This window comes from Opisthorchis viverrini, assembly GCF_000715545.1.
Source record: "Opisthorchis viverrini unplaced genomic scaffold opera_v5_91, whole genome shotgun sequence".
Taxonomy (NCBI): Eukaryota; Metazoa; Platyhelminthes; class Trematoda; order Opisthorchiida; family Opisthorchiidae; genus Opisthorchis; species Opisthorchis viverrini.
In genome coordinates this window covers 405,363-477,451 of record NW_008751746.1, presented here as the reverse complement: position 1 = coordinate 477,451, position 72,089 = coordinate 405,363, and the positions used below count along the sequence as shown (strand labels likewise).

At 42.5% G+C, this 72,089-nt stretch overlaps 1 protein-coding gene across 1 annotated transcript; it reads left to right on the top strand.

Moving 5' to 3' along the window:
* Window positions 1-15,249: 15,249 nt before the first annotated feature.
* T265_05027 (hypothetical protein) lies at window positions 15,250-57,446 on the top strand (the record flags this gene model as incomplete). Its single annotated transcript, XM_009169927.1, has 13 exons — window positions 15,250-15,281; window positions 29,138-29,224; window positions 32,955-33,030; window positions 36,319-36,485; window positions 37,912-38,412; window positions 40,897-41,155; window positions 44,195-44,315; window positions 44,430-44,631; window positions 44,770-44,830; window positions 47,973-48,596; window positions 52,445-52,834; window positions 57,203-57,268; window positions 57,345-57,446. 13 exons carry the CDS (start codon window positions 15,250-15,252, stop codon window positions 57,444-57,446), a joined length of 2,688 nt encoding a protein of 895 aa, XP_009168191.1.
* Window positions 57,447-72,089: the final 14,643 nt, after the last annotated feature.

The window sequence follows — 72,089 nt, the reverse complement described above, 5'->3', positions numbered from 1 at the left end:
ACTGAGATTCCCACTGAAGTTCAAACTATCTGTGTGCACCTCTGAATTCGTTGACATCCAAAAAATAATCCTCGGAGAAGTAAGTGCCAAACGTACTAGTGTGTGCTCCTCCATCTAGCTGATCAGCTCAGAATTTTAGCGAAATGATGGTGAACAAACAGCGAGGTCCATATCCGATCCCTATGCACATACCTATGGAGAAAACACTTGTGGTTGAGTTCTTCGGGTTCCTATCACGCCTTTTTATACCCGTGTACATTTCGCCTAGTTTCTACTGCAGACCCAAAGGTGCCACCTACACAAGTTGAAGGCAGCTTGCGGGCCACACTGGCTGGTTTTTCGTTCCACAGGGTGCAACCATGGCAAGAAGGTCAGCATGGATCAGTCAGAAAAAAGTGAGGAGAACCAGTATGACCATGATAATGCAAGCGGCACTACTGCCTTCACCCATTGAAGCACAGGTTATACAAGGCCATTCGGTCGGGATCACTGGCGAAGCATCTGATATGGTCGAAAGAACTAAGCCTTGCTACGATCTCGGTGTGTATTTAGTTGGATCTGCTGTGCTTCAGACCAATGAGTCATGGGCTCGAGGCGGGGTCCTTAATAGTTAGGGGCTAGAGCCAGGGCCATGGATACAATCCCTCTTCCCTCCGATGATGAGTCAAGGGATAAGGTTACGTATCTGAATTAAACCCTCTTCTTTGGACTGAGCAACCGGAAAGTATCATTTCTTCATGCAGTTCATCGTTCACCGATAACTCTTTCCAACAACTTTAGGGTCTACAAACAAACGTTCACAGAACACTTCATTGTCAAGTATCTGATTGGCGTGCTTTACCTATTTCACTGTCAATCATGAATAAACAAATTAACCTGAACTGATTTCAACGCCGTGATCTCTTACTATCTTCAAGCCGATGCACATCGCCGCTCTGAAACAATCACTTTAAAGGGCCTAGGACACTTCCACATTTTCACTTTTGCCTTCCGCGTGTCTAATGATCCAGAAGCGATGGTCCGTAGACTGCACGGTGCGAAAGTTGCACTCAACTTCAGAGTTCACTGTGTTTTGCTAGGCTGAATTCCGGTGGATTCAACTTTCGGTTATCCAACTCAATCGACCTTAATGCTGCTCGACTTGAAAAACTATGCCTGTCTGTTGTCTCAGCGGATGCTCCGAGGTACCACAGTTGTAATGATAGGAAAGTTGCCTTCCATTGAGATCTATCTGAGTATAAAGGACTGAAAAACCAGCCCATTTGGGTTATCCGAACTCTTTGAAAATACATCTGGAAGGATTGTTTAGATTTGATGATCACCGCAAAGGAAGCAGGTAACAACTTATTCAGGTGTATGGATCCAACTAAACCAAGAGCCTATCAGGCACAGACAGAAAGCCGCACTTGAAGATTACCGCTGAACCAAATTTCGATCAAAACACAGTGTGCAAACGTTCGATAATTCGTTTCCCCTACTTCAAACAGCTCTTCTCCCAGAACCAAGTGAGGGTTGAAAGTGAGGAAGGGAAGGGAAGATAACGACTTAGCAACAGAGTATGAGGACGATTACCAGCAAGTTCGACTGGACTGGTCAATGCCGTACTCTCTTACGGGACCCCAAGACAGCATGCAGCTTCACTTAGAAACAATGACAAATATGGTTAAATCGAGAGATCAGTGGTGCGCATGCATCTGAAGTTGTTAGCTTCAGTGCATAGCTTCAGTGCCTAATCTTCCTAGTGAAATCCCCGCTGTCGCTCCAGAATTCACATATTGATTATATCAGCTACTTTTATAGCTATCCATTTATTTATTACCAACCGATGACAATGAGCTTCTACTAGAAAGTTGTTCACAAAGAGCAATATTTATGGCAAGCCATCATTCATGAAAATAGTCAACGCCGGGTCGTAGAATTTGATCAGCTATATGGAACTGAACTTCATTCTAGGCTAAAAAAGACATGCTGTGCCATTCAAGCCCGATGAAAAACTCACAAAACAACGTGGCTGTTCGGACACTAGATTGCGGAATCGTGAACTTGAACAATACAGCGTCCAGTTGTGACATTAGGCCAGTTCACCGTGAATATTCGGAAATTGGCAGTATTAATTCGTCGAACGCACCTAGAATCTGTGGACATTTCGTCTTTCAAAAGGCTACAATCCCTTAAAAATTTCTGTCTGAGCTATTTCCCTTAAGAGAAAAATTAAAACCTGTTTGGAGGTTTCAGTAGGCTCACCTCACGTTATGAGATCCACCTTGCTTCAAGGGCCAGATGTGAATTTGTGTTTCACAAGGCGACTAATCCTTTTCCATGAAGTTTAAAGCTCCAGGATCTATGTTCAGGCTGTATTTAGTGACGTTTGCACATCCAAACGCGTTTAAGTGTGATGGATTTTGCTTGAAGTCCATGAATATTATCTAATCCTCAAAGCATATGGAACAAAAACATTCACACATTGTGGATCAAAGGCTTGGTTTGACTATGGAAAGCCCACAACCTTTATTGAGAGCCATTAGATTATCACAGGGGATCAGACTCATAACATGACGACTGAAAAACGCAGGCGGTTAACTCTGATCAATGCATCATCATCATCATCAGTGGGTCTATCAGGGAAACTGTGCAGACAGTAGTGTCAGTTGTCGGTGTAATTCTGGATCCGAATAGCCTTTCGTGTTATCAGACAATCAGTTGATTGCTGGTAAATGGCCGGAAAGTTTCGCTTTATCGGTCTTCGGATGTAATAATTATCAAGCTGTAGCTTTGGAACTTCACTAGATGCATACAGTGCGGTTTCGGCCGACACCGGAGACGTTCTGCCAGGTGAAAGATATCGCCAAGTAAAATTTCAAACCCACAGCTTGGCAATTATCAGGCCCTCCGCAAAGATCAATATCCAGTCAGACAGAAATCTCTGACTAGTCACCAGTAGCCAAATGGTTGTCTGAATTAGTCAGCAGCTAATTAGCCCAAGAGTTACACAAAACAGCAAGCTACGGACCACCCAGAAGGCTATCGTTACAGTTAAATATTTGTACGAAATATGCATTACATGAGACCATTTCATATCTCGCAACGAGTAGATAGATGAAGATTATATTTTAATAAACCAGAATTCGGTATTCATTGCTATATGTTACTCGTATTTGGTTCAGTTGCACTACTAAGGTTAGGGTCGAAGTAGTCTACTGCACAAAAGCACATCGTGTCAGAGACGGAATCGTGATCAAGCTTCCCGACAAATGTGAGTGCCACTCACGGCAAATCACTGTCCAGTTCACAAATTATGGCTGTATTTGCAAATTTCAGCAGGTGCCATACAGACCAAGCATCTTCTGTGTGCCGTCATTAATAGGCGCCAGTTAACGAATCGATTACCAGAGAGTCGCTGCTATGCCATGTGTGTACACAACAATTCTGACATCAAAGTTACATCCAGGGATCTTAGCCCATTTACAGATACCGACAGTTGATTTCAGTCGGTCCAGGGAATTGACACAAAATTAATATGGACAATAAAACGTGAATCAGTTTTGATAAATGGTGAAATTTAAAGTAGCCGGATTTTATTCCCAGAAGTGAGGAGATGAGGTTCTGCTGAATTCATTCATTGTACTAACAGGTGGAATTTTTTGAAAAATCATCGTATGTACATACCTGGGGAATAAGCAACCAGAAACTTATTCCTCCTGTCTTAATTCCTCCTGTGTAAATAATAGAATTTACATTTCAACCGGGTACCTACCTGATCGACGTGGGATAACATATCTACTGGTTGCGAGCCACATAATCTCTATTTTTGGGCTGATTTGCACAAAATGTTGGAATTTTAACAAGTTTGGTATGTTGAAAGATTTAGCACCTTGATTGTTTGGACGTCCGTTGATCTGCGCTATAAATGGACATAGTGAACCACAAGGCGAATCTCTAAACTGCCGTCGGGCCTCAGGAAATGACTCGGAATATTATGTCGAAGTAGATCCCCTTTCAGCGCTGGACATTTCCGCTCCGAATCTTTTGACTCGCACTGAAGTTCTCAGCCCCCCCAGGCATTTTGGCCCTGTTGAGTCACTGCCATCATTAATAGCGTGAGCCATCCAGTGAACTAGCAACCGTTCTAAAAAGCTGTCACATTCCAGCCAATAAACAATGTGGTCAAAACATTCTCTAGATAAACAGCACTGTCAAACTGTTATCCTTCAAGTGAACAGGATTTTCATCTTATTAGATGATCACTGAGATGCGAAGTTATAATTTTATACCAAGGTCATTTGTTTTGACTGACACTAATGACAGTAGTTCACTGAAATGTCCAAAAAAAACTCTACGGACTGTCAATTTATTGGTTGTTAATCAGATGGCTGCTGATCTGTTTGCGGAGCTTGGCAATTGGCTTGCAAACGTTTCGTCAAGAAAATTGCCAAGCTCGGCGAACAGATCAACAGTTATCTGATCAACAAACAGTAAATTCATCCGAGCTACCAATATTTCAGCACATTACCAAACCGTCTAATTTCCTAAATCGTTTACCTTTCTCAATCTTTTACCGTGAATGCGGTAGTCTGCCTTTATACCACATACCATGGGCTGATCGGAAGATGGATTAACCAGACGTGTGTCGTCACAGCAGCTATATTCCAGTATTTGTTCTGGTCATTCATTATGATTTTTATCTGAGCTGGCCGGTGTGGATTGTAATAGTCTGCAAGCAATACTTGCACCAAATAATTATTCCTAGACACATGGTCAAAACTGTGCCATTCCTTGCAATCCAGATTTTATCCTCTAAGTGAAGACGGTCTGTGCCGAAAGCCAAGACACACCGTAGGGCTGTTCCCTCCCTACTGAGAATCAGTGTGCATCTCGTTAAACCACGGGGAGTGTCAAACTCCCTACCTCTCGGCTAGCAGTCTGAATACTTTCAACCGTTCAACCGAGATCTGCGCGTGATGAAACGTCCGATAGAATCCTTAAAGCTCCTTCCAATGTGGATACTACGTTTTGAATAAGTGGATGACCTCGGCTGTACACGGCTGAATCCAGTAGTACATAAACAGTATATCCATTTTATGGTCCTATTTCCAACAGATTTCACCTTTCGAAAAGGCTGTAAACTGAGTTTCTCAGGCCAAACACTCTGTGAACTGAAATTTTGGAATACTTTCCTGCCTAAACAATTGAATCCATACGCAAAGTCTGGTCAGTTGGATAATGACCGCATCTAGAAATGGAATCAGTTTACGTGCTTAATCTGGCTCTGTAATACGAACGTTGGTTGAAGGACGACTGGTTGGCGTGATTCCTCCGAATTCTAGATTCGGAATACCGCAGTCCCAAGGAATCTTCAGGAGAGCCCAATACTCTGCGGCGTCTGCCTAACGATACAAACAAACTATTTCAAAGATATTGTACACAAGAACAATGTTTGTATTCTACTCGACAATAATAGAAAGCATCTCCATGGATGACTTGGAAGAATATCAACTTAGCAGTTATGTTAGCGAGAGTCCTCAAAATTATTCGTAATTGCTGCGAGATCTGTTGTTCAGAATATCACCAGAAATATTATTGGAAATATCGTTGGAAAATATCACTGGAAGTTTCAAAGTCAAATTATTGGAAATTCAAGGGGTGAATCTAGGTGATAATACACAGGAAGGGCGAAATGGCTGGTGTAATGTTCATGGCTAGCTTTAAATTTACTTTAAAATTAATTTAAATTACTTAAATTCCTTAAATTACTTTAAAAATTGCTTTGAAATTACTGCTTTATTCTAGGAATGACCTGGGGGTGCGCCGGGGAGAATAACCCCTTCATTACTGAAGGTTACATCAGTCCAATAGTCTTCAAAGATCATCTCAACTGGCATGATTAACTGTGTATTGATGATCTGGCGCCTTTTGTCCCATCACTGAAGTTCCAGCAGATGCAGTGGGACAAGATCGCTGGTGACCTATCATACTTATCCCTTTTTAGATCCCTTTCCAGACCATTTCTAGGATGCGCAGAATTGTTGTCGCATAAAACCATCGCCTTCAAACCACTACTTATAAACCTGAGACATTTCTGCATCGGCATCAATGCTATAGTACGATTGTACTGTAAATTTTACTTGCTTTCACTAAAGCCGCTAGACATTTCAGCATAGCTTCGCCTCCTGGTCTTCGATGCATGAAGTTTATCATCTTGGGACGGCGATACACTTCACTGGTTTCTAGTAACTTTTAAGAAAGCCTAACTGCAGTATTCATCAGCGTTTACGGAACACTTGCTGAAATTGGCTGCATCCAATCCTGAGGCCTTCAAAAGCTGGAGGCAAGGTTGTTTCATGTGGTACTGCAATCACTTTTGGTCGTGTTTCTATGGTGCCGACTGACAATTTAAACTTTTGAATTCGTTTTAAACGTAAGTAAAACAGGACAGTCGCTGATGTAACGCGTACTCCCAGGAAATTTATTCGTGATAAATTTGCCTAAATCGGCGAAATAACCAACGTCTACCTATTCTACCTGAGCAGCAAGCGTTCTGCTCAGTAGCACAAAGTTTCTACTTTAGGCCTCATGCTAATTCCAGGATAAAATATTTCCTAACGAAGTTGTTCTCTTGTTCTCCCTGGTTTTAGCGCTCCCCCGTGTACCCTGAGGTTCAGTTTGAAATGAGTGGAAGCGCACCTCGAATTTTGTCAATGTTACAAATTCTGACACAAAGGCGCTTGCTTGAATGAGAAAAAGAGCTGTCGTTTCGCCTAGAAATCACGCCCAAACTGATACTCAAATTTGTCAGCACATGTCCGAATAATTTTCTTCCTGGCAGAGAAATTACTGATGCATCAATCAGCACTGATATGCAAGATTCATTTTGTAACTTCAGTGGAGATACTGGCATGAAAGTGAAACCAATCCATGCTAAAAAATCTCGATGGGCTGTACAGTTGTCTCGTAGATATTAGGAACGGTCAACCGCGTGCTACTCATGAAACGCAAAAGGGTGGAACCAACGACCTCTTGACTAACGTTTGGACACTTCATCACTTTTACATGAACCGACAATCATAACTGTGATCAACGGTCACTTAGACACGGAATCACTCAGTCACAGAGTCCAAATCACATAAGTTCCTCTTCGGGTGGCGACTTTTCAGACGGCATGTTCTCTCCAAGTTTCTTATTTTGTCGGTACAGTGCGCAGATCCCAAAATGCTCATCGTCGAACCAATGATAAACAAAGCTGCTGACCACCCGACACTGTGTCCGTGACCAATTTATTCTGTTCTAATCACTGAATCTGACATGCGTTTAGCATCAGTCAGTCTACACCCATCGTCACGTGATTTCATCATTGGTAGTTCAGACATCTCATCCTGTTCCGTGCCAGCTTAAATGAAAGTAGACAGTATATGAACTTGACTAGCCTTCGCAAAAAGTTTGCTTTTGCTGTGAAGCTTGTTTCGTAATCAGAAGGAACACGCTTGCTTACTTGTCAGTATGTAACTCAATGTCATCATGCGTGATATGTCTGTTTTCTGTATCAAAAGCTGAGGCGCTGGTATATCTGGTGCTCACTGCTACACAGTTTTTGTCAGATGCTGTTTCTCGGTGTCAGACACTCATTAGAAAACATTTCAAATCCGCAGAAAACGCCGTTGCAGTTCATTCACCCTTTGGCAGGATTCCTCTCAGGATATGATTGCACGGTGTAAACAAGTCTGCTCTTTTTACATTGTGACAGACTAAATGAGATGCATTTGTGACGTGTGACAATCAATCTTACTGGCGTTTTCATTCATTTTGGGCTAAGGTAACACCATCCCTCAGATGCAAATGTAGCCCGCAGATTTTGTCCAGCTGTCAGCTCTGCTAAAATCACTACAGTGCATTGACATAAAGAGGAGTATACTTTGGCTAGATGGTATAATTGCATACCCATCACCAGTAGGGTTTGTTATTTCTACAATATAGTAATAATACATGTGCACAAATCGTCATAAAATTGAGGGTGAGGTTTTGTAAAAATGTTTTTTGGTTGTTCATATGCGTGCAACAAATTTGGATAATCAGAGCAGTAAGGTTTGAGTAACATTCACCGTGCCAGTAAAGTCACGCTGGAGACTCCTCTGCGTGCGTTAATCTAAAAATTTGTTACCCAATTGCCAAGCTGTGAAACCAGTTGAACTGCTGATTAGCGGCAAATTATCAAAGTCGAAAATGTTGCAGTACAATAGGCACTACTCTAATTGTACCCCATTTTTCTTCAAAAACCTAACTGCATTTTGACATACTCCCATCGAATTTGGAGTGATGCCACATCAAACTTTTTGTTTCCGCTTCAACCGTAATACAACAATTATGACTTCTGCGTGGCTTCTAGTCCAGTAACTTTCACACTTTGGCTACTATCCTCTTGTCTTGAGAAAACTCCTGTTTCAGGTGCTCAAATGTTTGCTCTTCCTGCCTCTCTCTCTGGACGGGCTGACCGTAGCGAGCATGTGGTTCCTACCTGTCTGTTGTTGTTTTGCCCCATGTTACCGTCATCACTGCAAACAGTTTGGTAGTACGTTTTGGCCCTACACAACAAATAATTTCACTCTAAGTTAATTATAATGAAGCAATTAAGTAAAGTTACGATATTACGCGGGATTTTTTTTCTTCCTTGACTAAAAGCCACAGTTTTATCCGTCTGTAGATATGAAAGGTTCTGTGGATCAGTAAATAGATTGCAGAAGAGCTCAGACATGCAATTAACATTATGGCGAGTCTTATCTTATTAACCGGGCAAATGTTCCACCATCCGAGTGAATGTTTTTCGCTCTCTTTGTTCCTTCTAAACCAAGGGAGAGTTCACGCTCATGAAACCTTTCAGTGAGCCGTATTTATCCAAAGAAATGAAAAATTACATACAGTTAGGACGAGTACAGTCGCATTAACCTTCACGGGAGACTTGCCCGTTCGGGATATTCTCAAACGGAATGTGCTTCATAAACGCCCTCTCTTGTTTCACTTATTACCCCCATTCGATATATCGCGTTGTAGCTTCAAGAAGGGAACCAGATGAAAATTTTTCAGCGACCTCATGAGTAGTTTCTTTGTTGAACTCAATTTATTCTGCCAGACTACTGTTTTTACTCGCTGCAGTGACATTCTAACGCTGACCCATATCAGAGAAACCACGCAAAGGCGATCTAGAAAGCCTTTTGTTGCGATTTTTCTGATTTAAAGGCGCGTTCATCACTGCGACTCTAGATTTCCTGTTTAATTATCGACCTAGAAGTGGAATTCAATCTTTCTACATGGGAAATCACTTCTCTACAACAAAACTGCTACCAAAAGCAGTTTGTTCAACCTGACAATTTCATTCAGGTATATACTCAGTCGTTGATAGCTAGCCATGTGCTATACCAGTGAATATTGCTGACGTACGCCTGGATGAGCCTTGGGTACAGTTAAACAATTCAGCCCGATCGGATCCAAATCAATATTTTCTACTTATTAGTTCAAAATTTGGATTTTTAGGCAAAGTTGTTATTGCCTTACTTTTATAAACGAAATGACCTAACAACTCGCAGTAAATCTTAATAAATTCAAGGGACCTACTGCATGATGGTAAATCTATCACTGAGCCTGAAGACTCCTCTGAGACTTGGCACGTTCGGGTGAATGAAGAGAACGATGTCACAGAAGAACACTTTTGCAGTATTGTAGCAGTCCTCACGAAACAATCAGTAATCAGCAAGCGCAATAGAAAGGGTAATTGGAGCAAGAATAGATCACTGGAAGTGTTTAAATCGCCTTCTGCCCACGGAACATCAATAATGCATGAATTTGCCGCTTCTCTTCGCTTGTACGTAATGTATGTGAGGTTGTGGTAGAGAGGTATCACTAGGAACAAAACCTCTGAGTTCCAATCCTTGTTTATAAGATGAGGATAAAGAGGGCTGTTTCCATATTTAGCTTCCGGGTTTTATCCTACCTTGGTCGTTGCGCACTGGTCTCCCGGATAAACTGTTGTGGAATGTAGATAGCTCGGGTGCGCTGCTTGGCCAATCAAACTACGCGAAGACTGCTTTTAGAATTGCCAGATACTGTTTAGATGCTATATAATCACAGACAGAAGAGGAGAAATTCACCCACTCAACCCTGCACTGACGATGTCACCTCGATTGGCGGTGAAACGTTTAAAATCCAGCTGCAAATCTAGGCGAACAGACCAACAACCAAACTTGAAGTTATTGGTAGCATCCTTGCACAGACTTAGCATCTTTGTGTGCTGCAAAAGATCAATGAAGAAACCAATTTTGGGGCATTCGTTTATACACTGGTCTCGTTGTTTGGCGACTACGTCAAAGCACACGGGTTTCTCTAAACAGGCGACCATGCATCGAAAATACCTGATGGGGAATTTGAACTCCCTGCGCTCACACACAAAAGTGATGTCTAGTGTACTTAGGCATCTGTATGAACCTTGTTCGGGTTTTGTGTCAGAAACAAATAAATAAGTCAGCGGCATTGTTATGGTTGGTGTCCTTGCTGTCTCTGGTTTCATATCTCTTTTCAAGTAGGATGTTAACCAGTAGTTCAATTTATCCTAGATGTGTAGTGTTATTGTTCTGGTTAACCTTACTCTTCGCCCTGATATTTTTGGCCATCACATCTTCTGAATAAATTCTTGGAGCCAGCTTTTGAAGACTTGTTTCTTCATTTCAGCAATTCCAGTCGACTTATCAATTTGCCCTCTTAGCAATATATTGATAAAAATGGTGTTACGGAGGTAACGCTACACTGTGGTATACTTTTACAACTGAATCGGCGATTGCATTTGGCGATCACATCCGTCTGTCAAAATAACGCCAAGTAAACGAATGACGTTTTTTGACGATATGCATGTCATCGGAATTCTTTCTCTAGACCTCAGGTAAATCATTTAGACAGGCAAGGCTAGTTACAAGGTCTCCTTTTCGCGCCACATGTATATATATATATATAATTTGCTTTCGTCCTGTCATGAGTTTTTGGCACCAGATTCGTCACTGGTGGGGGCGTTGACCAATTCACCATGATGCATTCCACATAAGGTAAGAAGGGAATAGGTAGAAGTTAAAGGAAACGCTGCCGTTAAAAGACGTCAAGAGGTCATTTGATTGAACAAAGGGGCGCCCAAATGTCTACCGCTTGAGACTGAAGTCCAGATTGTCTGATTACTGATTAGTCCGGACAAGACAGCTGGTACTGGCACGGCGTCATTTCAGATGACGTAAGCAGGTGGGTTTTGACGGCCTGAGACTCCTATGGCGTTGTTTGGTGTGTAATGCCAAGTTTCTAGAGTGCCTCAACAATCGGCCTCACCAACGCATGGCGAGCCAAAACTCAAACAGCTTGATCACCAAGTGTACATATAAGGTCAGCCAAATGGAATTCCCATCAGTCGTTATGGCTCCGTTTGAATCACGGAATCAACAAATCGTCAAGATTTTACAGACTACGGAAAACTCAAAAAGGACAGGTATCCATCAGACGATGGCTGGCTGCATCACCAGTTCAATAAAGAAGCTTCCAAAGTTTCCATTCCGGATTGCCAAACCCATTGGGAATAATTTGGTAGGCAAGGGATTATTTCATTTTTGCTGACACTTTTATAGGACGCATCACATGGCGATAAAATTTTCAGTGGTTCCGACCTATGGTCGCTTTACAAGACAAGAGTCTTGAGAATGACCAGACTCTCACAAATTTACAAACAAATAAGACAGCGTAGGGAGTTGAATTCTGTCTAGGCCTTCTTTTGTTGCGCTTAAGAATATTTTATACCAAAAACGGAGTAGCTGAGTGCAGTTCAGTTGAACCAACCACAGTAGACACTCTTGTTAAAAAAACTAGAAAAACGTAGGTTAAGACTTTTGGTGACGTTGTATCGTGCTACGCTCGTAGGCGTACTAGGTGATTTTTGCAGCAGCCTACTAGCTTCTCTGAACTTCCTATCTACACCAATAAGTTGCGCCATTGCAACTGAAAGTTTGGAACAATTTTTAGAGCTCTAGACCGTTCTGCCACTGCCAGACAGCCCAGTTTAATGGGCCTGCATACGGATTCCCAACTCCTGTCCACAGTGTATTTGAAGTGATTTATTTCATCTAGTTAATATAAACCGAATTAGAATGCCACTAATGATAAACAGAGGTTGCAAAATTAACTGTAGTGAAGCTCTCGAAATAACTGATCCTTCCAAAAACAGACACTTAGCAGAGAAACCAGTAAACAAATAAAAAAGAGGCAACAGCCCAAAGGCAGAACATAAATGAACTTCCGAACAATTCATGTGCTCTTAGCCGTCTTCAACACACACCCTTTTTTCAAGATAGACAATTCGATAAGAAGCACCTGGTCCACTTCATGTGTCCCAGTTCACTCGGTGGTCACACAGACTCTATGTTTAGTATTCTTCCGGAGACATCAGTGTCACTCCTGTAAAGCAGACGAGTAGATAACTGAGTGTGCGTTGCTAAACACAAGAGGAGGCACACACGTTTTCCACCTCAGAATCAAAAATATGGGAAGAGATCCGGCCATCGCTATTCACTTGGTAGCAAAGATCCCCATGGTCTTGTTTTATCAGACTCTGCTAATTCGAAAGTAACTTTCGATAATTATGAAACGATGCTGGTTGAAATCTATGGCGCGTCTTACCCGACGTTCAAACCTCGTGCGCAACGAGCGTCAATGTGTGCCAGCTGCCTGGTTATGACTAGGCAGCAATCAGTTCAATCAAGAACGTGATGTGTTGATGTTAGCCTCAAAGCGAAGGCGTCAGAGTGAGCCTCTAAACAGCTAGCTAGCCGCCTTATAAAGCGATCATAACAAAAACCGTCTCTTTGGATTTTTTTAATTTTTCCATAATTCTGATTAATTTGCTCCCAAAAGCCACGTCCAGTGACCCAAACGTCAAACAATAAACTTCGGTATTTCAACGCTGAGCGATTGCATAGTAATCTAACTAAACTTAATTTTCCGCAACCATTGCTCTTCATTCGCCGAGAAGTCGGATATTCTCTGCCAGCGGGAAGATTATTTTTTTCTTTCGCCTCTAGCAAAACTTGAAGCGAGTCGGTTTTATGTATTCGGAGTGTGATACGCTCCCAACACAGTTTCCTTTCACAAATAATGAAGAACGTTTTTTAGATATCAGCCTATACAAGACTGGTTCAGCAACCACGAACTAAAGAATTCAAGTAGCATGCGTGCGTAGGCACAACCCAGACGATATTCTTCATGTTATACACAAAATATTCTCGCATCAGTTTGCAAAACTGCGATAAAAATATCAACAGGGTAGAACTCTCCTTTATCCTTCGACAGGACTGCTTTAAACAGATAAGTGGTCACCATAAAGAATATTGAAACTAAGAGAATGACTTTTACGTCAGACGTCCTAAGGATGCATAATGCCATCGCTGATTCTAGTAGAATAGTGTGGACTCAGCAGTACATCGGGCGACTGTTTATCTGCTTGGGGAGCATGAAAAGTAGCTTTTAAGCGCGATGGGGCGGTCATCGTCTGAACTGCAAGAATATGATAAAGATTCATAGGAGGAGCGCCGAATTTTCCGACGACGAATAAAATCCGAGCGATCGAAACACGCTAAAAGGGACGCTGTAGGACAGCATCCATCTGTAGGTTTTCCGGGTCCATATTAGTCTCACTTGTGGCTTGCGGAAAGTTTTGCAAGTGATCTGGCGACAAATGTTTGCAATGAACTGCGGCAATTGCCTCAGGAGGTTGAAAAGATCGCCCAAGTGATGGCGCGGTGTTCGTTCCCACCGAATTAAGGTGTTCTGGTACCCTGCGTTCTGCTCCAACTAGCAGATGGGTTGAATCAAAATCAGAGTGTTTGTGATGGGAACTATAGCGAGTTTTACGGGACCTTGAACGTGACCGTTTGGTAGGTCGGATAAATCGTGCTTTTTGAAGTCTGTGCACAGAACCCAATTGCGACTGTGCCATTTTTCATGGGAACATCATCAATGAATGGTTGATTCGGCAACGTTGGACAGATTAGTGACTTCCCTGGGACTGGTGGCAAAATGTTTTGCAAACTGAATTTCAACCTGACAGAGAGGTCACTGACCGCCAAATCTACAGCCAGTGAACCAACTGAGCTTCGGGGGAAAACTAGACACTGCGGATTTAGATCCTGCCCTACTGCACTCGGCGCTGTTCAGTGAGAACCATTTTATAGAAGCAAATGGGGCTGACTGACGTGTGGTCTTATGTGATGCACCCTGGCGCCGTTTTGCTAGATGTCAGTGCATTTGCAATATATTTTCGTGGTATTTGGAAATGTCGATTAAGACCACGAAAATATCTCCGCGCCGTCGTTTATCCGCAGAAATATTTTGGCTCTACAGAAAGGGCACAATGGGCTTAGGTTTAACCGAATCCAACATGTGGTGTACAGTGCAGTTGAAAGTTGCACTGATAAATGTCAAGCCACAAAACATACGGTTAACTGACTACTAGACAAAACGCAGATCTATGGCGAGAGATTACGTGACATTCCCGAATAGATTCGTATACGGTTTTGCAGCCTCCTTGTGAGTGATGCGTAGACTAAGGGAATCGGTGCTCCGTGAATGAAAAAGCCAGCCGTTGCGAACACAGAAGTCCTTTTGATCTAATAAAAATTACCAATAAATGGAACAAGATTTAGAGAAAAACGTTTCCATCACAGACGCTAATCTGAGGTTCTAGGCAGAAAAAGGCGTTTCTCACATGTTTTACATTGGAACACAGATTAAAAAACACGATACACGTTGACTATGTGCCTAAACGAAGCTTGAACCTGCTGCCTTAACTCGCAGAAAATCCCGAATCAAACAGGGTCTTGCTTGGCATACTCCCGAATTTTTTCGGTGAAGCGGCGTTCAGCCTAGCGTATTTAGTTCTCTAGTAGACCTTTAAATATTTGATGTTTTTCGGTTTGTATGCCAGGAACCATAAAATCTGTTTTATGTGTATCATATGGTTATAGCTGTCGATAAGATCTCTTCAACCAGGAGAGGAAATATCTCTAGTAAAATTATCAGAGCCTACTCAGAATTGCGAGTTTGCCAAATTAACCGTTTGTAGATAAAAGTATGCAGGTCTTGTTTCCGCAAAACACGTATCTATAAAAGTAATGTCGTATTTTATCTCAAAAATTTTCCCAATGTGGAGGAAAAAACAATTTTACGGATAAATGAAGTCCCTGAATGGTATTCAAACTGAAGTCGGGAACAAAGACGTAAGTTGCGAATTGTACTCTAGGAAGAAGCAAGTTATTTCACTTATCTGACTTATTAAACCGCACAAGTTTTCGATCATTAGACATTTATCGGGTATCGACCTACGATTCATCCTTGAAAAAGTGGGTACTACTGAGCGCGTTAGCCTAGAACGCAAATAATAGAACAAATCTACAGTGTTATACCTAAACGTTTACGTTCCATCCCATAGAGAAATCGTGGTAATACATTTTTACCTACATATATTTGCATTTAGTCCAGCATATCAATATAACCAAACTGCTTAATTCTGCGGATCATTTTTTCTGTTAGACAAGGCTATTTAAACATTCAGTTTCATCGCTAAGTTTCACTGACTACCCGTCAATCTAATAGACTTTAGTTTGTTCTGATATTTGACGTTCAATATCCAGTTTGCGCCGTAATCATCAAGCCCCGGATTAGCATGTCTTGAGCCACAATTAACTTAAAAGGTTAATTGTTCTTTTTTCTGAGAATGCATTTGAGTTAAGAAATCAGGGAAAACGGATGCCGCTCTCAAGAACAAAGGTGAATGTGGAAAATAGTCCTGACACTTTTGAACCGAAACATTATCGTTAATGTTTTCTAGTCTGATAAATCGATCATCTGGAACATTCCTCACTCCTCTAATACTACGGCCTAAAATGCTCTGTCGCAGGTAATCAGGATTCATACTTCCGGTTTTGTTACAGCTTATGTTTTATGGTACAGGCACCGGTTTCCTGTTTCTTGGCTAAGATATTTGTGCGCCAGTTTTCATCGCTATTTGATTACAACCACATTGTTTTACACACAAAATGGGAAAATAGGAAAAGGAAAAAAACGAATTTCTGCCAACAACCCGGTGTTGGCGGTTGAACCAACATTGTTCAGTCAAGTCATTTCTCCTACAAAAGAGTTCTTTTTTGCGGAGGCGCTGGAAAAAACCGTAGGAGGTGAATAAATCTTACGAGGTGGCTTTCAAAACCTTCCAACAGTTTTTGCTTAATCGACAACTTACGTGTACGATATTCTTCCTTCCAGCAGCAGAAACAGAAAACAATCAACTAGGTAAAAGCGGCACCTTTAGTGCCATATTTAATCATATTTTCCCCCACTTCACCAGTAACATTTAGGCTGCTAGGTGGCCTGGTCATTAATAAACACTTTTTCTTTATACCTGTAATTTCCGGAGTGCAACTAACTTGTGCAATTGTTGTGCGTTGCGTAATAGTGCCTTCCTATTTACGTCAGAGCGGTTACAGCCAAAGAAGTTTGAACACTGATGTTGAGCTTGTCTGATAGAGCAGAGTTCTACCAAAAATGTATGTGGAATCTGTTTTCCCATGCGCACTAATCCGGTCTCAAACTCTCCTTACGGCCCCCGAACAGTTATTTTGGAACTGAGTAATGATGTTGTAATGCTAATATCATTCTCAGATGTTCTGCCCCATGTCACGCACGCATCCGCACAGAAACCTCTGCTATCATCATGAGTTTACCTTGGATCATAATTTCCCAACCAATGTTTTTTGTTCTATTTCAAGTGAATTCACCAACAATCGAAGTAGATTAAGCACTAAAAAGCCAAATCTATATGGAAAAATCGATTCCATTTGGGCTGAACTACACATTTTCAGACCAAATATGCACGCCTGGTCATTGTGTTCGAAAGGTGTACTTTGTTTACAAGCCTAACACCCATCGCCCGTTCAGTATCAACAGCAACATCAATGCATCATGTCATATTATTGATTCGCACAGCGAATCTGTCATGTGATGCTTTGTCAACAAATGGCTGCTTTTGGGTGGAGCATGATGGTCAGCGTCTACATAGTACAGCAACGAGAGAAGAACGAAGGGCGTTAAAAATCCCGATGTTGAGGACGAAATTGCCTTCCAGATCTCTGGTAATTTGCTGCGCTAGAGTAACGACCAAACACACCTTACTTTAGCGAACTGGCAGCCAATATGGACAACTTTTATCTAGCAGAAGTCGTTCTGTTAACTATTTACTCACAGAAGTAAATCACACTTACTGTTTTATTATTTTAATATGCATCTAATAATTGAACCATTCCATTAATTTAGCGACAGATACCTCGTTCACATCACCTAATTCACCCATTTATTTTAGAACGCATCTAGAGACCAACCATTGGCACAGCTAGGCCAGCTACCAGTGTAGGATTTCCGTCCAACACTATTATTTGGGGGATGGCGTGTGAATGCACACAGCCATAACATTTGTTTCATCATACCCATTGTGTACTAAATTTCGTAATGAATGCTAATCGATTTTGTCTACTTTTTTGGAATGCATTTTGTGAATTCTATTTAAGATGGCCACATCCAATAATTGATTAGATGCACCAATACCGATAAACACCTTTTCATCTCGATATTTTGACGAACAGATCCGCCGAAACGGAATTTCAAAAGAACCTAGTGGAGTACCTTGGCAACTTACAGGGAAAAAGTCTTATTTTCTCATTACAACTATCCGTACAGAAATTGAAAACTATTTTCTGGGTACTATTATGTGCATTATCTTGAAGTCTAATCAATAATAAATCTCCAAACTTGTTCAATTAGAATTTGAAAAAATACAAATAACAAGATCTATAAATGAATTCACAGCCGGTAGATCAGAACCCTTAACAGAGACGTACAATTTACGGGCCAATGTCATCGATGCCACGTCAGAGTTTGCAGCCCATCAGTGATTTACTGCCTCAATATGTATCACACAAAGATCAATGACAATAGTTTATTTAATGAAATTGGTTCATTCAGCATACCAGAGTAAGGTGAAAAAACATATTGGTCCAGAAGTTTTGTTGAATTAGTCAGATAACGTTGCCACTAGTGATGGTCCAAGTTTGTTCCTAACAACCGCTGAGGTTACAAGAGTTCCTCATGACTTCCACTTACGTTGCAATCGAACGTTTTGTTAAACATTAAGAAGAACTGAAAATAACCTATGTGCAAGAAGATTTCGTTTTGCTTAAAATTCGTCATTGGCGGGTGAAGTGACCAGGCACGTGACCTCTAGCCTACAATTCCCTGCAGAATATTACTGAACTGATAATCTTTGACTAACTCCCATACCCGGAGAATGTAGCCTAGACAGGTAGTTTATTATTCAGTGGATGCGACTTAGGATAACTGCTCGACTAGATTTTTTTCTGAATAGCCATTAAACTGCTTATTGGTTCTCATAATTACGAAACTATGCGCTCGGGATTTTCCCATGTTTCAATGTAGAGGTCTTGTTGGATCTCAAATAGCACAGGCACAAGACATATCTCGGTAGACATCGAAAGACCAGTTATGTAACTGTATTGTTCACAGTTTCAAGTCGTTTCCCACAGGATCAAATGCTCCCTATCCTATGTGCGCACTTTAAAATAAGTTAAGTGCTAGACCGAGAATTTTTGTGAAGTTCCCGATGCACGTCAACCCAACGAAATACAAAATGGGCAACAACAACGTTGCGCCAACTCCGAAAAATTGAACAAATATATTTGTTAGTGATCGGCAACTATTGGTTGAGTAGTCACTAATTATTAAGTAGTAACATGACTGCTATTCAATGAAGCGGTTACTACTGACGTAAGGAGGAATTTGACTGCTATCAATGAAGCGGTTACTACTGACGTAAGGGGGGCCATTCGCCGCGAAGCCGTTTTTTCACACACCAACTAAACAGTTACTAAGTACTGGATAAGAATGTAAACACCTCATACGCATGTTATTTTCAAACAACTGAACGCTCTCACGCGTCTCCTTAAACTTTCGTGGATAATCACTGAGCATCACACAATTGTAAACAAAAACTACAGACCGGTTTTTAAAAATTCTGCAGTAAAACCTACCTTCCATTAGACGGTTGGGCGCAGTCACTGGAAAACCACATACTACTCGCATGCCTCATCAGTAGTATCCGCTGCTACACCAACAAGCTTTCCAGAGGATTAAATAGATCTTTATCAATCAGCAATTCGTTTTTAGACGAGTATTAAGACCATACTTTTGGTAAGTTACTACAATCTGCCGCATAACACTTAGGAAAAACAGAAAATACATATCTGCCAAGATACCGTTTGTGTGGCTACGAAACCTGAGGTTAGGACAGCGTAATGCAAACTGACAACAATGTCGCCTCCAACACGTGTGTTACAATCCTTTGATCCCCTTATCTTTGGTGAGCGGGCCTTAGCAGCTGGGACCCACCACTTCGGTGCACTGTTTGTAGTGGTAAGACGGAAGTGTCACCTAGTTCAGTAAGTCGCTCTCCACCTACTCGACAGAATTTTTCAGCGAAAGTGAACCCAAGCTTTGATTGTCCAATCGCCAGTGCTGTGTTATTTCGTTGATCCCGTAGTTTAACATAATCAGCGACAAATGACGAACGTCGGCCCCAAATGCTGTAAGGCCAGCCGTATACTGGAACAATTGTGAGTGGATAAATTTGGACATCCAATGAGGCATACAAAGAGTGGTTTTTGTAGTGTGATAAAGTCTAAGTCTAGGTAGTAAAAACTTAGATTCTAATGGAGTGCAGGCCTCTTCTTAAATGACGTCTGGGGGCACATCCCCTTGTTCAAGATCAACGACATTCCAAACAAACTTACAGGTTTTTTGAGAATATTCATCTTACTCGCCACACTAGATAGTTTGTCACAAAACAAAATCAGAGTACAGAGTAACATTTGATCTGGTGTTCTTTATCTAACTTTTATCAATGTTCACTCAATTTCTGTGAGAAACACCCGAGAATGAGTGATTCTGTGGTCAAATTAGAGATAGATTTTTATTTTCAAAGACTGTCTTGAATATGTTATTCTGAACGGCAACGTCAGCGGATCAGTCACCTGATCCGCGGCAGTCTAAACGGGAAAGCATTGGTTCCTGGAAGTGACAGCTACTGCTCAAACGCGACGTCCTCCAATATCATTGCTTCTGTTTGGATTTGAAGCATTTGGTATTCATTAAGACCTTTAGCATGCTGCGCTAATGTGTGCGAATTCTTCCAGAGTGTGCTTGTAAAAAATCAAACTTTCAGACTTAAAAATTTGGTACCATACAACATCAAGTATAGCGTGGAATGTTAACGTCTTCCGAACTCACGATTACTACATTTCCTGATGATTCCGAAAAATACTGACGCATTTATAGAAACTACGGTACTCACTCAGTTTGCCTTATCAAATCACAAGCAGTCCGTAGCACTGGTCCGCTGAACGTGGTCAGATATAAAGAGGATATATTTCGTAGTTTGTCCCCATTCATTCAGAAGTACGGAGTCTCCGTAAGCAACAGTAACCTTATGGCAATATTCCTAAAAAATAAGGTCTACAACAGTACCACATGAATATTTGTGAGCTGTATAACCCTGAAGTATTCATTTCTTCTCTTAACTGTCCTCTACCTATTTATTTATTCATTTGTTTATTTATTTATTCACTTATTCACATAGCTATTCGCTAATGTCCAAGCCGAAACTTCCTGCATAATGAGTTTTTACCACGATTTCCTTCAAAGGCACAAGTCAGTTGTTTTAGACATTGTTTTACGGATCGCTAACAGCCAAACGGGTCAACTAGTGATGACTCAAGGTTCCGATGTACTTCCTTCAATCTCTCCGGAACAACCCTTCTGAAATTAGATTTGCAAGGCCATAGACGTGCAGTTTCTGAAGAAACAGTAAATTTAAGTTCAAAAAGATAGTAAGTGTTTGCAAGTGCATTCCATCTGTGAATCCTCCAAAACTAAACCGATAACTGACTTACCCTGTGCGTCTTGCAGTCATCTCGGGAATACCAGTAGTTAGACAGTGGGTTGTATTTAACCGCAAAATACACCGTTGTGGGCGGTCGTGAATTTTGTGGTAAAACGTTTTCCTTGTACCTTGGCCGAAGATTTCCTGCTTTTTGTAATCGCATGTCTGATAGCCAAATTGACCCAACGTGGGGTGAGGTTCCAACACTGTGTACAAATACCACGAACCTACAGATAAAACGGACTGACATCTGTTGTTAGCAATATGTATAATTGCTGGTGCCTGAGATGGGTTTATTGGCTCCTGGTGGCAGCTGATTCTTTCGCCAGGTTTGGCAACTGGCTTACAATCATTTCGTCAAGATGCTAACTTTTGCAAAACGTCTAAAGGTTACTTGATAACTGCAACATGACTAGTTGTTTGAAGACTGGCTGGCACATAATTTCATTGAATCTTTCGAGATTAGGATTACATCGTGATCTGCTTATCATGCACACGGTCGTTTTGTTGTGCACCTTCATTGTCCGTTTTGATTTTCCTTTTGGCCTTGATAATGTTTTTCTGAAGTATGCTTGTTGGTCTGTATGCGATTGTTGTTTTGTGCTATCGTGACAGACTTGAGTCATTTCCAAAATATCCATGATGTGCTGGATCGTAATCCGCTCTTTTGTGCACTCGTTGTATGGTTCTCTAGTTGGCAGTCCGGTGATGAGTGGATCCAAAGATGCAAGTTTTCTGTCGTTTTCTTCCACCACGGTAAAAGTGTTGTCGTCGGAAACGTTTCTTAGTAATTTATTTGTTCGCTGTTGTTCATCATTTGTGATTATGAAAAAGATGTCCATGTAACGTATCCAATCACGTCGCAGTTCTTAAGTACTCCTCGGGGACCCTATAGTCCCGAGCAGAATTGAGGAGACCGCTAACTCAACCGCGCACATGCAAAGTCTCCCCAAATCGACACGAAAGGTATGAAAGCCGTTTGCCAGGCCCGACGAATAGATCACCTGCCACCGGATCATTAGCTTGTTATCAGCCTATGGCATCGTCAACCAACTGAGCAAACACCAAGGTATCACTCTTTATTCTACTTGGGGTCATAAATTGAGCCTAAATGAGCGTAGTTTGTTTATTCAGAAACGTTGACGTAGTAAAATACCCATGGCTTGCGTATTTTTTCTTCTTTATTCCCATTTGGAAATGAGTATGCCCAGCAACAGACAGTGATCAAATCGTCTGTTGCCCAATGTTACAGCCCGAACATCCCAAAATCGGGACCATGCTAGTTACTGTGGCCCATGTTTTTTTCTTATTTTGGTGAAGTATTCAACCCTGAGTTACCCCTGAAGTTGTAACAGTGAAGAGTCTTAAAAGTTCGTTTAAATTATTTCTTCTAGTCAGTCCTTTAAGTTAAGTCAAAATGAGACCTGCTGCTTACTTCCTCACGTCATCCGCATCACTTGTTTGTCAAGTGGGAAACCCGGCATTTTTTGTTCAGTTATTTGATAGCCCGTAAGCAAATCTCCTCACTCAAATTTCGGAATAGATAGACATCCCAGTCGTTTTTCAGTGAGATGTTTACCTGTATGCTCTTTCATCCAAAAACGCAACAAAATATGTGTAGATTCGAATCACTTTAAAATCTCAAGCATAATGTTAATGACGTAAGTCCCTTTCCAGAACCTAAACAGCATCATGCAGTTATCTCAGCCATGTTCAGAATACATAGCCGTGCACACTTTAGGAATTCTCTCGCAACTTTAAAACCCACGATATTCATATTAGCAATTAAACATTGTACGATTTGGTGTTTTTTCACGGATTTTCCTAGAGGTGTGAAGTGCGGAAGTTCGCTGAGGGACCGTTAATCTTTCGAATGTTTGTAGAAAATGTGCACCATGCCCCGTAATAATTTGCAATTTTAGCTAACCTGCTAATCGCAGTAAATTTCCTGTGTGTATATACAAAACATGGTCCCGGTCAGCTTGTTTAAAATATTACTCAACCAGCCTTGTATCTACCGCGACAATAATGTTGTTAATGTGAGAAAAGTTGGGAATCTTAGTGGAGGTCTCGTCCTTTAAGTGGAGGAAATCTGTGCAGAAAAGTCAAGAAATACCGTATAACTCCTTTATTTCTTGGGCATCACAAGCAGTGCGCAACTCTCAAAACTCCAGGGGATTTTGGACCCGCGACCTTCCAGTCAGTAGTTTAAACGATTCTTCGACCATCAGCAGCTCATCCACATCTGGATTAACTCGCACCCAGAGAGGATGTAACGCCGCACACCCTTCAGTCTTGGCATTCACGTCACATTGCCACAGGTGGTTACTGCCTACTCAAGTAACTGTCTTACTTGTTGAGTAGCTGTAACGTGGAAACTCTTAAGACAAATCAGCCAGCTGATTTTGTCATTGGTGAAACTTTGTTGATCCAATCAGTGCCTTTTTACAAATCCTCCTTTCATCACCAAAAGTGTCTTGATGACATCCGGTTCCGTAGATGCTTATTTGAATTCATTATTTACTGTTCCTACTTTACTGGTGACATGCCAAGGAATGGGAAACGTCCCAGGAAAATGAATGCCGTTTACATGATGAAAAGGACTGGTCAGGACATCCAGTTATGCTATCTTGAAGTTATAGTTAACATTAGGAAGCTTGAAATTCGGTATTTTCAGACAGGGAATATGGCTAGAAGGCTGGGCACCTCTCATTTTGGACTGTTTCGACCGAGTATATTCATTGACTTGCTCACCTGACAAACATCTCCTGCTTCCGGCCGAAAGACGGACGCACAGTGTTTGAACGCCAAAATATTCGCCAAAGCAACTAAGTAGAACTGAAGTATCTGGATGACGTTCACGGGATCAGTTGGCTTGATCTTGCAGTTAAGATCATTTGTGGATAAGTTTTCATTCAGAACTGAAAAAACAACTTCGATAAAGCAAATACTCAGTTTGGCTTACACGGGAATCTCACCTGAAACCCAACTGAATCTCTCTTGTTTATGCTATTCTTCACCCAAATGTGGTGCACAAAGGTGCGATATTCATAAAGGTAACTACTCACAAGGTTGCTGAAAACTCTTCCACAGCTCACGTACGGTTTCCCTCTTCTTGAAGAAATGATCCAAATCACTGCAAAGCAAAAACGGTAAAATGGCTCTTAATTTGACGAGGTGCAAGGTTTCTTGTTCTTCCAAATAACAGGTGGTGTGTAAGTCAAGAAAAAAACTGGTTCAGATGTGAACACAGATAAAAAAAGCACAGTTGGAAGACCGACAATCCCTGCGAGTTCAACAAAACAAGGAAGTCAGCGAGAATCAATGCTTTGTCCATAGCCAACCGTAAACGCTTTACCTGGGACACCATATGCATCAATATTCAGGTACTAATAGCCCCGTTTTTCACTTCAATTTTTATTTGTGACACGAAATTATTGTTCATAGTCGACAATTAGTGCACCTAAGTTTTGTGTGGCATGGAAAAAACGGCCTGGTCTTTTTTATGAAAGTGCACGTTAAGGTGCAAGACAGGCTGTCCCGACTGAAACAACTGACAGATATTAAGATGTTACAATCGGTCATTCGAATTGAAAAACAGAGAAAATCCAGTGGTAAATTTTGAAGGCACCATCATCGGTACCACGAAGACAATTCAGGCAGTATGTATTTCCATTAGCCCAAAATTGCATAAGCAAGCAAAACATCAAGCTTCGCTACGCAAGGAAGCGCTGACGACGCCACCCGGACTGGCAATGAAGCGACTGCAGTTTGTGCTGCTCATCTAACAGACCGATGACCATGGCGCTTAAGTAATGTGCACTTCAAATTTAAAACAAACAAAACTTATGATCACGAAGTGCTCGAGATGGCTCACTTATTAGGGGGGGGACTTACTGGACCGAAGGTCCGTGCTTTCAACCCAATCTGTGAATCCTGACTACTCTGTCTAGGCTTGCTAAACCTGACTCTGTCGCAGTCCATGTGGTTCCTTCGGGTGGCACGGTAGCTAGGAACCAAAATGATGTTACAGCTAAACGATAGTGACCTTGCGTCATCGCTATTGCTAACATCGTGAACGGAAAACCTTAGCGAGCACGTTTCAGGGCTGCTCAGTCAGCTACTTTTTAGAAGACAACTACCCGACGATGGGGGATAGACTATGCAACTCTCATGTTTGATGTAGACCGATTATCTATAGTATTCGAAATCTACCTGGATGTTCTAAGGAGGTACACATATTTGTTAACGCTGATCACTCTCCCATGTTTTTTGCGTATGAAGAAAAGATCAACGCTGAATATTTCTTTTTTCCTAAGGTGCACGAATTCCCTCATAGAAATATGAAGCATGATTTTGCAAATTCTAATCCACCCATGGAAGAGGCAATGGCCTGCTAGATAAACTCAATTCACATGCCTAGAAAGCTGTCATTTCCTATAACGGTCAATACGCCTGCATTTTGCAAGGTGGTACTCTTTTTTGGCGTTTCGTGCCGTGTATTCGATTGCCTATCTGTCCCTAATTCTTTCTACCGCTGTAAGCACAGTGATAATACTGCGACTGGGTGTGACTATTGCAATTCAGAAGGGCAAACAAGATCTACCGAACACTTGATGTGGTTTCAAGAGAAGCCTTCCACTCTCATTATTCAAAAATGACAATATGTCGTTTCCTCTTTATACAAACGTAATCCACAGCTCCTCACTGCGTAGGGATGAAAATATTTTCCCGGATACCCAGTGTTTCGAATTACCTTTAGTTCATTCTAAACAAAAGCTCGAACCGATCACATCAAATATGAATCGTTCCGACAAATTCCGATGACTTTTCCATGTGTTTTTAGGCTGAAAATCCTATTTACCCCCTCAAAACCCACCCACTATTTCGTTAGTGCATGGTGCTCTGCTTTTACATCTGGAATTTTCTTGTCGCATTCCCTGAAATCCTGGACAGGATACTAGCCAAAAGGAAGGTTGGTTGAATCAGTCCCCAAGATTGTTCTAGTCACCTTTTAGGCGGAGCGAGCACGCTTAAGCTCGCAATCAATTTACCAAGATAGTATTGTCGAACGATCGGCAGCCAGTTTTAATTCAGTCTGCTTTCACCTCTCAGAGCTGGCAGGTCACTTTCATCCTCCACCTAGGGAAGTATGATGCACCGTAATTTTCCATATGGGTCGCTATGATGTCAACTCATAAAAACTAAGTGAAGGATATTAAAATATTTGATCCACTTCCTTCCTCATGAGCTGTATAATGCTTACATTTCCCTATCCCACTCGAGTTTGTATAGTTAAAATTCACCTCTCCGCATCTGCAACACAATTTATTACCCATCTCGAGCTAAAAAGGAACCTCAGCGGCGATGTCGATGTTGGAACGCCGGACAACCTACATTTGAGCAGGTGTGTCATTGAAGCGTACACTAGATCCAACGGAGCTGCCACGTTCAAGAAAACGGATATATTTCAAGAAGAAGCGACGGTTTCGATTATCGGGTTGGTGCAAATGAGAACTCCGGTGACACTGATCTGGTGTTTGCTAATCAGAACCATTCATATGACCTAGAGACGTCCTAGTGCCAAGGTTCATGTTGACTCATTGGTCGGCCACTGAGGTACTGTCCATTCCAGTGAAGTTAGCACGTAACCCGATGTTCCCTCAACAGACTGTTCCCAAAGATTGTGTCCATGAAAAGCAAAGACTGGGTCGGTTTCACGTTTATCCACATTGCATGCTAACGATGGCCTCGCAACACAGGTAGTCTGTCAAAACGACTTAGATTGAAAGGCATACTTTGTGCGCAGCTCAAGTGCTCATAAATTCGAGTGAGGCCACCCAGGTAGGTTTGGACAGGTAAACCAAACTAATAGAAGCAATGATGCGATGAAGCACTGCGATCACTGTGTGCTCACTTCTCGAAAACCTGAAGCGAATGGTGTTATACTTGCCGTTGTGCTCAATTATGTTTCAGAGGCCCCAAGCAGGCCTAAACAAGAGTGTTCTTCAAGCTTTCATTGCACTTGAATGTGTAACCTTCCGCACCCAAAGTCAGGTCCACGCTGCAAAGCTACGGACGGCAAAGAAACTAAGAAGTTGGTCGATATGTGTTCTGTGAGGTGAAAACCTTCGGTTTTATTTCTAATAAGTTACTCCATAATATGTCTGTCCTCATGCCAGTTAATATTGAACTCGTCCGTACAGGAAAGCGCTAAAACCTTTCTGTCCAAATCCTGCGCTCTCCAAAATGGATTGTCATCGAAAGAGCGCACTTTTGCCAGTTCAGCGGGAACACTTTTCCGGGCGGTCACTGTAATTGTTATACGGAGGAAACAGTGGAACAAAAGCACTCTCGGTTCGTGCTTTATGTATGGATCTATTGGCACATTTAACCTGCGAAATACCCCGTTAAATTGGTGGTGTTACAGTTGCTATTGCACTAGAAACAACCCGTCTGGTACACCTTCCCAAACATGCGGTTCACTTCTTCTATTATCTTTGGAAAAACCTACCTCATGGTAACAGGCTGTTTATAGAACGTCACGCCAGGTCTAGCTAATGGAATTTGGCCGAGGTTTGACATTAAGTGCTGCCTGATCGTGCGGTCCTCCGCTCGATTAGATCCCCAACAAAGTTCCCGATTGTCTTTTGCCATCTGTGCCTTTCCACAGGAATCCATCTTTTGTTGCCTTTATTGTCGCTCATGGAAAAAAGTCTATGGCAATAAGACGATCAGGAATCCATCTTTTGTTGCCTTTATTGTCACTGATGGAAAAAATCTATGGCAATAAGACGATTTGGTGTTGTTTTGCTACGCTGTTCTGTCCGGATCAAGCTTGATCTGATCTGCGCTGAGCTACTGTTTACAAACCAAATCGTAATCGGGGTAGCCACCTGTCCTTTTTGTTCTGCTTCTTTTCGGATAGATAACCTTTTATTGTCCCGCACAAGATAAACAATGTATAGATATTTACCATACATTTTGTTTTCTTTTGTGAATAAACATGTGTCTCTCACAAGGAGAGATAGTTGGGTTGGATCGGATCACAGGATAAGGTCCAATGCTCACATTGTTTATTTTATCTTGTTATCCTCAGTTATTCCTGAGAATATTAACCGTTGCGTGTTTGATTGCGTCCCCAAATCAAGTAACGAGACCATATGTCGGTTGTTGAACAATCTGTTTACCCCCCATCCAGCTGCAAATATTTTGATTTATTTTCTGTTCTGTGTAACGAAAACAAAACGTGAAAAATTACATTCTCTGTATCCAGGACATAGACAACTATAATTAAAGCGTTAAGACCTTAAAGTCAGACGAATGTTTGAATAAATGAATGGGAACATATCGTTGGGTTACGTGACAGGGGAAACATCTACTTTACTAAGACTTTACAAGGGTAAAATACTGTTGTCTTTTTTATGTTGCAGCAGAGATCTGTTATACACAATCTCTTGTGTCACCAGTTCACAGTTTCAAAAATATATGAGTTTCTGTCGCTATTTTTGTGCGCTTATTTCGAAAATTCACAGTGCAGACTGTCGTACATTTTTCAGACGTAGGGTTTCTGGCTTCGTGTAGTTCATAGCTTTGTTTATTGATCCTGGGTGTGGATGAGTCTGACTACAACCCGAATACAAGTGGATGAAACTTACACAAATCTGATTAGGGTCAGACAAGGTTCGACCATCAGCCCAAACTCAGCCGAGGTCTATTTCCAACAACCGAACATTTTGCCTCCTAACGTAACTTTGAAAGAATCAACACACTGCTACCTGATATCAGATCAGTTCGCCTATCGAAAACCTTGTTAGACGTTCGATGCCGTTACTTCTCAGGCTTAGTATGCCTGTTTAGTCACCTCTTCTTTTGCGAATCCGTAGCTCTCATATGCATTGTTATCACCGCATTATCTCTTCTCGAAAGTTTTTTTGTGACTTATTTCTGAGGGTGATGCTTAGGTAAGCCTGATCCGGCTTCATGACGAGTGTTTTGCATACCAGATTGGCCAAGGTCTGTTACCCTTCAAAGGACTTCGTTTTTATCCAATCTCCATTTCATTTTCAGGCATAGCAGCATGCCTGTCCCTGAGTTCTATATCCATGGGAAATTAGCCGGAACTGCATTTGCAGATGTGTACACAACACACCGCATGTTGGTGTAAATAAACGAGTCAAACTTAAGAAATGACATTGCACACGTTCATCAACACTGAACTCATGAAGCGTCAGGATATAGGAGCCCGTCTCGTCTATTCGACGATTTGATTGGTGGACTTTCTTGGCCAATGACTTCTTTAATTCTCCAGGAGAATTGCTAAATGATCTGCAAATCGCCTCTAGACCTGAGCTGACTCTCGCCGCAAACAGCTGGTCACAGGCTGTTTATGAATCATCGTTAATCATCCATCAACATTCGCCCGAAACTAAACTAGCTTGCTTGGAAATCCGTCAACTCTTGGAAGCAGGTACCGGGTTTTCACGATATTCTGTAAGTTCAATCTCCAGAAAGTGAGACAGCTACATTGAATAGGCTCTAATATGATACGTGGATTTAACGAGCTATATTCTGGAACCATAATGAATGGGTAGTGTTAATCATCCATCAACATTCGCCCGCAACTAAACTAGCTTGCTTGGAAATCCGTCAACTCTTGGAAGCAGGTACCGGGTTTTCACGATATTCTGTAAGTTCAATCTCCAGAAAATGAGACAGATACATTGAATAGGCCCTAATATGTACGTGGATTTAACGAGCTACATTCTGGAACCATAATGAATGGGTAAATCCATTATGCCGGGATTCGAAATCAAACGAATAGAACTGTCCTTGCGGGATTTGCGGGTGACGCATTACTGTCTCCGATAACCTTAATAAGCTTTTGCTGAAATTTCGACACTGCTTCACCAGTATCCACTAGAGAGGCTAAAAATGGTTAAAGTCGGTAGGAGGAAGGCATCGCTAGCAATTTTGCAAATAAACTTTCAGGCAGAGCCTGCTTGTTATCTCAGAATATTGTTTGTCCCTTCTAACTTTACTCCGTAGTCAACTGATCGGTCGATCGGTCCAGTAAATTTACAGAGAAATGATTAATCATTTGTTAAATTTAACGTCTTCAATTGAAGCCTCTTAAACTGACTGTCCAGAAGCCTCGCTTGCCTTATGCATTCTCGCAATATTGCCCTGTTTCTCCTCAGGCGACCTAAGTCATTTGGTTTAAACTAAATCGTAGAGCACGAAAAAGAAAGTGAATGAAACATAATTGTGTGAAGCGGCCCCCGCAAGTCCCCCAATTGGAGCAATTGGAGCAATTGGCCAAACGCAGATAAGCTTAGATAGATGTGATCACCTTAAAGAATGCAACTTAGCAAGGATTTCACTATGCAGTTGAGAAATGGGCGGCCCCCGCAAGTCCCCCAATTGGAGCACTATTCACAAACACGCAAAACTTCGTGGCCAAACGCAGATAAGCTTAGATAGAAGTGTTCACCTTAAAGAATGCAACTTAGCAAAGATTTCACTATGCAGTTGAGAAATGACCGTGTAATGAAAGGATAAATGACACAGTGTAAACGAAAGCCAAACACTGAGGTCAAGTAGTCTATTTATGTTATTCGGTTAGGTAGAGTATTAGTAATTCATTCTCAACCCCCTCAAGCACGGAACAGATATGAATTCGAATGAACTACCAACTCGGTTGTGTCCTCTGAGTTTACTTGAGCTGTAGTTTGAGCTTGGAACATCCCTAGTATTTGTACGACTCCTCCAGATGGGACCTCCAAAACTTGGAATGCTGTGGCCTTAGCACACCCACAAGATTACATTTGTTTTCCGTGTCAATGTTATCCACCTGCAGCACAATCAAAAACAAAATCACCCAGGCGAGCAGCTTTTGACCCCGGTATGTTTCATTTACAATCAATGTGCGGAGATTTTTCCCTTTCGTAATCCAATGTTGACGAACGGTTGTATTGATGGCGCCAATCCTTTGAAAAGCGACCTAGCGAGGTTAGGTTACAGACTATCCCAGTAAAGACAATGCTTCAAAAAGTAGAGCGAATTGCCGGGTGTCAAATATTTTCACTACGAGAAATGGACCAGTCATCAAGTGAGCTGCTCACCAGGAGATAGTGGTCTGATCCCTCGGAGTTAAAAGGATGGAATTTAGGGCGAGTACCAGCTAGTGAGGTTTCCAATACCGAACTGAGTCATGCGTAGGTTTGATGTTCCCGTATAGCAGGCGGAAGAATCGGGCTCGGAAGTCTGCGGTACTATCTGCACAAAGCTGAGCAAAATTATGCAATGAACCTCGATTGCCCACGTTTGCATCAACGTGCGCAATTCTGTCACTGCACAGAGCATTGTCAAGGTCTGAACATCAGACAAAGGTGAGTGGGGTGTTGCCTCAGTAGTGAGGTTTGTGGTCGTCCCCTCCTAGTGCAGTCCATATATATGCTAATATACCAGTGTTAGACGGGGTGACCTTTGCGGCAATGTGAATGGCAGGTACAGATGAACAAATCAAGCGGACGAGAGGTACATGAGCGAGGAATATCATGATGTCCATTGGACTTAATACAGGCTGTGACGGATCTACCTACGAAAACCATTGGTTAGGAAGCTAATACTGCCCTTAGCGCCACTGAATCAGTGCCTGAATGTAGTCAAAAGCAGCTTTCATACGATGACTCATGAAAACATAGCTAATACAATGCTTTATTCTAATCGACCGTTTTAGTAGAATCCCATCAAGTTAACGAACAAACTGTTCTAGATGCTTCTGATAGGATGCGAAAATAACATCAACTACTTGACAAGACTAAAACGAAGCTATCCCACCTTCTGTACCGGCATTCACATCAAACCAACTGAGTTAAAGATATAAATTTATCAGGATTCCTTGACAGCTGATGGTGTTTTCCGTAAGGAAGACTCAGCTGAAGGCAGTGCACATTCTCTACCACCATCACCAATCTTGACTTAAATTAATTCAAGTAAATTTATTAATTTATCAATTAATTAATAATAATTAATTAATTTAATTAATTTAACTAAATAATTAAATTGTTTATGGATGCATACGGCCGTTTGTTATATCCCGAAATTTGCTAAACCGATTACACTTTTGTTTCCAGCACCAACCTAAGCAAAACCACGAAGCATCTTGAAGCATTCAATTGCAAACAGCCTCGTAGGAGCTTGAGACTTTCGGGACAGGCGGCTAAGGATTCACATCACACATTCTCTCCTGAAAAGCATGCAGTGCCATCTTTCTTCACCCTCTGCATTGTTGGCATTTTGCTAATGGGTAACTTTGTTACTTGAATACAACCTCGATGCTTTTTACCTGAAATATTAAGCGAAAGCAGTGGACTGACTGACTGCCTTGAAATACATTAATGCTGGGTATAATTGGTGTCCAAACCAGATTAAAGAACCATTTTTAATCCAGTTAACAAAGGTAACATTTGTCCTCATATGAACTGTGCTCATCTTACTGGAGGCAAACAACCAAAGGTGCCATGTGATTCTATGAAAAAACTACGGCTTATTACTGAGGAACATTGAGTTTAACTATTTTTACCTAACTGTTGCTAAGCAGCAAGTATTTACTTCTGGAGTGCTCATCAAGATAAATGTTAAAAGTGGCTCCGATATAAATATTATGCAGACAGTATTTTAAATTCGTCTAGTCCAACAGAACATCACGAAGAGTTCAGCTGGGTGTGTATGGTAATAGCATAATTAGCTGTTGCCTAGCAACACAAACTGTTTTCGAACTCACTACTCACTCTTATCCCCGGGGTGGTTTGATGTGGGATTTGTGCTGAAACCTTCCACAAAACAGCTCATTGCACAGTTTCTTCCTTTTTACTGTTTACAGTGCCAAGCACAGCCATAATCATTTGTTGCTGTATAATCGCGGGTCTCCTGCTACTGGTTCTACTACTCCGATGCAGGTGAGTTGATAAACCACCGTCCGTAATCAACCATCGCTTTATTGCGGTAATTTGTTTAAGTTTGTTCGTTGTATCTATAATGAGAGCGCGCTGTTCTTTCCGTTGTCACACTGTGTTGGACAGAAGACGATGACGCGTAGACAAGGGTTCTTTCAAGCAAGGTCTCTCAGGATTCAGTGAGATTTTAGACACCAGCTCCGATTTATCCAATGTACGATGTCCTTTTTGTGTGATGGAAGGAATTCAGCACGAAGAAGTCGTTGCAGAGTTGACACTTCAAACAAAGACTTGACTAACATGCCATTTTACTGTAACCATCGCTGTGTAGATTTGTTCCGTCAGCTTCCACCACAATAAATGAGTGGGCTGACTCTGCTGGATGAAAGTAAAATGGCCATGCATCCGTTGTTCCATCCAGTAGAGTGAACCCAAGCTTTGGACTAGTTTGATGGCGGGTTAAAGATGAGTTTCTAGCCGAGACGGTGAATACAACATGTACCAAAGACGACGCATGAGGAGACCATACACTTATTAGCAGAATACGCAGCTTTGCCGTATCGCACTGCAATTGGAAGAGAAAACACAAAACCGTGCTGAACAATATTACAGGTTGACGTGTTTCTGCAACAGATGTTTTCATCTGACAGGGCATGTATTTGAGAGCACTTCAGGGCCATCCTCAGAGTGAAAGGCTTCTGAAGTGATACTTGATTCTGGAAAGATACATCCCGAAAAATCTCGACAACTAACTGAACTTACATGCTCTGAGCGAAAAAGAGATCAACAAAGTGAGCAGAGGACTCTGTCGTGGTCGTCATCAGTTTACTCATAGCACCGAAAATATGGTACTGTTCGTTTGAAAGCCAAGAAACCTTGTATAAGCAAACCGGGCTGCCGAAAACAGATATAATGGTTGATGGCCGTCTATACAAGTGTACATACAGAAGGTGTACAGCAGCGTTAATCCGAAGTTTATGCGGACTTTCAAATAGTTGAAGACCTTTGTTGACAAAAAACAACACTGGATATTTTTCAACTAAACTGTGACTTTTGGACTGTAATATCAGTTCACTACTTTGGAACAGTTTCTCCCGCGTGGTACGTTACCCTAGCGAGGAATCCCTCTCTACAACATAGGATCGTTCTCCAGGCGGCTGTATGGGCCTCAAGACAGTTGCATCCGAGTAGAAAAGAACCTACTGAATCAGGACAACCTGTTAAACTTTGTCATCACAAGTTTATTTATACTGCCGAAGTGCTTTAAAATTTCAAATTAAGGTGCCACTCTTAATTCATCTGTTCCATATTCCGTACGTGAAAAGCGGTCATGCCTATAAAAAACGCCTTCCGAAACATTTGTGCTTCCCTCGTATCGTGAACAGCGGTATAAACAAATAACGGCCGAAGCCGCCGCTACGGAATTCCAATAGCGTCGATTTGGCAGCATATTTTGGCGGCACCGAAGGAACACATCAAAACAAATGCACCACATGATCAACGTTACCCTAGTAACAGATTGCACTTTCTCTCAATGGAATTTGGAGCGAATATCTTTCATGTCGTTTTTTCGACCCTCCACACAGAACACCATCTGCTGGGGGTGCGAGCAAACATTTCATCCGAGCAAAAAAATCAAAATTATTCGAACTAAAATGACCGGTGTAGCAGTCCAATGAAAGAACTAGAGTAAATTATGATCCCATGACGAATTTACTTCTCATCGTTTTTTTTGGTTTGAAATCAGAAGCGTGGGAATGATAATTCTTACGCTTGATGAGCCTAACTTCTCTGTGATCCGCAAGCTTTCCTTGATTTGAAAGAAATATTCAATCACATTTTATTGAGGGCCCAAACTGCCTAGCGTAACAACTCCTAATGAACTGGACGGGGTTTAGTCGCACAAATTAGGTCAAATGAATCTATCCTAAACGGAGATCTCCAAACAAAAGCCGCGATCTAGGATAACCGGTAAATACCGGTTCGTGCTTGGCTTTGTTAAGAGTCCAACCTTAGAAACAGCCAACTGTAAGTTTCCCAAAGAGTGCGTGACTTCCCCCTTCCCCCAGAGGAATCCATCCATCCATGTCTCTGGAAAGAGCCATAAACCTGACTAACTATCGAACCTCGTAACTAATGCAACCAGTTAGAGTTTTCAAGCATAGCCCAACACACAGAGGCCGCCTGAAGAGTTCGAAACCTGGTCAAACCGGCCAAAAAAGGGTACAAACTATATAGCAAAAGCACTTTTTGCCACTCGAAAGAAGCTTTAACTTAACTTGACACCGCTACAAGGAACATCAGTTTTGGCTTCACATTGTTATTACGGGGCCTCAGGCACCAATGACTCAACTAAAATATAGGTTGAAAAATCTGCCACTATCATGTGCTCTCCCGATAACGTGAATAATAATATGATATTCGTACAAGTCCTAGTGAATCTGTATACGGGTATACAAGTATCATTGCTGACAACCATCTCGCTTGAACTAAAATGGCTTCTGAAAGAACCAACCGAAATTTCTATGTAGTCTCTTAAAAAATGAGACGAAACCAAGCGAAACACGCATTCTGAGGCTGAGGACGCTATCAGTTCAAGGATAAAATCTGGAAGTGAAATCAAAATTTTGAGGGGAATGGGTGAAATTCGGTCAAGGTTGCAAGGACCAAGGTTAGGGCTGAAGGTTAAGGCCAATGTTAAAAAGGATATAAATTAACCCATCAATTATCAAATAGCTATTCATTTGTATGGGTCAGCGATGTAGCTTCACCTGAAACAACGCCTAGGAAACGTCATCACCCAGGAAAGACTAAGGCCTTTTCTCAGTGGGAAATTACTGTACTGAGTGAATTTAAAACCAACTGGATCATAATCATTCTGTTCATCTCGGAGATCAATGGAGACTGGTACAAGACGTTCGGAAAATAAGTCAGCTGTCAGACTGTCAGTAAACGAATATAACAGTAATCACCCACAAACTATACTTATCGATAAAATGTACACGTGTGCCGCCTGATCATGCAGATAGACTTGAATACTGGCTTTAGATTCCTCAGAAATGTTAGCTATTTATGTCGCCTATCTGATCCGTTCTGCAGCAGGAGATATGGTGCTATTTTAAAGTACGTTTCGTATCTACGACCTCAGCTGCCCATACGGGAGGGACTTCGTCAAAAAAGTAAACACACATCACGAGTTTCCACTGATTTATCCGCTAAATTTCTCGTAATTACATCAGTCAAGACGGATCAGGTTGGTTCCGCATCGCAACTCCCTCAATCTGCCTTCAGAATGCCCCGTTGAACAAAAACAGCCTATCTTGCGCACAAAGCGGTAGATTCTTCAACAGTTCGTTGGTTCAAAATCTCAGTGACGAATCCTTTTGCAAGCTAGTCGTAGATAATCTCAGTACTATATCCACCGGTACCTTAGTGATGAGTGATTCACCGTCAATGAGGTGAGGTTGTTATCTTGGTTTCACTGTTAAATGTCGACATGTATTGAACTAGGTCATTTCAATCTTCCCCAATGAGCTCAATAACGTTGTGCTTGACTGGAAGGCCAGAACATTATATTTTATTTGGTCACTTAATTTTACAACCTGCAACCTTTATTGGTCCCTGTGCGTTCAGTTTATTACTGACCACTCTCGTCCTATTGCAGGTATACGTTTACCGGTACATACTTCACCCGTGTTCAGCTCTTTTTTCTAACCGTTTTGAACTGTCGATTAACCGCTTACTGAAGAGTGGCCAGTCCCCCTACGCAATTCACTGGTTACAAGAGCAGTTTCTAGGCAATGCTCTAAATCTTCATGCTGAAGAATGTTAACACCCTGACTTTGGCTCATTTAAAACTAGAATTTTCCAAACGGACTCTGATGTTTAAAAGGCACTGTACTTTCGATGGCATAAAGGGCCGATTAGCGGCGATTCGTATTTGTACGTTTATGATTAGGTGGGCGGTCTGATGACATTTTGTTCACCTCACTTGTGCTCCTTTGTTATCATGGTTATTGTGAGTGGTCCACATCTAATGAACTTATCGAATCCCATCAACCCCGCATGTTTTTACCTGGAGTGAGACCGTAATCCCGAAAATCGGACATGCGAGGCGAGCGATCATCCACTAGTTCACGTATTCAAACTTGGTGCACGCAAACCATCATGTTTGGAATCGCACGCTCGAGCAATGTGACTGTTCTGTCTGTTTGCTTGAAAGACTATCCACAGTTTTAAAACATCCGCGGAAAAGCAGACCGGGAAGATCTAAACCTTGGAGCAATCGATCGATGAAATCAAGGCATGTGATCGTTGGAGACTTTCAGCCGATCATGCACACTGTCCAAACGTGAAGCCAATACATCCAGTCAAAATGATAATTTGTGTGCGTACAATGTGCTTCCGTGGGGTATTGGAAACAGGTTGATCCTTTTATCGGATGTCTCCATTAAGAGCCCTGTCATGAATATACACTGCTGCTAAGTTTTCGAGCAATCGAAGATTGGATCCGATGCACCAAAACTGGTCTGGATCAACCGGAATATCTATTTTGGGACAGGACTAAAGAAGTGAATAAATTTATAACAAAATACGCAAAAACCTAGGACAAAGGGAAAGATCGTTCTGTTTGTTTTCAGTGCCAATACAGGTTGCTTCGCCGCAATTTCCAGACAAGCCAGGCCGTCCAGTGTACAAAAGAAGCAAAACACTATGCTTAAGCGCCCATTGCGATAATTTCGGAGTTCGGAAACAAAAATGAACTTGTAGCGGTGAAACATCTCAACACAGTTTGGCTGGTTTATTAAAACGTTATTCGGACGCTTTAACCTCACTGACATACAAGTTTATCTTGCATTCCTAATGTCAATTGATTGTTTTCAGAAGTTGCATTCGACGTCGACAAAGAAACTACCGACGAAACAAGGGACAAAAGTTTTGGTACTGCAGTGACACAACCAACTCGAGAAATAATGATTACAAGCGTGTAAATAATGGTAATGGAGCTTCCATTACAAAACTTCGGACTGCAAATATTCCGTCTCCAAATTTATTTTCATGGTCTGAGCCATTACAGTCGAGCGAGCCGGTTGGTCAAGCCCTTTTGGACTCCACAATAACACACTGGAGTCGTTCGAATGCATTTCGTAAGGCACAGGTCTATGCGGACCAAGTGGAGGAGCAAAAGCGCCAAAGAGCTCACGAATATACCAGTGCACATGTTACTTCCAGTCCTGCTCCCTGTAGATCGAAATTCACTGAAACTGATACGCCTCGTTCACACCTTGCGGTCGGCTACCTTGAGTACTACAAACGCCAGGGAAAGGTTCAATCAGAGACAAGCAGTTTGACACGCAGTCCAACCGGTTCGGCTAAACGTAATCCGTAAGTTTACTTCATTCTGTATTAACTGCTTGTAACCTATGTTCACTGCTGCAAATACAATACACTGAGAGATTTCCTGACATTTTTTTAGTCGACGTGTTTCTCGAAACCACTGCTTTGATAGGCTTCTAGTCCTATGGATGCTCTCTGTTTCACTCAAATAATGCCATGTACCAGTTGAGCCTGGTGAAACGTCCTCACTGCAATAAGTGTTCTATCGTCAGCATGGTTATTTCTCAAGTCCCCACGCTGGTTCAAACATTTCTGTGTCTGTTCTTCAACCAGATGTCGTGTTAGTCACGCGAAATTTCGGAACTCTACAGTCGACTTTCGCTCTGCTAAAGGCTCACCAGTAGCCCATTTTGTTGGTCTTGCTTGGAAGTGAAACCAGAATATTCGGCTTGCATTGCGATGGTGCTACTTCCAATCGATTTATACGAACGGTCACTTCTGAGCAGCCGAATTCTTTCACGCTTCGGTGGAGTGATTTGTCGATTCAACGATTCAGTGATCCAGTAGCTGTGCTAATCAAGTGATTCATTTAGCAGAAATTCCCAGTTAAATGATGCCACGGACATCTGAAACCCGCGGAATAACTTTTGATTAGTTGTGTGTGCTTGCTTGACCTGGGGAATTTACAAGCAGATCACTTGCGTTTGAACAGTCCTCATCCTCTCCCTGGGTCATGATTCTGGTGAGTGCACATCAGAATGGAGAAATCAGTGAACTCGAGTTGCAGCATCATTAGAGCTTGGCAGCACCGCATCTCCTTGGACTTGATGGAATTTCAGCTACGGAGATGTGGAAGGAAAACTAGGACGAATGATGCTAGGATAAAAGTCGTGGGATCTGCAGGCAAGGACAAGGTTATGAATATTCCAGTCTAGGTTGGCTTGATTCAAAAGTGTACAGAAACGTACCAACAGTCGGAATGAATCATTGGTGAAAGGGGTCAGGTCATCTAAGATGTTAGGAAATATTATTGTCTAAGACTCCACATCAGTGTGTTCACCAAAGAATATCCGTCATCATCTTTCCTTGTATACAAGTTCAACTGGATGACGTTGCACCAGTTAGTAGTTCCGTCATTTGTGTTCAATCATCAATTTTCCCGACTTTCACCACCCCTATATTCCTATTGTCCGGTCTTGGAAATTCGAAAAATCTTTGTTCTTCTACAGCTCCATCACTATGTTTCACAAATGATTTTTCACAGTTCCCCGTCACCCTATTTCGAATTTCAAATATTGGTCACGGGAACTGACTGCGGAAGTTTGATGGCCCTCTATGTTTAGCTTTGTGACGTCAGACAGAGAATTCGTCATAGTCACTTGCGAAATACACTTTCAAGGCAGTTTGCTTATGTCACTGACAAAGGCAACAGGATTTGGAATAAATTGGTTCCCACGTGCATTACTGAAAATTTTTAAATGCGTTTTTCTGGACAGAACAGGAAGCTGTCGTAGAACTCAAAGGGATTGAACGGACTGACAGCTTCGCCATCTCTCCGTGTTCACTCACCCAAAAACCGTCATGTTCATTAATTCAAAACAAATCTTTCCCCGCAGTTGCTGGAAATAGTCTTAAAATGAACTGTCATGACAGTTCTGTAAAGGCAATGAGTGCAAAAAAAATATATTCATAGGGTTAAAGGAGTTTATCTTTAGTCAATGCTTCATTCTTGCTAGAAGTTATCAAAAATGAGCTTCTGATGAACTTCTAGGAGTTTGAACTGGCGATATTCCAGCTAGCAACTAGATGTATTTCAGCCGTAAGTTACTGATGACGAAGTTGGTTTACTAGTACCTAAACAGGATAAAATACCACTTTCTGTCCAGTCACGTGATTCCTCATGTGGTTTTTTTTCTCGAGTGATGGCACACCCGTTAAATACTGGACTGAAGTTCACAGTTTTCAGTCATATGTATTGCTAATTATTCCCAGTAAAAATGAAATGGTCATATAATATCCATATACTTTTTATCACATATTCGTTTCATTTAAAGAACGAAATCTCCAATTACCCATCAACCAAGCCCTAGAAGAAAGATGAACTTGCCTGAGGTAACTTATTCTTTAGCAGAATGTTTGGCGGGGGCAAAACTTTGATGGTAGCAAGCCTCCTCATGGGGAGGAACCCTTTTGAACCAAGTCCGCGTATCTTCATAAATATTTTGACCCGAATCGTGTATTAAAAGTACAGTCCCGCTTCATACTCAGGCATAGGTAGGAAATCACAAACTTGCACCTATAGCAACCTTTTGATCCTTGAGGTCCGACATAAAGCGCCTTTCGGTGTTTTCATCCGGAAAACACAAGACCGTAATCAGAACCCCCTTTTGCTTGGAAATGCCGGAGCTTAAAGCTTAACTCGTTCACATAAAACTCCATTGTGATCAGATTACTTTATGACTTCTTAGCATCTGGTTGTCTTTCATGGACCTAAAGTCTCCTGTGTTATCTTCCAATCGTCTTTCGTCGCAGGACTTTGCGCGAAATCAACCGGCTAACTGGAGGACTCCGCAAGCCCTCACCGGTGGACAGTCCAGCTCGTAAAGACTCAACACAGAGCAACCGTGTAACCCGATCTCCAGCTGAAACAAGCTCCACCAAGCCGGATTCACTGACCATGTCCAATGCGTCATTCAGCTCACAAAGTGTTTTGTACACAGGACCAAGAAGTCGCTTGCTCTCACTGGAGTCCGAACGTGTCTCCGCAACAGACGAAGTGGGTTCAACAAATGTGAGTTTGGTACACTCAGTGACCAGGGCACGGTGTACGCTCCATCCACAATGAAGCGTTAAATTAGAGGGAAGATTGCTTTGACAACGATAGTAGGTGCCAAAAAGGCACAGAACCCTGGGTCTTACGTAAGAATTAGTAGTCGCGATTGCACTGGATTCAAGTACACAGGGGGATAGTCTCATTGGAGAACAAATTTGAATTTTTGGAAAGCTATGTGATCATACAACCTTACCATCAACTTGTCACAGCAATACAGCTGCGTACTATCAAGGTGATTAAGGTCTGGGAATAAAGATCGTCCAACACTTTCATAAATCTTCATGACAACCTTGAGTCATTTGTTGAAAGCACACGCCTGTGATTCTGTGGTTTACCTCTGTTTGGGACCAAAAGATGCTGGTCATCTTCGCGCGGACTCGTTCTACGCTTACAGACCAGGGTCGCCAAGTTTAATACGTGTCTCCCTTTCAAGGGGCAAAAATTGGACTGCCATTGGTTAGCTAAGACCGATAAAAAACTCCGTTAATCCATCGCAGTTTGTTATGATTTACAAAGTCTGCTGGCCACAAAGTTCCAGCTGGCATTCGTCCGCGCCCAAGTTCCTTTGATGTCGATGGCCCAATCGGTGGCCAGTTTTATGATAGCTAAGGAAGCTAAGTCTATTTCTCCTTGTCAGGAGGCTGGATATGTTTACCTGACCAAAAGTTTCAAATGCTAATGTAAACTGCCCTCGGTTACTTACTACTTACATTCAACTGAAGATCATTATGGAAATGATACTCAGGTAAATTTTAGATGAACTTCCCATCCACATCAAATCAGTCTGCAAACTAGTGTTTATCGCTACCGGTCCACTTTCTACCTTGCTGAAGATGTCAAACTTACACAAACTTACACAGAATTTTTTTCGGTCACTTCTATTCGTGTGCTTTGGACGCAGTTCATCTACAAACCATTCCGACATTGCTTCCGTTATACAAACGCCATACATCGCATACTCTTGCACCATACTGATAAAATGCCAACCATCCTCTGGTAAGAAATATGTCAGTTGAAACCCCATTTTTGGACTGCAGCACTGCAAAAGACAAATTCTAAGGTGATGATGACTACATAGACCTCGAGGCCAACACCAACGAAGACCAGAGAATTCAGCTAACTCACCCACTAGACGAAATTATAGAGTTCCTGCGACCGTTTTTTGTCTCATCCATACTGCCTCATGCGACTATGAACTTCTTTCTGGTCTGAGCAGGTACAGTGCTTAGATTATACGGGAAATGAGGGGGGAATGTTTGGGAACTTCCTATTCTCCGCTAAGGTGACAGAGCAAAGGGAAGGGAGTACTACCTCGTTTGAAGATAATAGTGGCTTTGGAAAACTAGCCGTGTGAACAACTTAGAAACGGCCCACTAGTTCATTAGTGGAAGAAACGCACCAGGATATTAGGAATCAGTTGCTACGAAAGATGATCCCGTCAAAAGAGCGTGCCACTCAAGAGTCACCTGCAAAATTCGCCTTCCGATTCACCTTGCTTCACTTACTTCCACGCCAAATCCGTTAGTTAATTTTTTTGTTCTTAGTGGGACGAATTTTACAATTGTGTATACCAAAATTCTATCCGTGACATTCTGAAGAAATAAATGCCATAAGTTGCGCCAGGCTTGCCGTATTCCAATCCAGTGCTGTCCGACTACATCAAAACTCACAGCTTTAACATCAGAAAATTAGCATGTACCATTTACAAAGGCCACGTGTTTAAATCCCTCGGCCCACTATTCCATACCAAATACCAGACAGTAGAAACCGCTGGTAGTGAAAGGAGATTTAGACAAATTTATTCTGTACTGTCTGTCTACTGTGAAATCCCAACATCACTACGGAGCTTTTTCGTAATTGATGGGAATCACCGGCAGCGCACTTCTCACAAAACTCCTGCCAAAGTGTTGAAACCGCAACCTCCGGGCTTGTAGTTTGAATACTTAACCGTTTGACCACGGTCAGTTGACCAAATGGGTGATTAAGTTGCAATCAGATAGGATGTAGCGCCTGCATCTTTCAATCATGACTGGCTCCCCGAGCAGATGGAAGTTTCACTCACCTTGTAAATTCATTTTTTGTCTGAGTTACTTATAGATGAGTAATAATTTGGAAGGGGTTGAAATGCTAAGTGCTTAAACTAATAGCCTGGAGGTCACATGGTCGATATTTTCAACTGGATTTTTGTAAGATGCTCACTTTTGATGATTCCTAACAAAGCTGAAACAGGTGCATGGTGCTCCTTGGTTTTCCTGAATATATTGGTTTCATTTATAAGACGAAATTACAACTGACACTTAGATGCAGCCAGTTCGAAAATGTTTTCATTCCGTCTAGAGTAAATTTGCACTTACTTATGTGTGATCTGCCTGCTTGTTTGTACAGGTTACCAATTTAATGTAATATCTGTAGTGGTGTTGGTAGCCACTAAAGGTTTATTCTGGTGATCAATCTAGGGAAGTGTTTGCTACTCAGAAGAAGAGTCCTTATCAAACGTAGCAACCTTACTCTGATAAAAATCGCTTCTTTCGATATCACCCTGAGGTTAGTTAATTTGGATCATAGAAAGTTCGACCGTTTCATAAACATTTCACTCTTTAAAGATGAACAGCAGCCACTGTCATTGAACACAAATTTGAATAAAGTCTCTTCCCTGTTAAAAAGTGGGATGGTCTTTGAGTAGAAAATTCAATCTAAGAACCCACAGAAAAACAGAACAATAAAGTCGAACTCTAATCACACCGAAATATCAGCCCACTTGGAAAAAAGCTGCCTAACCCCATGTACTTCTATGGGAGTTGGTAAAATCTCACAGGGTCATCTGATTTATGAGCCACAAATGGGTGAGACACGTATTTTGTTGCATTATATTGGGTTGAAAGATCTCATAAAAGAAAGAGGTGTATTCATTTTACCTACGTGTTGCGTTCTGTCTCCATTTTGAGCACCACTAACGCTAAACTTGACATTACTTTCACCATATTATCTCTTAATAAGGCCGAACGTCGTCCATTATTTTCATGTGGATCTTTCTCCGAGCTCCAATGGCAGTCGGCTGAGAATCTGAAAACAAAAGAGTCCCCACCCAGCGCACTTTCCGACACTCAAACAAGTCTACGTAATACAAGTGCATCGAGCGCCGCATCTACGGAATCGAACCGAGCTATACTTACCTTGAGCATCCCGCCAGTGACCGTCGCCACAATGGATGGTGAACACAGTACCGCATTAGATCAACGGACAAACAGCAAAACAGGGTCTTTCTATCCGAACCTACAGGCGATCAGAAGACCAACAGTGTGTTTGTTTAGTGCGCGAAAACGGCCACATCGTAAAGGTCATCAACGACGTAGCCATGTTCGCGACCTTCACTTGGGTCTCACTCACAATCAGCATGGATCACCCAGATCAGCAGCTACACTTACGCCCGTCAGGTCGGTTGAACAATCTAGCAGTTATGGCACGACACTTACCGGACCGCTACCACAATCCCATTCTGCTGAGGCCAAAAGCTGGAGTAATCTGAAGGACAGTGAAAATAGTCGTTTACCTTACTCTGTGTCCTATTTCAGTACGGGTTCAACACTGAGTCCTCCGCAGGCAGGCATTGATCTGCCTGACGTGTATCTATATGTAAGTGTTGAGTCCGTTTTGGAAAAGTGATAACTCTTCACATCAACAGAGTGATGGTCGTACAAATGACAGGGTAACTTAGGTTATTTGAGGCTTCTTTAACTGTATGCAGGAGCAGACAACATCAAGATTTTTGGACGGTTTAATTAATGAATCATTAATTCAAGATCACTGTATTGTGACTTNATGGTGCTTTGTTGCTTTGTCTTTATCTGATTATTTTTCTGGGACACGGAACCTTCCGAGTACCAACTGAGGTTTCGTGTGCTTGACTTGTTCTCCTTGTGTTTGGTTTTGTTGCTTACCACATAGCTTGATAATTACGATTACGATGTGTGAAATCAGCTGGCTAATTCGTCACCCGGAGCAGTGCGTAGCATCACTTCCAGGTATTCAAATATCTGGTGCTATTTTGAGAAGAACTAGTAAATTTTAGCAGAGGTTAACCCAAAAATTGAAGCTGGTATGCTCTAAAAAGCTGGTAAGCAATGTACTGCTGGTTCGTCCTCTTTGGGAACACTCACAGTTGCACATTTCACAAAACCCAGTACGGAGTATCAAACCCACGATCTCCTGGCTACCAGACTGAGCAGTCAACCTGTCGGCCGCGAGCCATTGATTATCACTGCGACCACTACTAATGACGTCCAGTTTGTACTGGCCAAATAAGGCAAGATATCATAATCTCATTACTAGCCCCGAGTCCAGTCACTACCTGAGCTGTCTGCCTCATTTCGTTCTCTATCCGCTGATAGAGATATGTTGCTTTTCTCATCAGAGTCGGTGATTTAACGAAACCACTTGCATTCAGACGAGTCACAAATGCCAGTCGAGTGATTTAAAGATATCAAAGTTTTCCACTACAAAGGTAAAGATGTGTGGAAGGTGATGGTCCGGCTTTGGGAGACGTTGTTTTACATGTGCAATTAAATCTGTTGACGAGACTCAACCACTGTAAGCGTTAGTTTGCAGTCCAGTATTTAGAGTGATAACAATAAACAAGTACATTCAGCCTCAAATGATAGGAAACACCAGTTTATCTTATCTTTGGAGGGTTCTCACTTTAATGCGCTTACATGTTATCAAATCTTGTCCGTTGTTCTAGAGGCTATTTTTCTGACCATTTCACTGGTCATCCCAACTGTGAACGCATCAGTAAATATATGTTAAAGTCGGAAAACTTTACAGCAGCCGCTTCTTTCAGTAATCGTTTTCCGCGCAAGAAGATATACCGACTTCCTCACAGTTTCATGTGGAACGGTCGAAACCCCATCTGTCTGCTACGAACTTGCAGAACCTAAGTAAATTCGGTTTTTTCGCAGAGATGGTTCTAACAGGGAGGAACATAGTCGTCTCGCAGGAGTGATTACATTAGCGTTCTTCCGCCATCGTAGGGTTACCGATTTTAGTCGTCTCGCAGGAGTGATTACATTAGCGTTCTTCCGCCATCTTAGGGTTACCGATTTTTTTTTAACTTTTTTTTAATATTTTCAATAATTCTAATACCAATCTGAATTGCCCAGTGGAAACTGTGTGGCAGCAAGGCAATGCAGAATTCATGGTTTCTAGACCTCATCACGAGATCTAATATGATTCAAGCAGTTGGTTTGTTTTTCCTCTTTCAGACTTACGTCTGAATAGAACAGCCTGCTCTATTCTCAACCACCTATAAAGAGATTTATATCGACTCTCTCCCTCGCATTTTTCGATGCCTTCCATGGGCTTTTTGTTTTAGCGATTTTGAAAAGGACTCCTTTGTTTCTCGGTGTTTATCAGTAGATAATAAGATTTTGTAGTTCTACTATTTGCATGATTCTTTCCGCCGCTAGGTTGTCCTTAGATTTTCGCCTTGGAGACGAAAACCGTTCGAAACATTGATCGTTTCCTGAGCCAAGGAAACCTTAGAACCCAAATAAAATCAGCATTTGGTGATCCTAGAGGCTATCCTCGTCAATTAGCCAAAGTGGTGAAGACCCCTAGTCCTATTCCAACTTAGACGGCTCCCGAGAAATTTGGGTGCGAATGTGGCATTATGCGGTGTGGATGACTCGATCTTCCATAAGTTTGTTTAGGGCATGATTAGATCACAACCTATATAGCCTACAACTGCATATCCTATTTACTAAAGATAGAACGTACGTGGTCCAATTCACGGTCTCCATAAGAAAGTGAGTTAAAGTTTCGAGCAGAGCCACTTGAGGCCATATCTAGTCATGAACCTGGATCGGCTAGAGCAGTGCAGAATCGCGGTAGGTTGCATACTAAAGCGTTCATCTCGAACTTGGACTAATCGGTACGCCCCAGGCTATTGTGTGCCTACTCACCGTATCATCAGACTTTGCTGCTGCTTTCTGATGTCCATCTTTGGATACTAGATTGCTAGCCGTTTACTCCATCTATCAGTGACGCAAGCTCAGCTCTAACACGAAACTGCTCTGTTTGAAACTTGGCTGCGCTGTTTGAACGTCTGTTTGAAGGCCACGAAAGTGGTTCCTTCAAACTTGTCAGCGCGTCTATTACTTTTCCCCTCCCATATGTCTTATTCTCCAGACAAATATAAGTTTTTATGCCACTACTGGGTATCCCTTAAAGTCTCAAACCACAGATTACAGGCTATTTGCCCAAAAAGTAAGTAGAACCTATACATTTTTCGGGTTTGTATCCTGAGAATTCATCACTCGATAATACATGCAGTGCCGAATGAATGGGTTCAAATATAATGCCGAAGGATGATGCAGCTATAGTCTATCTAAATGCGTTTCCAAGTAGTAATTCGCAAAGACTACAGCAACTAATCAGATCTAAGGTTGGAGTTTCTCAAAGGGTATGTGAAATGCGAATTGCTAATAACTCTCAACTAAGTTGAACCAAACCAAATTAGCTTGCAAATGAGTGTATTTCGCTAATTTTGTGCAATGCGGTTTCAAGTGGACCATAATATTATCGGAAACTCTGGGACTGCGCCTGCCTGATGAGCCCCAAAGAGGGCGAAACCAGCCGTGGGCTTCGATGAATGTTCAGCAACCTTATGAGTTATTAGAGCAGCTTTTTAGTGTGTATTCTTTACATTTTCTAAATGAAATCTCATGTGAACCCTCGGTTTCTTCTTCACTCAAACACAAATAATTATTTTCTGACACAGCCCCCTTCAATGAGCAGTATTCACTCTGCACGTGGAAGTTTGCTGGTAGCTCAATATCGCGATGATCCAAACATGTACTCAGAACGGTTTCCGAATTCCCATTCCTATGCTTCAATGAGAGATGATGAGCTAGTGTCTAATGGATATGGAAACAGCTATTTTGATGGAATGACGTCGAATGGAGTGCACCCTGTACAAAAAACACAATCCACAATTCTTTCAGACAACCTGGGAGCAGAGAATGCACAATCAACTGCGTTATCGTATTCCCGAACAAGTTCACTTGGCCTGACCACAAAGGATTTTATGCCGCAGGCCTCGGCATTTCCCAAGAACTCATCATTTGACTTCGGTCCCCAAACCCCAAGAGATCGAACCCACAGACGGTTGTCACCAAAAGAACTAGAGCCACCTCTAGGATTCAACACCCTAAAACGTGCAATCAGTTTGAACTTGAGGCCGAAAAGCCCAAAAAGTTTAGGTGCGGAACTTCAGTCTATCTTCGACAAACATTATGAAATGACGGGCATACGAATGTTGACGGTCGGACCGACAAACCCACCACGATCAAGTTTGGATTCGCACTCAGGAGGGCCTGATTTTTCAATCCGCAACAAGCTTGAGGTATGTGACCCAGAACAATTGCAGTGTTTTGCCGGCTGCAAGACGGCGTAAGGAAGTTCAAAATGGTTTTCTATGATTTGCTATTTATCGCAGGATGACCAGGATGCTCCCTGTGACATAAATAGTTGACCTCTTAGTTTTTAGGCAAAATTTATGTGACTATTCGTATTGGATGTAAACATTCTGTCCATCTATAAATCAGAAGAGATCTGCCCCGATTCGCACTCACCAGGATTTGGTCTAATGACGTTCACATTCATAACCCTGACAGTGAAGCAGTTCAAACTTTATTTGCGCTCTCAGCTTATATTACTTCAGTCTAATTTAGCCTGTTCTAACGAGTGCGTCGACTTTTTTAAAGACACTACAGCTAGAACCCCTAAATCCATCGGTTAGCAATCACTAAGTCTTGGATCATGGAACTTTAGGACTACCCTGATTACTCGCCAGTAGATAGATTCTCAACAAATCTTGACGATTTTGCTTGCGGAAATTACTAGAAGTTTTATAAATAGGGAACCAAACGGTAACCGGAACAAGGCTGCGTGACCCTAGATTGACTTCTGATTGGTTCCGTTTATTCGATTAAAATTTTATTTTCCAATTTCTCACTTAGCAATTCTGTTTTAAAATTGAAGGCAACCGAATTTCTCCACTTCCTGTGGTGGCTTGCCGTAGTACTAAAACCAATAGTAAGTCTGTGACCGACAGAGTTTTTGGAAATATACAGAACGGTAACGAAACAAATTTGAGGTAGAATTGGTTCACGGCACTGCTGAGTAGGAAATACGATTCCAGTATGTGCGTTATCCAGCACCTAGCGGAAACGGTTTTAACTGCCCGAGCCACAATATCCGTTCACCACCGGCATCCTCCGAAAACCACAAGAATTTTCAAGTTACAAAACATTCTTGCGCCAATGAGTAACAACCAACCACAAGAAAATGTGCTGCAGATTAGTAGTACTGAAATAGTGACCAACTGACACCGAACATGATGGTCACGTGAGTGCCTATCTCCTAAGGAGGGCAGTACCTATTCTTTGAGTAGGCTGAATTTAGACCACGTCTGAAGAAACAGAAAATTGATGTTCACATCCCTACTAGCTTTCGACATCGCCGTTGTGGAATACCTTAAGATGGAATTATGAAACGGCATAAAAAAGTACGAAAACACACTTCGAAGAGGGGCAGCAGGATCCTGTTAGATGACTCGATTCCAGTAGATGAAGAAGCAACCTTGTAAGTAGCTTCCTTTATGGAAATCTACTGCGATATCTCGAATATCGTGCCAACTGAAGCCTGAGGCGACCTGTGTGCAGCACGTTCAGTTGTAGAATATCATAAACGAGAGATCCAGTTGAGTCTCTCGTGAAAACCAAGTTGATTTGCAAATGAGTGTATTTCTCGAAAACAGTCCAATTAGGGTTCAAGTAGAACATAAGGTTGACGGAAACTCGGAGACTGCGCTTACCTGATGAGCCCCAAGAAGGGCGAAACCGGTCGTGGGCTGTCGAAGAGTTTTCAGCAACCTTGCGAGTAGTTTCCTTTATGAATAAAACCACAACCGTTCCATGTTTGATAAAGTAGTAAACCTTTGTCTCAAGGCTCTCGTGCCTATTCGCTGCTTATCTGATGCGTTTTGGAGATCCTCATAGTAACGCTTATTTAAATGTGAAGCCTGAAACACAGACAGAATAAAAAGATCCTGGCAGACCTTTACTCTTTAGTTGCCATGGAGAGCACGGTAACAATGTCCACGTTATATTCTGAGCATGCATCGGCAGTCTGGAACTGAATAATTTTTTGTTTGTATGTTCCAATAATGATACGTGTTACTGAAACAAAGCTGGACTTTCAGCTGACTCCTCGTGATCGAGTTGTTTCAGCGCGAAACCCCTAAAATTCACAACTGACAAGCTGTCAAAAGACACTCCTTTACCACCGAAGTAAGTTACCCTTTAACAGCTTTGGGCAGGTTTTGAAAGAAATAGAACCCCAATTTTTCAGTTCTATTCCAGAAGTATAAACAATAAAATTATTCTGGTCGAGTTGCATGGGCTGTACTCAGTTCTAAAGATACCATTGTTTAGATGGACAGAAGCAAGGCTAGTTCACAGGATCAGGTCAGGATATCGTGCAAACCATTCAGCACCTATATGCCGATGGCCATGTAAGGTTGATTTGGACTTTTGATCAGTCATCCCTAACTAATCACTTGATTAAGTGGGGTTTTTACTGTTTGTCCTTAACTCGTTCAGGCATTTTGTTTCTACCTTAGCATTACCATATTCGTTCACCTGCTGGCTGAAAGATTTTTCATACTACAGAAAAGTCGAGTCACGAATTTAGGCCCATTTGAGAAGTTCTACCATAGGATGTTCTCCTAAACAGTTGGTTTTACGTTATGCGTTATCAGTACTATGTTAGGCGCCTCTGAGAAACACAGTAGTGCACAGCAGTGCATCGACATCTGGGTGCTTAGGTGGACTTGGGGTTACAGAGTTAGAAAAGTCCAAAGGTGATAAATAAATTTCGAATTAGTTTAGACCGACTTCCACGTAGTGAAGGGTATTCAGTGTACAGAATCATGTACAAGCGGTAGCCAGAGTTGAGACAGAGATTAGCTTAAGCGTATAGCCTTGTGGTTCATATTTCTGAGTTTCCTTGCTTTGAATGCCTTCTGCACGTTTGTTAGAAGAAGAAATTTGGAACAGAAATTTACTTTGATCTAATTATTTCAGGTTAGTTGAGATATATTGGGATGATATATTTATGATTTGTTTATTTGTTTATTTATATATCTATATATATTTCATATATGATCACCGAGGTCATTACGTGGATGCAACCCATAGCCATCCCGAACATTTTATCCGAAAATGAAGGCGATAAAATTCGAATCATGATACTTTTAATGAAATTGACGGACGTATAACCTTGAGATTTTCGGCTGTATGAGTACATTTATTTATCGTCACAGGTACTTATCACAGATTTAAAGATCTCAACGATTACGGAGAGTACAATCGAAGAAACCACTTCCACAAAACCATTATTTTAGACTGAACCGTGAAGGTATGATTAGATGCCCAAGCTCTTTTATAAAACAACAGGTTTCAGAAGAGACATCTTTTAGTTCATCCTCCACTCCGGAAAGGGACTCTCAATATACCCTCTTTGCAGTTGCATCATGACACTTTGCTGCAAATTTGACTAAACTATTGTAGACGTATACACCTAGGAGAAAAGAACCGAGAGGTCACTTAATTAGGCTCGAATCTGATACCTCTCAGTCAGTTGCTTCCAGTAGCTGAAATGTTGTATGGACCGGGCTACTACTCAAAAGTGCACCTGCACAGTTCTGTCTAAGTTATCGATCGTCGGATTCTGCCAGCGTCATCAAGCACAGCATGCAGGCGATCTTGTTAACCATTACCCGTAATTCTCTATTGAAAATCAATAAGATCAATGTTCAGTGAGTTGAGGACCATATTTTATGTTCATGATGTCTTTCCAAAAGCATCTGGTCTCTCTATTTACCCTATGACAGAGTCTAAATGCGTTGCAAACGGTCACTTTCTCCCCATGAGGTGCTAATATACGTATTCAAATCATAAACCGCTGATTTTTTGCTGCGTGTTGCTCAAACGATAATGATCTTGGGAACTTTAGTGTATAAACGACCAGAGAGGACTCAGCTAGTGAGTGTTGATGAGACTGACAGGGTCAGTTTGGCTAACCATATTAGAAATGTTCTAGCAACACAGATCATTTCAACATCTGAACTTTGAATGAACTGACATTCATTTCACACCTTTCTCTACATTTCACCTGTCCTTCCCCAAGAAACGAAGACAAAGTTGCAGTGTCGCCTTGGAAGATGTCAATCTCCGACTGACCAGTGGCATGAAAGCAGCTATCAGTGCTCTTCATTTGGACTGTCTCTGTTCAGACGAACTTGTGACGAAAAAGAGCACGCCTTCTGTACTTTCTTCTCTAGCCACTGCGACGCTCCCATGCATGGCTCCACTACGCTCCCACATTCCTTCAGTCACAACTTCAGCTGTCTTGCAAAAGAACCTCAAGGGAGCAAGCTCCCCAATGCGTCGATCAAGTACCATAATCCCCAAAGACGTGTCCTCACTAACAAAGGACAAACAGAGTACTGGTTCAACACACATGAATGTCCAACAGCCCACTATGAGATCGATTAAAAGCAGCACAAATCTGCATGAAGTAAAATAGTTAACTGTCCATCTGCCTGACCATTAACCTCTTTGATGTGCATAGTAACAATATGGACAGCTCAAACTCATTCCATTATTGTTTCCATGTGCATCATGTGACAGCTATCTATCCCGACCCCATCGGCTGTCGATCAGTCAATCCATCCAGGTCTGTTTGTGACAGATAATCGTCCTCATTATCATTTGATCTTTCTATACGTCTGTCAGTTGTGTCACCGTCCTAGCACTGTGATATATTTTCTTGTCCAAGATAACTTTTAGTGTAGATATTCTATCTGTTTTTCTCTACGTAGGGTGGCATGTGGGGAAGCTTGCAGCGGTAGACTTTATTGTATTTTATAACTTTGATTCTGATAAGGGACAACTGTCCTGGTCACTTGATGAAAGTCTGCTTAAACCAGTTACCACAGTTGACCGCGCTGCCACAGATGGCCAGCTCAGCGCCAAAATCTTCTTGAGGATGATTCGAACTACTGAGGAAATATTGAAACTACGGCAATGGTTGCTCGGCGACCCAATAAAGTTTACTTTTTAAAAGAAGTGCTCTGAATAACTGCGGTTGTCACACCAACAAGCAGAGTAATTGTTTCGTCCCGGAATGTCAGTAAAAGCGGTATGGTACCAAACAGGTATTCTGCGGTGCCAGCTGATAACTTCGCTTTGAAAACGGTTTTCGAAGAGGTCCCGTCACTACAATAAATACAATTTGATCGTTCTGACCGAAAGGTCCGTGGTTCGAACTCGACGTCTGCCTCTCGAATTCCCCTGTCTATGTTTGGGTAATCTGACCGTATCCTAGCCCTCGTGCTTCCTCCTGATGACACGGCATCTAGGCTTAGAAAGAGTGCTACAACTGAACGACTGATGGTTCTGGCAGTCGAAATAGTGTAGGCTACCTCCAGTAAGTTTGGAATCTTGACTCTACAATCTATCAGATACGCAGCTTAATTACAGTAGGAGAAAGGAGGTGTTATATTGTTGTCGGCGCTTTCTACACAATGGAGAAATCGGAAGACAAGCAGACAATAGCCCAAAGAGAAGTTGAAAGGTGAATGTTGCGGTACAACTGACTGATTAAATTAATGATGCTTCGCGGAGAGAAGCAAATATTTGGATCCGTAGTAGTAGCACATATTTTATCATCACTTGTGACAGAAATGCTTTTCAGACAGATCCAAAGGAAAAAAACGAATATGAATTGCCAACGCTTGGAATACTTGATCCAAAGCCCACTCAGCTCTCAAGGCGTCTGCCAATACAGACCTCACTCTAGGGGGCGATCATTCTGAATGGCTCTCATAGGGTAACCAGTTAAATCGAACCGACTGATTTCAGTCCATCTTGAACCAACGCAACTTGAAATTGCCTACCTACAAGAAAATGTGTGTTGTTAAGGTAAGGCCAAATCCAGAAAATGACTGAGGCCCACAAAGGTGAGGTTTTCCGCACTGATGCACGAGGATTTTAAATGAAAGCCAGTGGAAACGAATCACAGTGTTGTGAAAGAATAGTCTTTCATAACATAGAAGCCGCTTGATAGACCAGGGGGAATCCACGAGCTACCAGAATAATGTTTCTGTTAGTTGGACAAGGAGATCAGTCTGGAGCATGTGCATTGTCTCTCAACTGCCTTTAAACGGTCACCATACTAGAGCTACACAACAACAGATAGAACGATTTTTATGTCATTTTAGATCCACAAAGGCCAGAAAGGTTGGAAAAGTGATCGATATCTAAAAAATCTTATTTTCTTAAGATGCAATTCCTGTGGGATATTACCACGCTGTTCCCACCTATGCAAGTTTAAGCAAGATTGGTTCACCTATTCTGATGAAAATGGATCGATATTTTCAGTGGATCTGTGAGATGTGTCTTGAGTCTGACTCTAGGCTCAACGGTGAACATGTTTATAAATCGCCCAAGAAGGTTTCAATGTGCTACCTTGGAGCTGATCTATCAATTATTCACCTGATTTAAACATCAAGGTCAATCTTTAGAGACTTTCGAACAGGCTATTACCTGTCTTATCAGTGCCTATGTTCCATCAGTCGCACATGTACTAAGATGGATTTGCCCGGTTGATGACAGCGCGATCCTAGTTAAGTAGTTACTGTTTATGTTGCGGTATATTGTAAACAGCAATTAAACTTCGTTGAATAGCTTTTACAGATCAGTGCCTCTTTCAAGAATGCTCCTTCTTTGTGGATAGAGCTCAGGAGTGCGTGTATTGATAGTACAATCCAAAAAAGTGTGGATTACACTAATTTTGAACCTTTGAGCTTGAGACTGAAGGATTAGCAGAAACTGTCTTGAAACTGACAGAGGACCAAATAAACGATCAGCTCACCCAAGTAAGGAAGATCGATTTCCCGAATAAGGGGACAGCTTGCTTACCCTGGTAGAAATGTACACATATGAAGATGTCACCCAGATCTAGCAATAAAGTGACTCATATGAATCAAAACTGGTTGATGTCTGTAAAAATAATACTTACGTCGACGGAAATGCGAACAAATGAGATCTCTCACCAACAGCCTTTATATCAGTAAAGCTCGGATGCTTGTGAATGCAAAAATAGAAAACGTTACTTTCAGCACTACAGCTTGAGATTCTCCAGTGTCCGAAAGAAAGTAAATGAAAGAGCGATAACGAGTTTGAAAGGAAAGAAGTCTCCAGCCAAGCAAAAACTCAACGCATCTTCCACATCCAGCAGCCTAAGTTCCGGTACCATATTTATCTACTGTTTGGTTCGCCTCGCTTTTTTTCGGGTGCAGCAGAGTGAGAGGGAGGCCTGAGGTAAAAAAAATGCATGAATGCCATTGACCCAATGAAGCTATCTACGGCAAGTGAAGCATGTGTTCATTACTTAACCAAGTGTGTAGAACACCAGCACATCGAGTTGATGTCTATTCATCTAGCCTGACAGTTTGACATCTCGTCCAGAACCAGAGCAAACTCGGACTACTTATCACGACAGACAGACCAAATATCCGCAGCGTGATCACTTCAGGGGATTCGTCTTCCTTAAGAAAACAGGTGCGTTTGTCGAAACACTGAATTTTGGTCGATATTTTGCCCTGTGATGCCAAAATATAGGAAATTTTCCACCACTGTTGATGGTCATTAGTAATGTCAATCTTGCAACCATTAATAAACTTTCCAATCAGAATATTACCGATGGTGATGAAGCATTACGCCATTCGGTCTTAAGTGGTTAATCAACAGCTTGATTAACACAGCTAATAAAGACGTAGCACCATCATTCCCCACTCGCACAGTTCATATGGTCCTTTGTTGAGTGGATCCTGTAATAATTAGTGCCCAAGCGGAAGAATAATGCGACCTTCAGGGGTGTCTGTGTGGAGGCTGCTTAGATCGATTTAACTTGTTGTCCACACAAATTCTGTTCGTGCTTGACCTTACCTTTTGTGTCCCATTGATTCTTTTTGTCTTTTCTTTAAGCCACGTTTATCAATGGGCCATATTTGCCTAGGCCAGTTTTCCAGCCAGTTGCGTTATTTTTCCATCTCCGAAGCTCTCGGGCACTCCTCCAGCTTATTTACAGTCACAATCCCATGCTTTTCATAGCAAGAATTTACTTGTATGTTAGGGTAGAGGATTTTGATGTTCCACCTATGCTTCCGTCTCACTAGTGAAGTTAGTCCAATTTAAAAATCTGAGAAGCGCCAAAAGTATGTTCCCTCCCTGTTGAGAGTCATTGTCCACGACCTAGGAAACCAAAGGTTTGAATCATCGTCAGATTTATAAGACCTGCAAAGGTGCTAATTATGACAAGAACAAAATGGTCTTACAGTGAAGTTCTAGTAATTGTCGAATATACACTCATTTGCAAACTAATTTGGTTTTTCGAGACTCACCTGGAACCCGGCTGAATCTCTCGTTTGTGATGTTCTCAGGCAACTGAATGTGCTGCACCAAGGTGCCTCATGTTTCAGTCACCAGATATTCGAGATATCGCGATACATATATACCTTTGTAATGTACTACTCATAAGGCTGCTGATCGACGGATTTTCAGCAACCTTATGAGTAGCGCATTACAAAGATATACAAGTTCTAGTCATATTTCAAACAATGAACGATGGGAGGCAAAAATGACTGGGGAGTTATAGGCACAATCTTCGTTCTCGAAACAAAATTATGTTCACACGTTACAATTTTAGTATAAAGAGATTGAAGATTGGATCCAGAATGTCCCTGTGTGATAGAAAGTCTGCGAAGTGCTTTGGAATTTAGAGATATTATTCACGCTATATACCTGTAACGCACTACTCATAAGGCTGCTGGAAATTCGCTGACAGCCCACGACTGGTTTCGCTCTTCTAGGGGCTCATCAGGTAGGCGCAGTCCCCGAGATTCCTTCGACCTCAACATCACAAAGGAGAGATTCAGCTGAGTTCCAGGTGAGTCTCTCGCAAAATCAAATTAGATTGCAAATGAGGGTATTTCACTAATTTCATGTTATTTGTTCTCAAGTAGAACACGAAGTTGACGGAAACTCGAGAACTGCGCCTACCCGATGAGCCCCAGGAAGAGCGAAACCAGTTGTGGGCTACCGACGAATTTTCAGTAACCTTATGAGTAGTGCATTATGAAATATACATGTATCGCAATATCTCGAATGTCGTAGCGACTGAAAAATGTGGCGGTCTGGCGCAGCACATTCAGTTGCCTGGAAACATCATAAACAAGAGATTCAGCTGGATCCCATGTGAGTCTCTCGCAAAACCAGTTTAGTTTGCAAATGACTGTACTTCGCTAGTATTCATGCTAATTTGTAATTAAAGCTATGGATCTATTTCAGTCATTTTGTTCCAAGCGGATGAGATTGTCGACTGCACATGAGAATTCTATGGGTTGGCACAGGTACATCAGCGTGAAAATAGTACCGTTACATAAATCATGTCATATCTGGTAAACAACCAGTACGTTTGCTTGTTTCATTTTTGCTCCTTTGCCTGCGTCACGTGATTTGTCTGGTTGAACCTGGATGTGACCAGTCACCGCCTCCAGACTACTTGCTTTTACAGTTTGGCGGCAAGTTAGACAAAAGTTTGTGGGCCAAATTTTTCACGTGTTTTGTCTGGGATTCGTTACTGAGTGCGAAAACGGTGGCTGCGGAAAAGTGAGGGAGGAGCCCATACTATTTGCAAAAAATGTACATCGGTCACTCAACGGCCATAAAGCCCGGCGGTATTTCGGTGAAGTGATTTGAGACCATACATGCTGAGAATCATGTTGAGATACATGCTTTCACGAACCGCCACACCGAAAGGCTGTTATGCTCTCTGCCGTGCACCTTAAATTGGATTTTTTGCTTCTGTCAATCATAACAACGCACGACGTCTTTGCTTTTCGCGCTTTGCCGCGTGCCATTGCGGTTTTCCGATTGGAACGGTAGGATGTAGCAGACATGATGCTTTTTTCGGAAATCTGGGGATACTCGAAGATGAAAAATAATGAGTTGATCCTTAAAAAAGATGTAACGAGCTCTCAATTGTTACGTAGTTCATGTGGATATTCATATTAGTGAGAAGAAGGTGTACGCCCTCCCTCCATACACGACAAAACAGGTGATGTCACTAGAAGCATGGGTAATCTAGAGATTAAAGGTGAAACATAACGGTAACGCCTTCAAAGCTCCCTATCAAGCCAACGTATACATTGTCAGGAACGTAGCACATTCAGTTGCCTGGAAACATCATAAACAAGAGATTCAGCTGGATCCCATGTGAGTCTCTCGCAAAACCAGTTTAGTTTGCAAATGACTGTACTTCGCTAGTATTCATGCTAATTTGTAATTAAAGCTATGGATCTATTTCAGTCATTTTGTTCCAAGCGGATGAGATTGTCGACTGCACATGAGAATTCTATGGGTTGGCACAGGTACATCAGCGTGAAAATAGTACCGTTACATAAATCATGTCATATCTGGTAAACAACCAGTACGTTTGCTTGTTTCATTTTTGCTCCTTTGCCTGCGTCACGTGATTTGTCTGGTTGAACCTGGATGTGACCAGTCACCGCCTCCAGACTACTTGCTTTTACAGTTTGGCGGCAAGTTAGACAAAAGTTTGTGGGCCAAATTGTTCACGTGTTTTGTCTGGGATTCGTTACTGAGTGCGAAAACGGTGGCTGCGGAAAAGTGAGGGAGGAGCCCATACTATTTGCAAAAAATGTACATCGGTCACTCAACGGCCATAAAGCCCGGCGGTATTTCGGTGAAGTGATTTGAGACCATACATGCTGAGAATCATGTTGAGATACATGCTTTCACGAACCGCCACACCGAAAGGCTGTTATGCTCTCTGCCGTGCACCTTAAATTGGATTTTTTGCTTCTGTCAATCATAACAACGCACGACGTCTTTGCTTTTCGCGCTTTGCCGCGTGCCATTGCGGTTTTCCGATTGGAACGGTAGGATGTAGCAGACATGATGCTTTTTTCGGAAATCTGGGGATACTCGAAGATGAAAAATAATGAGTTGATCCTTAAAAAAGATGTAACGAGCTCTCAATTGTTACGTAGTTCATGTGGATATTCATATTAGTGAGAAGAAGGTGTACGCCCTCCCTCCATACACGACAAAACAGGTGATGTCACTAGAAGCATGGGTAATCTAGAGATTAAAGGTGAAACATAACGGTAACGCCTTCAAAGCTCCCTATCAAGCCAACGTATACATTGTCAGGAACGTTAGATTCCTGAAAATTACCCAAGAACGTCCGAAAATTACTGGAGACCGTCAGTTATTCCAAACTTGCTTCGTTTAGAGCGTCAAGTATGCCATCCGTAAAAACTGTCCATGAACTGATAGATCAATCATTAAATCAGTGACGATTGACAATGATCCAGTGCTCAAGCACGACCTGGAAAAGAGGCCAGTCAACCGCTCAGGGTTAACCCTTTGGTCTTGATTCAGTGTCAAAAGTACATTTTGAATAACTCGAACCTCCCTACAAATTAGCATTGTCTTGTTTGTAATAAAGCCGTTGTGTTCTTAGATAAAATACACCACTCATCAGGTCGACAACCCACGAACTGCTTCGCCTTTCTTAGGGCTCATCAGGTGGGGGCAGTCCCCGAGTTCACTCTTAACTTAGGTTCTAATTGAATCCGAATTACACGGAATTGACGAAATACACTTGTTTGTATACCAATTTGACGGAATATCCACCTTAAACCAAGCTGAATCTTTCACCAATGGCGTGCTCAAGCTTAAAAACAACTTAAACGAGAGATACAGCTGAGTTTAGGCCGAGCATCACATCAAAACCAAACTGGTTAGCAAACGAGTGCATTTCGTGTAATTTGGGTCCAAGTAGAATATAAGTTTGACGGAAACTCTGGGAAGGCGCCTACCTGATGAGCCTTAGGATGAATGAAACCGGTCGTGGGCTGTGGGTGAGCTTTTAACAATCTATCGTTGGTGTATTACACCTACAAATATGCTCCTATTCATTGGTCGACCGGAACGAAAACACCAGTTCTTTCATTAGTTTCCAAGGCCACCGCATTTTTGCTGTAACTTTCATTAGTATCCGTATTATTTTAAAGAAATAACCAGCAGCAACAGGCACACTAGTGGTGCAACATCATTCTGTTTGCTGCGCAGCTTATAACCCAGGTACTGTTAGGGTGGACGGATTTTATGATCTAAAAGTGAACTTCTGATTTCTCGCGTGTCCCACAGTCAAAACCAGAATACCTCGATGTTGCCTTTCATATATGAAAGCCCCTACTCACAAAAGCATTTCGAACTATCAGCAGATAGTTTTGCTTACTCCATAAATGCTCTCCGAAATTCGTCCGATACTCATTTATTCGCCGCAGTCGCATAGGCGTTCTTCAACGTTCGAGGATCGTGATAACGTTTAGTGTTACAACTACTTGTAGCATTTAAGTAGTGTAAGAAGTATGAGAGGGCAGGAGGTGGACAGCAAGTTCGGCGTAGCTAGAAGCATCAACCAAAATGCTCTTGTCTCAAATCAAATCCAGGCGTGTAGGATGTACACTAAACTTCGGTTACAGCAAACGGCAGGCGTCAAGTATGCTTGGCTTTACCAAAATCAAGTTTTCCGCTTGATGTGGTGATAGTTCTTATCTGGCACCCATCCTCAATTACACATGTGAATGTCGTAATCTGTCGAGAATCACAGAGGCCACACAAGTTGCCTTCAAGTGTGTGTCGGAACATATGCTAAGTTCTGCCTCCCTCAACTCTTCATTTTGGATCTGTACCCAAATTTTCATTGAGGCCATTTTGAAAAAGTTTGAACGTCCTAATAAGAAAAAGTTTGAGTAAGTAGGGTGTTTTAACCAGGAAAATTGACGTGGATCTCACGTCAGATCAGTGTCGTAATTTGTAAGTCAACTTGTAATCAACTTCTACAGGTTCAACTGAACTGAGGAACGTTGCGAATAACGTAACCAAAATAGACAGCCACCAAGAGTAGTGACACAAAGAGTCAGGTGAACATACTCCCGTGTAGTAAGACCTAAAGCACGAACTAAGGTTCGATGATTGCTGACTTTGCCTGCATCAGCTTACTAAATCAGGCAGAATGTGGACAGCAGTGAGAAATGGATGTAAGTTGGACGGGGTTTCATGTGAACTAAAATTACTTGACGGAGAGTGGTAACCAAATAAATGAATGTGACCTCTCAGATGACGCACACAGTGCGTGGTGAAGCCAACAAATCACTTTTAGTTGCGCTCCATGAGGTCGCTCAATTAATCGAACTTTGCGAATAAGAATCATGAATGGGGTTTCAGCGCAATTAATTACACGGTATCGGCCAGAAAATTTAGTTTTAGGGGCGAGTTACTCAGCCAAAACCCATGGATGCACCACTTGGTTATTCTATATAACTCTCCCAGATGACCAACTAAAATTTTGCACATGAGCGACTGCTGAAAAAGTACAATTCGAGGTTTGAAACGTAACCGAATTTCGCTGCCAATCGTCACCAGTGATCCACTGGCCAGGTAGCAACACGCTACAGAAATACACACCACACGCTGGTTTGTTACTACTGAAAAGCTGTAAGTAGCCAGACCGTACGAAGTTTGTAGTGCATATAATTGCAAGCGATGAACTATTCTCGCGAAAAACCGAACGTTGATTTCATAAGGTGTAATTCATCGGGGAAGCGACGAATAGTATTTCCACCACCTGCTGTGTCCCGTGCAATAAGCCAACGGAAATTCAGTTGTGTGTGGATGCTTCGTTCGGAACATGGAGGTGGCTATCTAGACGGTACTGGAAGGACAGATTAGTCCCATACCTGCAAAATACGTTCAAAGATACAGAAAATAAACAAAGCCAGGGTCGGAACGCTAATTTTCTCCAGTACGTGCAGAGCTCTAACTCAGAAGGTAGGTGATTGGGCCCACACAGCGGAGCTGAGTAATATGGCAAGGCTGACAGTTTCTTCGAGACAGGTGAGCTCTTCCTATTCCTGAACGCCTTCCTGTTCACTAAGTCATACACATTCTCGATCTCTGAAAACAGCGCTTATAGGACTGATTAAGTCCCCGACGTTCTTTTTGGGGCTGATGCTGTGCAAAGATAAAACCACAGGTGACATATATGCTTCTGGACCTACGTTGCTTTTCAAGACTATCGTCTTCAACCATATCAACGTTTAGCCACGGTTTCGACTTCAGTGCGGCAAAGCCTGCATACTTGATGGTTGTCCGTTTTCTGTCGGCCCCCATTTCCTCAGAAACGTGACAGACTTATGGTGTCCCTGAGTAGTTACTGGGCATTTTTAGTCTGTTAAGTTATGCAGATTACACGGAAAACTACCTCTTCTAATGCTGATCATTCCATTCTGATCACTTTGGTAGACTGACCGTCTTCGTCGGTAGCCTTCACGTTTTGCACTTCGTCTAGTTCAGCATTCGTATTCGGGTTGGAAAGTTTCTTCACAGGGGCTTAAAACCACCATGCATGATAGTTTGAATCCTGGGTTGTCAAGTAATGATGAGAAAGGCCCCTTCCAGTTAGTCAATATGTCCTCAGAATTATCAAGATTTCTGCCGGAATCCGACTATCTTTGGTTTATTGGGAATGTTGCGTTTTCTGAAAAGCTGCTTATTACACTGTCAGTCTGCAAACGACTGAATCCTTTAGTCCGTTTTAACTCATTCTTCGGTCCACGCAGACCATCCAAAATTGAAGACCTCTTCGTTCTTGAACGTTTTGGGAGTGGGGTGATGAAAGCCACTTCTTTTTCGTTGACCAAATAAAGCATAAATGCATACTTTCCATAAAACCATCTTTTTTTCAAACCACGGTCTTCCTGTCAATTCAGTGACCCACTGTTCTTCCAACGTATGTGACACTGTTGAATCGGCCAAGCTGGGAAGAACATCAAGGAACCTACATGATGCTGGTTGGTCCAGCAGCTAATTTGTGTTGATAGTAGCTGACAATAATTTCCTCACATAGCAAGGAGGCTTTCCGAAATCTGGTAGCGCTATGTATCGCATCAGTACATGATTCGCGCTGCGAGCAGCACTGCATATTACCTTTACCATGAGAATCTCAATGAGATCTCTTTGTCGGACAATCAGGTAACCCAGAAGATTTCCATATTCACGTCCTAGATGCTCTCGGGAATCGGTGGGCATTCACTCAGCATTGAGCCATGTGTTAATCACGGCAAGTTCCATTGTCGCGATAGCTTCCCATCTTACTGGCCGTAAGGAGAGTACTCTTTTCAAATCTGCCCCTTCGTTGTCGAGAAGGGTTCTAACCTTTCAGGTTGCAGTATACATTGGCGTTTCTTCAGTCCTGTTTGTATGCGGTTGCTAACTTATGCATCTTTCATGTCTACAGTAACTTTCTGCTGTTTTCTGCTTTTTGGCTCAACCACCCGAACCGTAACTCGAAAACCCGTTCTCTACTCTCTAGGCAGTCCTACCGAAATCGAACATGATATATTTGGTGAGTAGAAATGGTCTAGCTCGACGTAGTAGAGAATAAGGCATAATTGTCCACTTACTAATGCTACTTTGCACAGCAATTGTGTTTTTTAGCCGCATAAAACTGTTGGCTTTTAATAACTAGTTAAACCACGTTAGATAATTCGCAGACATTAACGGACAACTTTTGTGCAATCGGAGTGTATGGTTTAAAACAGACTTCTTCTGATGCCTTCTTTCCCCGAGGGAATCACCAGAGTTGCTCCCATAAGTATGATAATACTGACTGACCGACAGAAACACTTCACTGCCGTTCAAACTTGCAGTGAATAATATGATGTTACCCCCAAGCGTCCTAGCACTGCAGTTCATCATAATACAATGACCAGCTAGTGACTGTCTGTCCGTTCCATTTCTAGTAAGGTTAAAACATCAGAAACGAATTTCTAACCAGTGTAACCCACAGCATCGTTGTGCCACTGAAGCGCAACCAGCGCAACAAGGTCACGGCTTTCGGGCATAGATCATTCTGCCAGGAAAGATCCAAAGGAAAGTCTGCAGCAAGCACTTCTCTAGGATTTTCCATTTCTTGTTTGCCTGGTTCCCGAGAGTCCGCGGTTCAATTACGAGAGGGAATTTTTCTGCAGAAGATACCACGAGTTCGACCACTCATCAGAAATACAAGAATCATCATCATGTCTGAAGATCCAGATTAATTTACCCAAAAACGTGCATCTTGAGGCAGAATTCAGCGTGTATATGGCCACTAAATGGGTCTAAACTTGTTTGACCTCATAGGCCTGGGTGACCAACAGCTTTGGAGTTGCAGCCAAAAGTACGCTATTACCACACGTTTCAAACCACGGAATGGTGCTTAACTGTCCTTCCAAGTACCCTGGCAAGTTTCCTTGGCATCGGTAATCATATGATAGATATGCAACCTAGCGTGTCCATAGGTACACATAGGTTCAAAAGAATGATGTATCGGCTTCCAGTCAAGGCGAGACACAAGCTAGTTGCCTCTTAGTTTTAAATGAACTATTGTTCACTCAGTCTCACCATTGCGTGGCCGAAGTTCAATAAGGCTTGTGTTGCAAACTACGGTGTTTCGGAATGTGGACCTGAAACTATGTTAACAGAAGTCCATACCAGAATGGGGACTAGATTTCAAGGGTAACTTGTGTAAATTGGTGTCAAAGAGGAATTACACTCAGACTAGCTTGTGGCAGCCTCAAAAACTCTACTGAGGACAAGTTGTGTCGTTAAAGTCCGCTTAATTTAGCCTGTTCAATGCACAGATTAGAAGATGCAATTTTGCTCTCCAAAGTCAGTTCAGTGAACCAGTTGCATGATGTTATGACCGACGATCGGGGTCGGTGACATTTTTTTTACTTTATGCTACCATTCAGTTTGACAGGCGGAAAAAATGGACGTGCAGTTACCTCAATTTGCTTGTCATTTGGTTGTCCCCAAATCCTCGTCTGGTCCTGTTACATCCTGCTAACTTAGATGTGTGAGACGTTCTTTGTAGCTGTGCAGTGCTCAGCGATGTGGTTGTATGATGGTCCAACTGGAGAAAACTGTACTATTGAGCATAAACTCACTAGTAATGTGAACTTTACATTAATCTCTTGATTCGTATGGTTTCCACTGAGTTTATTGTACCGGACTCCACTTTCCTCACACTCTCACTTTGATCACTGCTTACTCACCAAACAGCCGACACAAAAGTTAAGCCTGTTTATTCAACTTCTTACATGCGTGACCACTCCTCATCAGGACGCAACAGACCCTAAACCTATCGGAATAATCCGGCGGTCATACCCCACGCCTTTCGTGTCACTCAGCAGTTTTCACTTGTTTACCTTGTATGCCATTATCCCAACCACGCCCGAAATTAGGAATCCCCGACACGCTTCTAACTTTCTCCCGTCAGTCAACAGTTGTTTCAACGCTTCACCTGGATCTCACGTCCTTTCCACCATCACCACCATCACCATCAACTCTGCCAATAAGCCCATCCTCAAATAGAACGTGACTAAATTCCGTGCCGCAATCCCATTTCCGTTGTCACCATCGTTGTTGGGTGGAGTTATGGGTGGAGTTGCAGTTGGCGTTGCTTCTGCTCCGATACTAATGCCGTTATTCCTACTTGCGACCATGCATCTTGGCCATGTGCTTATCAGACTGTTACTTGCTGCTTCTCTAGGTTGTACAGTTGGTCTCGTGGGCTTGCGTGCACGTCATGGCCTCGTTGTGATTGCGTGCTCCATCTCACCCGCCTCACCGGGTTGCTCGCCTTCCTCGTGCCGCACTGCTTGCACCATGCCGTCTCTGGCATACAGACCCTCCATTGCCCCGGATTCGTGAGCGGCCTATGGACAAATGGATAGATAGACAGACAGACAAGTTGGAGGTGAAGCGCACGTACGCACACACGCGTGCATACACGCATCCACACGCGTACATGCATGCGGACGGGGGTGGGTTGGAATGGAGAGGTCCGGCAACCATGTACACGCTACACCACCATCAGTTTCAGGCGAATTGCGTGACCATAGTCCCAAATGACAAAGCTAGTTTGATACGGATATGGACAAATGCCCGAGTGCCCATCAGATCTGCTTACCTGATTTCTCCGCTGGCGTTAGTTCGAATAGTTCGCTTGCGTGTAGCGAAACTCGACCACCACCATCATGGAGAGTTAGGGTAAAACAATCGTTGCTCTCGTCTGTTTTAGACTATTAGTATGTACGCCGTTTGCAGAGGCTGGTCTAATGTAGCCAAACGAGTATGCGGGCGAGAATGGAAGCTTCAGGTCAACCGTCGGTGAGGAGCCGATTCGACTCAGGATGATCAAGATAGAATTGCTTGGGATCAGATTCCCAAGGATTGAAATGGTGGATACTTTATTCCGAAACTGAAATGGGTGAAATTCATACACACAACTGATTCACATATCATTAGCTAAGACAGCCACACAATCAGCATACATTTGACAGCTTCTCGTTTTACTAAGCGGTTCCCAGACTCGAATCACAATGTGAGCTAGCCAGTTGAATAACGCGAAAGTAATGATTGCGCATTTGCCAGGCATCTTCCTAAACTAGTACTCTGAGTTATTCACTGTCCCAATGCCTTCCCGACCAAATTTACGTCATTGTATTTGAGGAATATCACACCGTTTTTTGAGTAGTGTTTTATTGTTGAAAATTCCAATCATCTAGAGCACCCTTGCTGGTATAGACAGGAAACTATGCCCCAGTTGGTTTCAGCCTCGAAACGACGCGCCACTCTGACTAGTCAGGTTCATTTTCGGATTTGTGGTTTGAGTAGAGACTGAGGGAGCCATATGTGCATGTTGTTGTTTTTTACCAGTAATGTTCAGAAAACAACACCTCTTGTAGTAAGATCACTGGTAAGTGCACGAAATGAACAAACTGATGCCAGGCAAATTAGCCTAGCCGCAATAACCGATAACATCCAGAGATGAAATCGGGAACTGAACAAATCCCTCCGAGGTGCATCATGACACGGTGCTGCGCCGCACCCCAACAGAATGTTAGGTGCTTTCGAGCATGCAGTACAATCTAGGCATTAGTGATTGGTGTTTAATAATCGTTAATCAAAAGGGATTAAAGGAATCTGAGCGGCCACTGTGCAGAATAGTCGGAGGTCTTTCTGCTCGTGAGTAGTCAGGACAGAAGGAGCCGACAGAAATCGCTGGCTCACGTTTCATTAGCAACGACAAACTTACCCAGAAGTGGAAGGGCTTCACATTCGGGCGATATATACCTAGCTAGAAGCACTTAGGGTTTGCAATTGGACCTGAACATAATTTGCATTTCGATGGTAGTGTGAGGAAATTTGGGGACTTTCAATGGAGATTTCGTTCTTCTGAAAAGCCGAGAATCTTATTTGGAATCATCAGCTGTACGCATCTCACGAAGCTCCTGCAGTGTTTACAGGAAAAAGCCAGTTCCTACAACCTGTGGAAGAAGCAAAATCCATCTCAGGATCAGAGTGAAGGGGGGACCATCGGGCTTCAACCACATACCAGTTTATCTAAAACACACTGTAATCGTCCTTCGAGTAGCTGTCCGGTATGATTCCCCGATACTTTCTAACCGCGTGGTTTGGCGTAAACGTGCGTTATTGGATGCAGCCGTTAGATTACACCCATCCACAAGAAGAACACGGTCAAAGTCCCACAAGTGTTTTCACAAACAGCTCAAATATTTTTCCGGTGTTAGCTTATACTAGCAAATTGTGCTTAAATCCTTCATCAGAGTTTTACGCTCCAACCTGGTAATGTCTTTTCGTACGGCATGAAAGCATTCTATCGGACTTATATTCCGTATGTGTGCCGTGAATACCAAATTACCCATTCCCAATTCATAGAAATATTACTCTGTGCGCATACAGTGTGTTCAGCTGAGTTGTATCCAGTTTGTCTTCGAACCGTCAATTGAATTGCTGGACATCTCTTTGGCTCTTCCAGAAAACAAACGTGGGTGTAGTTCTACCTGGATTTGAGAGTGAAAATTATAGAGATGTTGGCGAAACAGAATCCAGTTCAATTCAATTTATCAGCTATAAACCGTGTGCCACAGGCGTATTCGTTCCAGTTGCTACAGTTTGGATCATTGGTAAACGGGAACGCGGAACATACCACGAAGCCTTGGAGGTGAAGCCATGTTCCGTTTGTTCAGAAACTGGCTAGCTACGCATCGAAGGCGATAGCTTTGATGCACGAGCGCCGCTGACTGAACCAGTGTCAATAACCACTGGTGATTTGAGTCCCGGGGTCCCCATCCAGGGAGGCGACAGTTGCCAACTTAATTTACTGGTTAGTGTTTTCGTACTTTGCTACCGGGTCATACAATGTCCACCTCCCGGTCGCTTCCACTCAGCACAGAATTGCGTTAAAAGAGCTCTGCCAGGCAGACGATCTTCTGGCATGCGGAGTACATGATCCAACCAGCGCAGCCTATGAAGCATGAGTAATTCATCTATCGTGGGAGAGTTTCTTCTTCCGAAGACCATTTTGCGTGCCTCAGCATCACTAATGTGATGTTACCACCAGACGTGATTAATGTTGCGAATACACCGGTGGTCAAACACTGACATCTTCCGTATATTATCTGCGCGTAGTGTCCACGTCTTTGATCCATAAACCAGTATGGATCGCACTACCGCGGTATAAACTCTTCTGTTGACTGACCAACTCACGTCACGTAGGTAGGTAAATAAGTTTCAAACAGCGCATCAGTAACAGTGTCGAAGAGGAAAGGGGAAAGAGGACAGTTATGTCTTACACCAGTGGACGTTTTGAATTCAGGTGAGAGTTTCCCGTATACTCGCATGCACCCACATGATTTCGCATACAGTGGTCTCATAAGGGAGAGAAATTCGGAAGGGGCACTTTCGATCGTCAGACACTGCCAAAGTTTCTGACGATCGACAGAATCAAAAGTAGCTTTCAAATCCAGAAAAACGACAAACGTGGGACATCTGAAGGAGTGGCACTGTTCGAGAATTTGTCTCAAGGTAAAGATATGGTTGATGCATCTTCTACCAGGGCAAAACCTAACTTGATTCTCACGAATCTGTCGCTCCCGATAATCCATCAACCTGCGCAAAGTAATGCCAGATTATACCTTAAATGCGGTGGATATCAGACTGATACCACGATGGTTTCTACGTGATGTCAATGCTTCCTTTTTGAAAACGGAGATGATGGTCGAGGAGCTCCATTCGGCTGGTATTCTGTTTTCGTTCCAAATCTTCTGCAGTATGGTTGTCAGATTGTTCACCAGGAACTCGCCACCTTATTTGAAGAGCGCGGGGTGTAGACCACCCTGGCAAGGTGCCTTGTTACGCTTCAGGATTGAAATATCATGCTGGATTTCGGTTGCTGATGGTGGGTTGGTGTCAGTGTTCCATTCGAGTCCGCTTGGCTCTTTCAGCAGTTGTGTCGAAGGAGACCAGGTAAACTGTTCTTGGAAGTGCTCTGCCCACTGCTCAAGATGGTGATTAAGGGAGTGAATTGCTGTTCCGTCATTTTCGCATATTGTTTCACTGACATCTGCACCATGGCGTCAGGATCACCGGATGCCCGAAGAGTGAAATGTGGAACATCTGGGCTCGTCCTGAGAGGCTTGAGAAGCACGACCGAAGTGGGGTCTTGTTTGCGTGTTTTGGAGACAAAACATACATCGATAGAGAGAGAAAGCAAAGTTTAAGCAAGGAGTGCCTGTTGCCAAATTTGACATAGACTACGGACGTTGTAAGCTTCAACGTGGATCAGATCTTTTGACTTTAGTAGGTGATTATTTTGGTTTGTTTTTCTGGGCGACGGTTGAGACACGGGTTGCTTGTACTTCACTGTACAATGGATGGGGAGGAAGTGTGGGAGAAGGCCAGTGAACGAAGAGCTGCGAGGGCAAATGATACTTCCCGGTTGTCCAGGTCGAAGAAGGGGGTTTAGTTGAGGTACTCCACCTTAAGCCTTTGATTCAAAAGTCCGACCCGCAAGGTATTGGGAGGGTGTAGGGTTTTGTTCGGTGACCCTGACCCTGGCGTTCAACTCAAAAGTCTGGACCGCAAGACAGCGGTTGATAAAGTTTTCTTGGGGGTGGGGCTTCCCGTTACCAATGGCTCAGTAGTCTTACCTACTCGGCTGTAGGTAGCCGGCCTAGCCCGAGGGCGCAGGAGTAGTGTTCACTATCTCACTCCTGATGTGGCTGCGCAAAACAGGTGCCTTTTGAGCAGCACCAGGCTCCTTGTTTTTAAAAGTATTTCGACCGTATTGAATGATACGCAGGCGGTCATGGTCAACCATTGAGCGATAGGAGTGTGCGATTTTTAGGGCCAACTTTTTCCAACCCGTCCATCCCCGGGGGAAGGCAGCATCGCCGCTTCCGCAAATATAGACATACTGGTCGCGTGGGGGAAACACCTACCTATCTTGACACACCTATCGCAGAGGACAGTATGACTGTACCTAAAGACCTCCTCGTAATACAATTGTTCGCAGTACGGTGACTCGCTGTTCTTCGTTGGGCTGCTCACCGTTGGCCTTCCTGGAATGGTCGAACTTTAAGAAACAGAGTTCCAACCAGTATAGCCCACAGGATCATTGCAGTACAGAAGCCCGACCACCGCGACAAGACGACAGCTTTGGGTCGGGGGTGCGGGCGAAGCAGAAAGTCAAACACCTATAGGCTAGACTAATCACAATCCCTTCAGTAAGTTGGTGGTGAAACCTCATGAAAGAGCATGCCATACAGTTTGAAACGCAAACAAAACAAGAAAAATATTCGGCGTGTTCGAGGTCGAAAGATATGATGAAAACTGAAAGCGAGTAGAAGCAAATGGAGAGAAGTGAATTCTGTTTGCACATCAATTTTATTTCCTAGAGAAGCGAAGTTTATCCCCGTTGAAGGGACTGGCTGCGTTAGAGCCGCGGGTTTCCCTTTACAGATACAGTTAGATCCACAAACTTCACAGAGGATGCAGGTGACATCGGCCATCTCTATGAAACCAGAAAACTTGTGGTAACGCTGGAAAGGATAAAGAACGGTCACATTATGACAATGGACAGCACGTGGTATATTGGTCAGATCTGTAATGTAATGAGGGTATTTGATGACTTTATTTTGTATTCTATCGATGAGTACTTCACTGATATACTCATCTGGAGGAATTCTTGGGATTCCCACTGGATGTGATTAACAATACAGCATCCTGCTCCATCGAAAAGAAGCCACAGCAGTCAAGATAGTGCCCAGTCCACGAAGATTTCCTATGGACTGAGGTCTTTCAGAATCCACGGGCACTTCCAAGGCGGCAAAGCTGTCTATTAATTCGTACTCATAGGTACATCCAATAATTCAACAGAGTGAACTCAAAACGTCCAATAGGCACTCAGAATCATTCCCGTTTTGGACAGTCAACAGTAAAATCCGGGTAGGATTCCATTATTGGTTGTTGGTCTGTTTGCCGAGCTTGGCAGTTGGATCGCAAACGTCTGATCACCAATCTAGGTGACATTGCCAGTGCCCACTCAACCCCGCACTGACGATGTCAGTGCAGATGTCGATTGGTGATGAAACTTTTGCAATCCAACTGCCAAGCTCGGCAAACAGACCAACAACCAAGCAGCGCACCCGAGCTACCTACATTCCACAACATTGCCAGAATTCTATTACTACCAACTCAGTAGTTTCCCTCCCAATGCGGTGCAATCATTCGCTGACACCGAAGCTCCTTGAGACGTTTATTGATCG